The sequence below is a fragment of the Arachis hypogaea genome, chromosome 7 (genome assembly GCF_003086295.3).
Source record: "Arachis hypogaea cultivar Tifrunner chromosome 7, arahy.Tifrunner.gnm2.J5K5, whole genome shotgun sequence".
NCBI classification, from domain to species: Eukaryota; Viridiplantae; Streptophyta; class Magnoliopsida; order Fabales; family Fabaceae; genus Arachis; species Arachis hypogaea.
In genome coordinates this window covers 26,958,359-27,030,447 of record NC_092042.1, presented here as the reverse complement: position 1 = coordinate 27,030,447, position 72,089 = coordinate 26,958,359, and the positions used below count along the sequence as shown (strand labels likewise).

Genomic DNA, 72,089 nt, shown 5'->3' with positions numbered 1-72,089 from the left:
ATGGTGGACGCAATAGGCTAAGCAACAGCAAGCCATATCCATCATCTTCTCAGCAACAGACAGCGAATTCTGAACAAAACACTTCTAATTTAGCCAATATAGTCTCTGATTTGTCAAAGGCCACTTTCAGTTTCATGAGTGAAACAAGATCCTCCATCAGAAATCTGGAGGCACAAGTGGGCCAGCTGAGTAAGAAAGTTGTTGAAACTCCTCCCAGTATTCTCCCAAGCAATACAGAAGAGAATCCAAAAGGAGAGTGCAAGGCCATTGATGTGATCAAAGTGGCCGAATGCACAAGGGAGGAGGAGGACGAAAATCCTAGTGAGGAAAACCTCCTGGGACGTCCCTCAAGCAAGGAGGAGTTTCCTATTAAGGATCCAAAGGAATCTGAGGCTCATATAGAGACCATAGAGATTCCATTAAATCTCCTTCTGCCATTCATGAGCTCTGAAGACTATTCATCCTCTGATGAGGATGAAGATGTGACTGGAGAGCAAATTGCTCAATACTTAGGAGCTATCATGAAGCTGAATGCCAAGTTGTTTGGTAATGAGACTTGGGAAAGTGAACCTCCCTTGCTCATTAGTGAACTAGATACTTGGATTCAGAAAACTCTACCTCAAAAGAAACAAGATCCTGGCAAGTTCTTAATACCTTGTACCATAGGCACCATGATCTTTGAAAAAGCTCTATGTGATCTGGGGTCAGGGATAAATCTTATGCCACTCTCTGTAATGGAGAAGCTAGGGATCATTGAGGTACAACCTACCTTGTTCTCATTACAATTGGCAGACAAGTCCTTGAGACAAGCTTATGGAATAGTAGAGGACGTGTTAGTAAAGGTTGAAGACCTTTACATCCCTGCTGATTTCATAATCTTAGACACTAGGAAGGAAGAGGATGATTGCATCATCCTTGGAAGACCTTTTCTAGCTACAGCAGGAGCTGTGATAGATGTCAATAGAGGTGAGTTAGTCCTTCAATTGAATGGGGACTACCTTGTGTTTAAGGCACATGGCCATCCCTCTGTGACACAAGAGAGTAAGCATGAAGAGCTTCTCTCAGTTCAGAGTCAAGAAGAGCCCACACAGTCAAACTCTAAGTTTGGTGTTGTGAAGCCACAACCAAACTCTAAGTTTGGTGTTGGGACTACACTAACATTGACCTGATCACCTTGTGGCTCCATGAGAGCCACTGTCAAGCTATTGACATTAAAGAAGCGCTTGTTGGGAGGCAATCCAATTTTATTTATCTAATTTTTTATTTTATTTTGTTTTATTGTTATTTTGTGTTTAATTAGGTACATGATCATGAGGAGTCACGAAAAAATCAAAAAAATTAAAAACAGAATCAAAAACAGAAGAAAAAAATTTTTTCACCCTGGAGGACGCACGGGCTGGCATTCAACGCCAGTAAGATGCATCTGGCTGGCGTTCAATGCCAGAACAGAGCACCATTCTGGCGCTAAACGCCAGAAACAAGCAACATCCTGGCGCTGAACGCCAGGAATGTGCCCAGAGAGGAAAAACTGGCGCTGAACGCCAGTAACAACATGAAACTACCGTTCAACGCCAGAAACATGCTTTACATGGGCGTTGAACGCCCAGAAGGTGCACCACACGGCGTTTAAATGCCAAAATAGTGTGCAAAGGAAATTTACATGCCTATTTGGTGCAGGGATGGAATTCCTTGACACCTCAGGATCCTGTGGACCCCACAGGATCACCTCAGGATCTGTGGACCCCACAGGATCCTCACCTACTATATTCCCACATTACCTCTTAATCCTATTTTTGTGATTTGTATCCCCCATGTCACAAATCCCAACACTCCTCACCAATCACCTCAATTCCTCTTCCCAATTACCCCCTTCACCACTCACATCAACCCACTCTTCCCCATAAACCCCACATACCTTCATAAAATTCAAATTCAATTTCCCACCCATTCCCACCCAAAATGGCCGAATAAAACACTACCCCCTCCCTATAAATACCCTTCCATTTTACTCCATTTTCACACAACACAAACCCCTCTTCTCCCACTTGGCCGAACCTACTTCTCCCCCTCTCTATCATATTTTCTTCTTCTTCTTCTTCTCTTCTTTCTTCTCTTGCTCGAGGGCGAGCAATATTTTAAGTTTGGTGTGGTAAAAGCATAAGCTTTTTTTTTGTTTTTCCATTACCATCAATGGCACCAAAGGCCGGAGTATCCTCTAGAAAAGGAAAAGGGAAGACAAAAGCTTCCACCTCCGAGTCATGGGAGATGGAAAGATTCATCTCCAAGAGCCATCAAGACCACTTCTATGATGTTGTGGCAAAGAAGAAGGTGATCCCCGAGGTCCCTTTCAAGCTCAAGAAGAATGAGTATCCGGAGATCCGACATGAGATCCTAAGAAGAGGTTGGGAAGTCTTAACCAACCCCATGCAACAAGTCGGAATCTTAATGGTTCAAGAATTCTATGCCAATGCATGGATCACTAGGAACCATGATCAAAGTATGAACCCGAGTCCAAAGAATTATCTCACAATGGTTCGGGGGAAATACTTAGATTTTAGTCCGGAAAATGTGAGGTTGGCGTTTCACTTGCCTATGATGCAAGGAGATGAACGCCCCTACACTAGAAGGGTCAACTTTAATCAAAGGTTGGACCAAGTCCTAATGGACATATATGTGGAAGGAGCCCAATGGAGAATAGACTCCAAAGGCAAGCCAGTTCAACTAAGAAGACTGGATCTCAAGCCTGTGGCTAGAGGATGGTTGGAGTTCATACAACGCTCCATCATTCCTACTAGCAACCGATCTGAAGTTACAGTGGATCAGGCCATCATGATTCACAGCATAATGATTGGAGAGGAAGTAGAAGTTCATGAGGTCATCTCCAATGAACTCTACAAAATAGCCGACAAGCCCTCACCCATGGCACGGCTAGCCTTCCCTCACCTTATTTGCCATCTATGTTACTCAGCTGGAGTTATCATAGAAGGAGACACCTCCATTGAAGAGGATAAGCCCATCACCAAGAAAAGGATGGAGAAAGCAAGAGAGATCCCTCACGGTTCTCAAGAGGTGCATGAGGAAGCTCATTATCAAGAAATCCCTGAGATGCCTCAAGGGATGCACTTTCCTCCCAACAACTATTGGGAGCAACTCAACACCTCCTTAGAATATTTGAGCCACAATGTGGAACAATTAAGGGTGGAACATCATGAACACTCCATCATTCTCCAAGAAATAAGAGAAGATCAAAGAGCAATGAGGGAGGAGCAACAAAGGCAAGGAAGAGACATAGAAGAGCTTAAGGACATTGTTGGACCTTCAAGAAGAAGACGCCACTAAAGGTGGATTCATTCCTTGTTCTTTATTTCTTTCTGTTTTCGGTTTTTAATGTTGTGTTTATCTATGTTTTGTGTCTTTACTTCATGATCATTAGTATGTAACCATGCCTTAAAGCTATGAATAAATCCATTAGTCCTTCACCTCTCTTAAATGAAAAATGTTTTAATTCAAAAGAACAAGAAGTACATGAATTTCGAATTTATCCTTGAATTTAATTTAATTATATTGATGTGGTGACAATACTTTTTGTTTTCTGAATGAATGATTGAACAGTGCATAAGTCTTTTGATATTGCTGTTTATGAGTGTTAAAATTGTTGGCTCTTGAAAGAATGATGAACAAAGATAAATGTTATTGATGCTCTGAAAAAATCATGAAATTGATTCTTGAAGCAAGAAAAAGCAGTGAAAAAGAAAGCTTGCGAAAAAAAAATGGCAAAAAAAATTAGAAAGAAAAAGAAAAAGCAAGCAGAAAGAGCCAATAGCCCTTAAAACCAAAAGGCAAGGGTAAAAAGGATCCAAGGCTTTGAGCATCAATGGATAGGAGGGCCCAAGGAAATAAAATCCAGGCCTAAGCGGCTAAATCAAGCTGTCCCTGACCATGTGCTTGTGTCATGAAGGTCCAAGTGAAAAGCTTGAGACTGAGTGGTTAAAGTCGTGATCCAAAGCAAAAGAGTGTGCTTAAGAGCTCTGGACACCACTAACTAGGGACTCTAGCAAAGCTAAGTCACAATCTGAAAAGGTTCACCCAGTCATGTGTCTGTGGCATTTGTGTATCCGGTAGTAATACTGGAAAACAAAATGCTTAGGGCCACGGCCAAGACTCATAAGTAGCTGTGTTCAAGAATCAACATGCTTAACTAGGAAAGTCAATAACACTATCCAAAATTCTAAGTTCCCAGAGACGCCAATCACTCTGAACTTCAAAGGAAAAAGTGAGATGCCAAAACTGTTCAGAGGCAAAAAGCTACAAGTCCCGCTCATCTAATTAAATTAATATTCATTGATATTTTAGAATTTATAGTATATTCTCTTCTTTTTATCCTAATTGATTTTCAGTTACTTGGAGACAGGCAACAATTTAAAGTTTGGTGTTGTGATGAGCGGATAATTTATACGCTTTTTGGCATTGTTTTTAGGTAGTTCTTAGTAGGTTCAAGCTACTTTTAGGGATGTTTTCATTAGTTTTTATGTTAAATTCACATTTTTAGACTTTACTATGAGTTTGTGTGTTTTTCTGTGATTTCAGGTAAATTCTGGCTGAAATTGAGGGACTTGAGCAAAACTCTGAAAAAGGCTGACAAAAGGACTGCTGATGCTGTTGGAATCTGACCTCCCTACACTCGAAATGGATTTTCTGGAGCTACAGAACTCCAAATGGCGCGCTCTCAACGGCGTTGGAAAGTAGACATCCAGGGCTTTCCAGCAATATATAATAGTTCATACTTTATTCGGAAATTGACGACGTAACTTGGCGTTGAACGCCAAGTACATGCTGCTGTCTGGAGTTAAACGCCAGAAAAACGTCATGATCCGGAGTTGAACGCCCAAAACACGTCATAACTTGGAGTTCAACTCCAAGAGAAGCCTCAGCTCGTGGATAGATCAAGCTCAGCCCAAGCATACACCAAGTGGGCCCCGGAAGTGGATTTATGCATCAAATACTTACTCATGTAAACCCTAGGAGCTAGTTTATTATAAATAGAACATTTAACTATTGTATTAGTTGTCTTTTGACCACGTTTCATCTTTGGTCTCAGTTTTGTATTATTCTTCATCTTAGGAGGCCATTGATCAGGTTTTAGGGGACTGGCCATTCGGCCATGCCTGAACCTTTTACTTATGTATTTTCAACAGTGGAGTTTCTGCACACCATAGATTAAGGGTGTGGAGCTCTGCTGTACCTCAAGTTTCAATGCAATCACTATTACTTTCCATTCAATTATCTTCTATTCTTATTCCAAGATATACGTTATACTTAACTTGATGAATGTGATGATCCGTGACACTCATCATCATTCTCACTTATGAACGCGCGTGATTGACAATCACTTCCGTTCTACCTTAGGCCGGGCGCATATCTCTTAGATTCCCCAACAGAATCTTCGTGGTATAAGCTAGATAGATGGCGGCATTCATGAGGATCCGGAAAGTCTAACCTTGTCTGTGGTATTCCGAGTAGGATCCTGGGAATCCGGAAAGTCTAACCTTGTCTGTGGTATTCCGAGTAGGATTCCGGTATTGAATGACTGTGACGTGCTTCAAACTCCTGAAGGCTGGGCGTTAGTGACAAACGCAAAAGAACCAATGGATTCTATTCCAACCTGATTGAGAACCGACAGATGATTAGCCGTGCTGTGACAGAGCATAGGATCATTTTCACTGAGAGGACGGGATGTAGCCATCAACCAAGGGTGATGCCTCCAGACGATTAGCCGTGCAGTGACAGCGCATAGGATCATTTTCCCGAGAGGATTGAAAGTAGCCACCGCTGATGGTGAAGCCCTACATACAGCTTGCCATGGAAAGGAATAAGAAGGATTGAAGGAAGAGTGAGTAGTGAAGCAGAGTTTCAAGAGGAGCACAGCATCTCCATACACTTATCTGAAATTCTCACTATTGATTTACATAAGTACTTCTATCCCGTTTATTTTCTTTTTATTATTAATTATTCGAAATTCATAAACCAATTTTAATCTGCCTAACTGAGATTTACAAGGTGACCATAGCTTGCTTCATACCAACAATCTCTGTGGGATCGACCCTTACTCGCGTAAGGTTTATTACTTGGACGACCCAGTACACTTGCTGGTTAGTTGAACGGAGTTGTGAATTCAACTGGTGCCACAATAATAATTTCATACAAGTACAAAAGAATATGGATCACAATTTCGTCCACCAGTTGACATGTGTCGTTCTGCAAGGACCAGAAACTAAGGTTGGTCTATCCTATTTTTGGTTCGACGAATGACATTGACTTGGTTGAACCAATATATAAAAAAAACCGAGTTGTTATAAAGGAAAACATAAAATAAATTAGAGTTATTTTAATTAATTCAGATGACATTCCATTCTAAATTCATGTTAGAAATACGCTATTAGTTCGATAAAAAGCCAAAAAGAATTTATCGTTCGTATAGTGATGGTGATAAAATAATTAAAAATGTTATAAAATTTTGAATGAATTAAGGCTAAAGTATTGGAAGTAGAAGGACAAATTTCAACTAAAATTTTAAATGAGTACTTATAATATATGATTTCACGAATATTGTTGTAGAACTCAAAATAAAATTGGACTTAGAACTAGTACTAGAGATGTAATTGTTACTTTTTTAGATTTAAATTAATTGTCTAAGTAATTGTAATTTTTTAATATGATTTATTTTTATAGTTTATTTATAACACATCTACAAATTATAACTTGTTTTTTAGTTTTTTACTGTTATTGATAAAAAAAATTAAGTCAATTTAGTCAAAAAAATTATTAAGCCAAATATATAATTTTATTTTAAAGTTTGGATGATATAATTTGTGATTTAATAGCGTTTAATGAAATTTTTTTTATTAAAATCAAGACGAAAACAAACCATGATTTAAGAGTTGGGACAATTGATCAAGGTTTTGGGGTGTAACTAAAACATGTTGTTTAGTTAAAGAAAATTTTTTTAACTATCAAATTATCTGGTACAGAAATTTTACAGGCAAAGTGTAAATAACAGAACATTAAATCGACATGTGAACCCAACTCATGGGAGGTTGATGAAGACTATCAACTCGTAGTCCGTGCGACAGTGAATACAGGGGATATGAGCAGCCCCTCCGAAAGCATGGACGGAGTTTTGCTCTACTGCCTGTCTGTGATAGTCATACAGAAGACATATGTGGCCCCTGGTGGAGCACCTCGGCGAGGCACACACTGTATGTTGTTCTTCTATATGGGGCATTTGGACTTCACCCAGCCACGACATTGTCATAATAAAAAAGAACCTTACGTTACAATCGGCGAGTAAACCAGCTGCATCAAGCTCGTGATACAGTTCGATCCCTTTCCCTTTTCCCTCGTTGTCGTCCCTGCGAAGGAGCAACGTCATTGAGAGTGCGTATTTGGCTGTTTCATGGCCTCTACTTGATGCACTATTCAGCATTTGGAAGCCAATGTCATGGTTGCATCTCATGAAGATTTCCCAAAGCGCCTCTCGAAACAGAAGCTTTGGATGGCCAGTGCCCATGCACCGGTCAAAGAATCTTCTTGCCTCCGAGTCGCGGCTTGATGAGCGGATAATTTATACGCTTTTTGGCATTGTTCTTAGGTAGTTTTTAATAGGATATAGTTACTTTTAGGGATGTTTTCATTAGTTTTTATGCTAAATTCACATTTCTGGACTTTACTATGAGTTTGTGTATTTTTCTGTGATTTCAGGTATTTTCTAACTGAAATTGAGGGACCTGAGCAAAACTCTGATAAAAGGCTGACAAAGGACTGCTGATGCTGTTGGATTCTGACCTCCCTGCACTCGAAATGGATTTTCTGGAGCTACAAAACTCCAAATGGTGCTCTCTCAACGGCATTGGAAAGTAGACATCCAGATCTTTCCAGCAATCCACAATAGTCCATCTTTATTCAGGATTAGACGACGCAAACTGGCGCTCAACGCCAGTTCTACGCTGCATTCTGGAGTCAAACGCCAGAAACACGTCATGAACCAGAGTTGAACGCCAAAAACACGTTACAACTTGGTGTTCAACTCCAAAAGAAGCCTCTGCATGTGTAAAGTTCAAGCTCAGCCCAAGCACACACCAAGTGGGCCCCGGAAGTGGATTTCTGTATCAATTACTTACTTTTGTAAACCCTAGTAGCTAGTCTAGTATAAATAGGACATTTTATTATTGTATTAAAAATCCTGGATCCTGGATTGTATTTTTGATCCTGTGATCACGTTTTGGAGGCTGGCCATTCGGCCATGCATGAACCTTCATCACTTATGTATTTTCAATGGTGGAGTTTCTACACACCATAGATTAAGGGTGTGGAGCTCTGCTGTACATTGAGTTTTAATGCAATTACTACTATCTTTTATTCAAATTCAATCTTATTTCTGTTCTAAGATACTACTCGTACTTCAATCTGATGGATGTGATGATCCATGACACTCATCATCATCCGTCCCTATGAACGCGTGCCTGACAACCACTTCCGTTCTACAAGCGAAAGCTAGAGTGTGTATCTCTTGGATTCCTGATGCACGACGCATGGTTGCCCTCGCCTGACAACCGAGCCTTCCATTCCGTGAGATCAGAGTCTTTGTGGTATAAGCTAGAATTGATGGCGGCATTCATGAGAATCCGGAACGTCTAAACCTTGTCTGTGGTATTCCGAGTAGGATTTTGGGATTGAATGATTGTGACGAGCTTCAAACTCGTGATTGTTGGGCGTTATGACAAACGCAAAAGAATCAAGGGATTCTATTCCGACATGATCGATAATCGACAGATGATTAGCGTGCCGTGACAGAGCATTTGGACATTTTTCACTGAGAGGATGGGATGTAGCCATTGACAATGGTGATGCCCTACATACAGCTTGCCATGGAAAGGAGTAAGAAGGATTAGATGAAGGTAGTAGGAAAGCAGAGATTCAGAAGGAGCACATCATCTTCATACGCCTATATGAAATTCCCATCGATGATCTACATAAGTATTTCTATCTTTATTTTCTGTTTATTTATTATTATTATTCGAAAACTCCATAACCATTTATTATCTGACTGACTGAGATTTATAAGATGACCATAGCTTGCTTCATACCAACAATCTCTGTGGGATCGAACCTTACTCACGTAAGGTCTATTACTTGGACGACCCAGTGCACTTGCTGGTTAGTTGTGTGAGGTTGTGAAGAAAGTGCTGAGTTAGTAAATGCGCACACCAATTTGAATGCCATTATAAGAGATCACAATTTCGTGCACCAAGTTTTTGGCGCCGTTGCCGGGGATTGTTCGAGTTTGGACAACTAACGGTTCATCTTGTTGCTCAGATTAGGTAATTTTCTTTTTATTTTCTTTTCAAAATGTTTTCAAAAAAATAAATATTTTTCAAAATATTTTTCAAAATGTTCTCACCTGTTTTCGAAAATTTTTCAAAATTTTTAAGAATGAATTCTAGAGTTTCGTAAAGCATGTTGAAATCTGGATGGCTGTAAAGCCATGTCTAATTCTTTTGGACTGAGGCTTCCAAACCATCAGTATAGAGGCAAGTTAATTGAAATATCAACTGTTGTATGCTTAATTTATATCCTAAAGCTGGTTGGCTATTAAGCCATGTTCAACCCTTGGATTGAAGCTTTAGGCCAACATTGAAAGATTCCTGGAATTCTTATTAAAAATTTTTGAATTTCTTATTTTCTTTTTCCTATATGTTTTTTCAAAAAAAATAAAAAAATACAAAAAAAAATAAAATCATAAAATAAAAAAATATTTTGTGTTTCTTGTTTGAGTCTTGAGTCAATTTATAAGTTTGGTGTCAATTGCATATTTATCTTGTTCTTGCAATTTTTGAAAATTTATGCATTCATAGTGTTCTTCATGATCTTCAAGTTGTTCTTGGTAAGTCTTCTTGTTTGATCTTGATGTTTTCTTGTTTTGTGTCTTTTATTGTTTTTCATGTGCATCTTTGCATTCATATTGTCTAAGCATTAAAGATTTCTAAGTTTGGTGTCTTGCATGTTTTCTTTGCATAAAATTTTTTTCAAAAATATGTTCTTGATGTTCATCATGATCTTCAAAGTGTTCTTGGTGTTCATCTTGACATTCATAGTGTTCTTGCATGCATCATGAGTTTTGATTCATAATGTTCATGTTGTGAGTCATTTTTGTTGTTTTTCTCTCTCATCATTAAAAATTCAAAAAAATAAAAAATATATTTTCTTTATTTCTCTCAAAATTTTGAAAATTTGAGTTGACTTAATCAAAAAATTTTAAAATTAGTTAAGTTCTTATAAGTCAAGTCAAATTTTCAATTTTAAAAATCTTATCTTTTCAAAATCTTTTTCAAAAATCAAATCTCTTTTACTTTTATCTTATGATTTTCGAAATTTTAAAACTATTTTTCAAAATCTTTTTCTTATTTTATTTCAAATTTTCGAAACTTAACTAACAAGTAATGTGTTTGATTCAAAAATTTGAAGTTTGTTACTTTATTGTTAAGAAAGGTTCAATCTTTAAATTCTAGAATCATATCTTTTAGTTTCTTGTTAGTCAAGTAATTAATTTTAATTTTAAAAATTAAATCTTTTCCAACCATATCTTTTTAATCATATCTTTTTAAATTTTATCTTTTTCAAAAATTTGATTTCAAAATATCTTCTTATCTTCTTATCCTTTCAAATTTGATTTTCAAATCTTTTTCAAACTAACCAATTAACTGTTGTTTATTTTTTATCTTTTTCAAAACCACCTAACAACTTTTCTCTCTCCAATTTTCGAAAATACCTCCCTCTTTTTCAAAAAAAAATTCTTTTTAATTAATTAATTGTTTTAAGTTTTAATTTTAATTCTATTTCCCCTTTAATTTTCGAAAATCATTAACTCCTTTTCAAAAATTATTTTCGAAAACTTCTCTCTCATCTTATTCTATTTATTCATTCATTTACTAACACTTCTCTTCATCTCAAATCACTGCCCCTATCCTCACCCTTGTGTTTGGATTATTCATTCTTCTTCACTCTTATTCCCTTTCTTCTTCTACTAACATAAAGAAATCTCTATACTGTGACATAGAGGATTCCTCTACTTTTTTTGTTCTCTTCTCTTTCATATGAGCAGGAACAAGGAAAAAGGTATTCTTGTTGAAGCTGATCCTAAACCTGAAAGGACTCTGAAGAGGAAACTAAGAGAAGCTAAATTACAACAATCCAGAGATAACCTTACTGAAATTTTCGAACAAGAAAAGGATATGGCAGCCGAACCCAACAACAACAATGCAAGGAGGATGCTTGGTGATTATACTACACCTACTTCCAAGTTTGATGGAAGAAGCATATCAATTCCTGCCATTGGAGCAAACAATTTTGAGCTGAAACCTCAACTAGTTGCTCTAATACAACAAAACTGCAAGTTTCATGGACTTCCATCAGAAGATCCCTACCAGTTTTTAACTGAGTTCTTGCAGATCTATGAGACTGTTAAGACTAATGGAGTAGATCCTGAAGTCTACAGGCTCATGCTTTTCCCTTTTACTGTAAGAGACAGAGCTAGAACATGGTTGGATTCACAACCTAAAGATAGCCTGTACTCTTGGGATAAGCTGGTCACGGCATTCTTGGTTAAATTCTTTCCTCCTCAAAACCTGAGCAAGCTTAGAGTGGACGTTCAGACCTTCAAGCAAAAAGATGGTGAATCCCTCTATGAAGCTTGGGAAAGATACAAGCAGATGACCAAAAAGTGTGCTTCTGACATGTTTTCAGAATGGACCATGATAGATATATTCTATTATGGTCTGTCTGAGTTCTCTGAGATGTCACTGGACCACTCTGCAGGTGGATCCATTCACTTAAAGAAAATGCCTGCAGAAGCTTAGGAACTTATTGAAATGGTTGCAAATAACCAATTCATGTACACTTCTGAGAGGAATTTCGTGAATAATGGGACGCCTAAGAGGAAGGGAGTTCTTGAAATTGATGCTCTGAATGCCATATTGGCTCAGAATAAAATGTTGACTCAGCAAGTCAACATGATTTCTCAAAGTCTGAATGGATGGCAAAATGCATCCATCAGTACTAAAGAGGCATCTTCTGAAGAAGAAGCTTATGATCCTGAAAACCCTGCAATGGCAGAGGTAAATTACATGGGTGAACCTTATGGAAACACCTATAATTCTTCATGGAGAAATCATCCAAATTTCTCATGGAAAGATCAACAAAAGACTCAACAAGGCTTTAATAATGGTAGAAGAAACATGTTTAGCAATGGCAAGCCTTTTCCATCATCTTCTTAGCAACAAACAGAGAATTCTGAGCAAAGCACCTCTAACTTGGCAAATATAGTCTCTGATCTGTCTAAGGCCACTTTAAGCTTCATGAGTGAAACAAGGTCCTCCATTAGAAATTTGGAGGTACAAGTGGACCAGTTGAGTAAGAAAGTCACTAAAACTCTTCCTAGTACTCTCCCAAGCAATATTGAAGAAAATCCAAAAAGAGAGTGCAAGGCCATTGATATAATCAATATGGCCGAACCTAGAGAGGAAGGAGAGGACATGAATTCCAATGAGGAAGACTTCATGGGACATCTCTCAAGCAAGAAGGAGTTCCCTACTGAGGACCCAAGGGAATCTGAGGCTCATATAGAGACCATAGAGATCCCATTAAACCTCCTTCTGCCATTTATGAGCTCTGAAAACTATTCTTCCTCTGAAGAGTAAGAAGATGTAACCGGAGAGCAAGTTGCTCAATATCTAGGAGCCATCATGAAGCTAAATGCCAAGTTGTTTGGTAATGAGACTTGGGAAGGTGAACCTTCCTTTCTCATTAGTGAACTAGATACCTGGGTTTAGCAAACTCTACCTCAAAAGAGACAAGATCCTGGCAAATTCGTAATACCCTGCACCATAGGCACTGATGAGCGGATAATTTGTATGCTTTTTGGCATTGTTTTTAGTATGTTTTTGGTATGATATAGTTAGTTTTTAGTATATTTTTATTAGTTTTTAGTTAAAATTCACTTTTCTGGACTTTACTATGAGTTTGTGTGTTTTTCTGTGATTTTAGGTATTTTCTGGCTGAAATTGAGGGACCTGAGCAAAAATCTGATTCAGAGACTAAAAAGGACTGCAGATGCTGTTGGATTCTGACCTCCCTGCACTCGAAGTGGATTTTCTGGAGCTACAGAAGCCCAATTGGCGCGCTCTCAACGGCGTTGGAAAGTAGACATCCTGGGCTTTCCAGAAATATATGATAGTCTATACTTTGCCCAAGATTTGATGGCCCAAACCGGCGTTCAAAGTCACCCTCAGGAATCCCAGCGTTAAACGCTGGAACTGGCACCCAAATGGGAGTTAAACGCCCAAACTGGCACTAAAGCTGGCGTTTAACTCCAAGAAGAGTCTCTGCACGAAAAATGCTTCATTGCTCAGCCCAAGCACACACCAAGTGGGCCCGGAAGTAGATTTTTATGTCATTTACTCATTTCTGTACACCTTAGGCTACTAGTTTTCTATAAGTAGGACCTTTGACTATTGTATTAGGGAGTCTTTCGATCTTTGGATCTTTTGATCATGTTTTTATGATTGAACCCTCTTTGGGAGGCTGGCCATTCGGCCATGCCTAGACCTTGTTCTTATGTATTTTCAACGGTGGAGTTTCTACACACCATAGATTAAGGTGTGGAGCTCTGCTGTACCTCGAGTATTAATGCAATTACTATTGTTCTTTCATTCAATTCCGCTTGTTCTTTATCCAAGATATCACTTGTTCTTCAACTTGATGAATGTGATGATCCGTGACACTCATCATCATTCTCACCTATGAACAAGGTGACTGACAACCACTTCTGTTCTACAAGCAACCAAGGCTCTAGTGAATATCTCTTGGATTCTTGATTGCACGATGCATGGTTGATCGCCTGACAACCGAGTGCTCATCTGACAAACGAGCCAACCATTTCGTGAGATCAGAGTCTTCGTGGTATAGGCAAGAACTGATGGCAGCATTCAAGAGAATCCGGAAGGTCTAACCTTGTCTGTGGTATTCTGAGTAGGATTCAATAACTGAATGACTGTGACGTGCTTCAAACTCCTAGCGGGCGGGGCGTTAGTGACAGACGCAAAAGAATAAATGGATTCTATTCCGGCCTGACCGAGAACCGACAGCTGAATTCCGCTATGTTGTGACAGAGCATATGCAATCGCTTTCACTGAGAGGATGGGAGGTAGCCATTGACAACGGTGAAACCCTATACAAGCTTGCCATGGAAAGGAATGAGAAGGATTGGATGAAGACAGTAGGAAAGCAGAGAGACGGAAGGGAAGGCATCTTCATGCGCTTATCTGAAGTTCCTACCAATGAATTACATAAGTATCTCTATCTTTACCTTTGTGTTATTTTCGTTCATCACCATTACCATTTGAGTTTGCCTGACTAAGATTTACAAGATGACCATAGCTTGCTTCAATACTAACAATCTCCGTGGGATCGACCCTTACTCGCGTAAGGTTTATTACTTGGACGACCCAGTGCACTTGCTGGTTAGTTGTGCGAAGTTGTGTAATGCCATGGTATTGAGCTACCAAGTTTTTGGGGTTCATGACCGGGGATTATGAGAGTTGTGAAAAAGTATTGTTCACAATTTCGCGCACCAAGTTTTTGGCGCCGTTGCCGGGGATTGTTCAAGTTTTGAGCAAGCTTTTGGTAACATCAGTGCCAAGATCCGGCAACAACACCAAGTTTTTGGCGTTATTGCCAGGGATTGTTCAAGTTTGGACAACTGACGGTTCATCTTGTTGCTTAGATTAGGTATTTATTTTTTTTCAAAATTCTTGAAGATGAATTCTAGAGTTTCATGATGATTTGTTGAAATCTGGCTGGCTGAGAAGCCATGTCTAATTTCATTGGACCGAGGTTTCAACTTATCACCACAAGAGTTTGATGATTTTTATCAAACTTGCTCTTGGAGCAGTGATCTGCTAAGGCTTGGCTGGCCTCTGGCCATGTCTAGTGTTTTGGACCGAAGCTTTCTTTGAAAGCTTGGCTGGCTGTGAAGCCATGTCTAATTCCTGGACCGGAGTCTTAGACTAGCATTGCACTGATTCCTGGAATTCTCATTAAGAATTTTGATACCTTTTTCCACTTAATTTTCGAAAAACACAAAAAAATTTACAAAATCATAAAATCCAATAATATTTCTTGTTTGAGTCTAGTGTCTCATCATAAGTTTGGTGTCAATTGCATGCATTCATATGTCTTAGTGATCTTCAAGAAGTTCTTGATGATTTACTTGCTCTGATCTTTGAATTCTATTGACTTGAGTGTTTTGTGTGTCTCATATGCATTTTCATTTTGTTAGTGTCAGTAGTATACAAACTGTTAAGTTTGGTGTCTTGCATGCATTGTTATTTGATTCTTGTTGCATTTTTATTTGTCCTTATTATTAAAAATCCAAAAAAATATTTTTTTTATTTGTGTCTTTTCAAGTCAATAATACAGAAAATTGAAGATTCAGAACATACAGCAGATGAATTGCACAGAAAAAGCTGGGCGTTCAAAACGCCCAGTGAAGAAGGACAGACTGGCGTTTAAACGCCAGCCAGGGCACCTGGTTGGGCGTTTAACGCCCAAAAGGGTAGCATTTTGGGCGTTAAACGCCAGAATGGATACCATTTTGGGCGTTTAACGCCAGGATGGCACAAGGGGGAAGATTTTGTTTTCAAATCAATTTTTTTTCAAGTTTTCAAAATCTTTTCAAAATCAAATCTTTTTCAAATCAATTTTTCAATCAAATCTTTTTCAAAATCAATTTCTTTCCATTTTTAAAGATACTTACTATCAATTAATGATTTGATTCAACATTTCAAGTATGTTGCCTTTTCTGTTGAGAAAGGTTTAATGCTTGAATCATATCTTTTCTTGTTAGTCAAGTTTTTAATTTTCAAATCAAATCTTTTCAAAATGTTTTTCAAATCATATCTTCTCAATCACATTTTTTTAAAAAAAACCAATCATATCTTCTTAACCACATCTTTTTCAAAATAGTTTTCAATCAAATCTTTTTGATTTCTAATTTCAAAATCTTTTTCAAAAATCACTTGATTTCTTTTCCATTTTCATTTTCGAAAATTGAGTAATGTTTTTCAAAATCTTTGACTTAATTTTCGAAAATCACTCCCTTCCTTCCCACATCCTTCTATTTATGGACTAACACTATCCCTTAATGCAAAATTCGAACCCCATCTCCTTTGATAAGTTCGAATTTTCTACTTCTGTCTTCTACTCTTCTTTTCCTCTGACACTTCAAGGAATCTCTATACTGTGACATAGAGGATTCCACATTTTCTTGTTCTCTTCTCTTTCTTATGAGCAGGAGCAAAGACAAAGGCATTCTTGTTGAGGCTGATCCTGAACCTGAAAGGACCTTGAAGAGAAAGCTAAGAGAAGCCAAAGCACAACTCTCTTTAGAAAACCTGAACGAATTCTTCAAGGAAGAAGAACTCATGGCAGCCGAAAACAACAACAATGCCAACAATGCAAGGAAGGTGCTGGGTGACTTTACTGCACCTACTCCCGACTTCTATGGGAGAAGCATCTCTATCCCTGCCATTGGAGCAAACAACTTTGAGCTTAAGCCTCAGTTAGTTTCTCTAATGCAACAGAATTGCAAGTTCCATGGACTTCCATTGGAAGATCCTCATCAGTTTTTAGCTGAATTCTTGCAAATCTGTGACACTGTTAAGACCAATGGGGTTGACCCTGAGGTCTACAGACTTATGCTATTCCCTTTTGCTGTAAGAGACAGAGCTAGAACATGGTTGGACTCTCAACCTAAAGAAAGCCTGGACTCTTGGGAAAAGCTAGTCAATGCCTTCTTGGCAAAGTTCTTTCCACCTCAAAAATTGAGTAAGCTTAGAGTGGAAGTCCAAACCTTCAGACAGAAGGAAGGAGAATCCCTCTATGAAGCTTGGGAAAGATACAAACAATTGATCAGAAAGTGTCCCACTGACATGCTTTCTGAATGGAGCATCATAGGTATTTTCTATGATGGTCTCTCTGAACTGTCCAAGATATCTTTGGATAGCTCTTCTGGAGGATCTCTTCATCTGAAGAAGACGCCTACTGAGGCTCAAGAACTGATTGAAATGGTTGCAAATAACCAATTCATGTACACTTCTGAAAGAAATCCTTTGAACAGTGGGACTAGTCAGAAGAAAGGAGTTCTTGAGATTGACACTCTGAATGCCATTTTGGCTCAGAACAAAATATTGACTCAACAAGTCAATATGATTTCTCAAAGTCTGTCTGGAATGCAAAATGCACCAAGCAGTACTAAGGAAGCTTCATCTGAGGAAGAAGCTTATGATCCTGAGAACCCTTCAATGGAAGAGGTGAATTACATGGGAGAACCCTATGGAAACACCTACAATCCTTCATGGAGGAATCATCCAAATCTTTCATGGAAGGATCAACAGAGACCTCAACAAGGTTTCAATAACAATAATGGTGGAAGAAACAGGTTTAGCAATAGCAAGCCTTTTCCATCATCAGCTCAGCAACAGACAGAGAGCTCTAAGCAGAATACCTCTGACTTAGCTACCATGGTCTCTGATCTGATCAAAACCACTCAAAGTTTCATGACTGAAACAAGGTCCTCTATCAGAAATTTGGAAGGACAAGTAGGTCAGCTGAGCAAGAAAATTACTGAACTCCCTCCAAGTACTCTTCCAAGCAATACTGAAGAAAATCCAAAAGGAGAGTGCAAGGCCATCAACATGGCCGAATTCTGGGAGGAAGAAGAGGTAGTGAACGCCACTGAGGAAGACCTCACTGGACGTCCACTGACCTCCAGTGAGTTCCCCAATGACGAACCATGGGAATCTGAGGCTCAAAATGAGACCATAGAAATTCCATTGGACTTACTTCTGCCATTCATGAGCTCTGATGAGTATTCTTCCTCTGAAGAGGATGAGTATGTCACTGAAGAGCAAGTTTCTAAATACCTCGGAGCAATCATGAAGCTAAATGACAAGTTATTTGGAAATGAGACTTGGGAGGATGAACCCCCTTTGCTCACCAAGGAACTGGATGACTTGTCTAGGCAGACACTGCCTCAAAAGAGGCAAGATCCTGGGAAGTTTTCTAAACCTTGTACCATAGGCACCATGACCTTCAAGAAGGCCTTGTGTGACTTAGGGTCAAGTGTAAACCTCATGCCCCTCTCTGTAATGGAGAAGTTAGGGATCGTTGAGGTGCAAGCTGCAAAAATCTCACTAGAGATGGCAGACAACTCAAGAAAACAAGCCTATGGACTTATAGAGGATGTTCTGGTTAAAGTTGAAGACCATTACATCCCTATTGATTTCATAGTCCTAGAGACTGGGAAGTGCATGGATGAATCCATCATCCTTGGCAGACCCTTCCTAGCCACAGCAAAGGCTGTGATTGATGTTGATAGAGGAGAGTTGATCATTCAAGTGAATGAAGAATCCTTGGTGTTTAAGGCCTAAGGGTATCCCTCTGTCATCATGAAGAGGAAGCATGAAGAGCTTCTCTCAAAACAGAGCCAAACAGAGCCCCCACAGTCAAACTCTAAGTTTGGTGTTGGGAGGCCACAACCAAACTCTAAGTTTGGTGTTGAACCCCCACATTCAAACTCTAAGTTTGGTGTTGGGAGGTTCCAACACGGCTCTGAGAATCTGTGAGGCTCCATGAGAGTCCTCTGTCAAGCTAATGACAATAAAGAAGTGCTTGTGGGAGGCAACCCAATGTTTTATAATTAACTATTTTCTTTTGTTATTTTATGTCTTTTGTAGGTTGATGATAATAAGAAGTCACAAAAACAATGAAAAAAGCAAAAACAGAATGAAAAACAGGAAGAAAAATAGCACACCCTGGAGGACGCACCCACTGGCGTTTAAACGCCAGTGAGGTTAGCTGGTGGGCGTTTAACGCCCAGTCTGGCACCATTCTGGGCGTTTAACGCCAGAAAGGGGCACCAGACTGGCGTTAAACGCCAGAAAGGGGCAAGATGCTGGCGTTAAACGCCAGAAATGGGCACCAGCCCGGCGTTTAACGCCAGAAATGGCACAAAACGTGATTTTGCATGCCATTTGGTGCAGGGATGACTTTTCCTTGACACCTCAGGATCTGTGGACCCCACAGGATCCCCACCTACCCTACCACTCTCTCTCTTCTTCACCAATCACCTCAACACCTCTTCCCCAAAAACCCCTCACCTATCAAATCCCATCTTTCTCTTCACCACTCACATCCATCCTTCATAAAACCCCACCTACCTCACCATTCAAATTCAAACCACTTTCCCACCCAAACCCACCCTCAAATGGCTGAACATCTCTCTCCCCCTCTCCTATATAAACCCTCCTTCACTCTTTCATTTTCACACACCTTAAACACTACTTCTTCTCCCTTTTGGCCGAACACAAAGCCCTCTCCATCTCCTTCATTTCTTCTTCTTCTACTCTCTTCTTTCTTCTTTTGCTCGAGGACGAGCAAACATTTTAAGTTTGGTGTGGTAAAAGCATTGCTTTTTGTTTTTCCATAACCATTTATGGCATCCAAGGCCGGAGAAACCTCTAGAAAGAGGAAAGGGAAGGCAAAGGCTTCCACCTCCGAGTCATGGGAGATGGAAAGATTCATCTCAAGGGTGCATCAAGACCATTTCTATGAAGTTGTGGCCTTGAAGAAGGTGATCCCCGAGGTCCCTTTTTCACTCAAAAAGGGTGAATATCCGGAGATCCGACATGAGATCCGAAGAAGAGGTTGGGAAGTTCTTACCAACCCCATTCAACAAGTCGGAATCTTGATGGTTCAAGAGTTCTATGCCAATGCATGGATCACCAAGAACCATGACCAAAGTGTGAACCCGAATCCAAAGAATTATCTTACTATGGTTTGGGGGAAATACTTGGATTTTAGTCCGGAAAGTGTGAGGGTGGCGTTCAACTTGCCTATGATGCAAGGAGATGAACATCCTTACACTAGAAGGGTCAACTTTGATCAAAGGTTGGACCAAGTCCTCACAGTCATATGTGAAGAGGGCGCCCAATGGAAGAGAGATTCAAGAGGAAAGCCGGTTCAATTAAGAAGGCATAACCTCAAGCCCGTGGCTAGAGGATGGTTAGAGTTCATACAACGCTCAATCATTCCCACTAGCAACCGGTCCGAAGTTACCATAGACCGGGCTATCATGATCCATAGCATCATGATTGGAGAAGAAATAGAGGTTCATGAGGTTATAGCCCAAGAACTCTATAAGGTGGCGGACAAGTCCTCTACCTTGGCAAGGTTAGCCTTTCCTCATCTCATTTGTCACCTCTGTTATTTAGTGGGAGTTGACATAGAGGGAGACACCCCCATTGATGAGGACAAGCCCATCACTAAGAAGAGGATGGAGCACACAAGAGATCCCACTCATCATGAGATCCCTGAGATTCCTCAAGGGATGCACTTTCCTCCACAAAACTATTGGGAGCAATTAAACACCTCCCTAGGAGAGTTGAGTTCCAACATGGGACAACTAAGGGTGGAGCATCAAGAACACTCCATCATCCTCCATGAAATTAGAGAAGATCAAAGAATCATGAGGGAGGAACAACAAAGACAAGGAAGAGACATTGAGGAGCTCAAGCACTCCATAGGATCTTCAAGAGCAAGAAAGAGCCGCCATCACTAAGGTGGACCCGTTCTTTGATTTCCTTGTTCTTTATTCTTCTGTTTTCGAATTTTATGCTTATGTTTATCCATGTTTGTGTCTTGTGATCATTAGTGTCTTAGTGTCTATGCCTTAAAGTTATGAATGTCCTATGAATCCATCACCTTTCTTAAATAAAAATGTGCTTAATTGATAAAAGAAAGAATTGCATGAATTTTGAATTTTATAACAGTTTAATTATTTTGATGTGGTGGTAATATTTTTGTTCTCTGAATGTATGCTTAAACAGTGCATATGTATCTTGAATTTGTGATTTATGAATGTTGGCTCTTGAAAGAATGATGAAAAAGGAGACATGTTACTGAGGATCTGAAAAATCATCAAAATGATTCTTGAAGCAAGAAAAAAGCATTTCTATTCAAAAAAAAAAAACGAAAAAATAGAGAAATAAGAGTTGTGATCCAAGGCAAATAAGAGTGTGCTTAAGAACCCTGGACACCTCTAATTGGGGACTTTAGCAAAGCTGAGTCACAATCTGAAAAGGTTCACCCAATTATGTGTCTGTGGCATGTATGTATCCGGTGGTAATACTGGAAGACAGAGTGCTTTGGGCCACAGCCAAGACTCAATAAGTAGCTTTGTTCAAGAATCATCATACTTTACTAGGAGAATCATTAACACTATCTGGATTCTAAGTTCCTAAAGAAGCCAACCATTCTGAATTTCAAAGGATAGAGTGAGATGCCAAAACTATTCAGAGGCAAAAAGCTAAAAGCCCCGCTCATCTAATTAATACTGATCTTCATAGATGTTTTTGGAATTCATTGCACATTCTCTTCTTTTTATCTTATTTGATTTTCAGTTGCTTGAGGTCAAGCAACAATTTAAGTTTGGTGTTGTGATGAACGGATAATTTGTATGCTTTTTGGCATTGTTTTTAGTATGTTTTTGGTATGATATAGTTAGTTTTTAGTATATTTTTATTAGTTTTTAGTTAAAATTCACTTTTCTGGACTTTACTATGAGTTTGTATGTTTTTCTGTGATTTCAGGTATTTTCTGGCTGAAATTGAGGGACCTGAGCAAAAATCTGATTCAGAGACTAAAAAGGACTGCAGATGCTGTTGGATTCTGACCTCCCTGCACTCGAAGTGGATTTTCTGGAGCTACAGAAGCCCAATTGGCACGCTCTCAACGGCGTTGGAAAGTAGACATCCTGGGCTTTCCAGAAATATATGATAGTCCATACTTTGCCCAAGATTTGATGGCCCAAACCGGCGTTCAAAGTCACCCTCAGGAATCCCAGCGTTAAACGCTGGAACTGGCACCCAAATGGGAGTTAAACGCCCAAACTGGCACTAAAGCTGGCGTTTAACTCCAAGAAGAGTGTCTGCACGAAAAATGCTTCATTGCTCAGCCCAAGCACACACCAAGTGGGCCCGGAAGTGGATTTTTATGTCATTTACTCATTTCTGTACACCTTAGGCTACTAGTTTTCTATAAGTAGGACCTTTGACTATTGTATTAGGGAGTCTTTCGATCTTTGGATCTTTTGATCATGTTTTTATGATTGAACCCTCTTTGGGAGGCTGGCCATTCGGCCATGCCTAGACCTTGTTCTTATGTATTTTCAACGGTGGAGTTTCTACACACCATAGATTAAGGTGTGGAGCTCTGCTGTACCTCGAGTATTAATGCAATTACTATTGTTCTTTCATTCAATTCCGCTTGTTCTTTATCCAAGATATCACTTGTTCTTCAACTTGATGAATGTGATGATCCGTGACACTCATCATCATTCTCACCTATGAACAAGGTGACTGACAACCACTTCTGTTCTACAAGCAACCAAGGCTCTAGTGAATATCTCTTGGATTCTTGATTGCACGATGCATGGTTGATCACCTGACAACCGAGTGCTCGTCTGACAAACGAGCCAACCATTCCGTGAGATCAGAGTCTTCGTGGTATAGGCAAGAACTGATGGCAGCATTCAAGAGAATCCGGAAGGTCTAACCTTGTCTGTGGTATTCTGAGTAGGATTCAATGACTGAATGACTGTGACGTGCTTCAAACTCCTAGCGGGCGGGGCGTTAGTGACAGACGCAAAAGAATCAATGGATTCTATTCCGGCCTGACCGAGAACCGACAGCTGAATTCCGCTATGCTGTGACAGAGCATATGCAATCGCTTTCACTGAGAGGATGGGAGGTAGCCATTGACAACGGTGAAACCCTATACAAGCTTGCCATGGAAAGGAATGAGAAGGATTGGATGAAGACAGTAGGAAAGCAGAGAGACGGAAGGGAAGGCATCTTCATGCGCTTATCTGAAGTTCCTACCAATGAATTACATAAGTATCTCTATCTTTACCTTTGTGTTATTTTCGTTCATCACCATTACCATTTGAGTTTGCCTGACTAAGATTTACAAGATGACCATAGCTTGCTTCAATACTAACAATCTCCGTGGGATCGACCCTTACTCGCGTAAGGTTTATTACTTGGACGACCCAGTGCACTTGCTGGTTAGTTGTGCGAAGTTGTGTAATGCCATGGTATTGAGCTACCAAGTTTTTGGGGTTCATGACCGGGGATTATGAGAGTTGTGAAAAAGTATTGTTCACAATTTCGCGCACCAGGCACCATGACCTTTGAAAAAGCTCTGTGTGACCTAGGGTCAGGTATAAATCTTATGCCACTCTCTGTAATGGAGAAGCTGGGAATCATTGAGGTACAGCCTGCCATATTCTCATTACAAATGACAGACAAGTCAGTAAAACAAGCTTATGGATTGGTAGAGGACGTATTAGTAAAGGTTAAAAGGCCTTTACATCCATGCTGATTTCATAATCTTAGGCATTAGGAAGGAGGAGGATGAATGCATCATCCTTGGAAGACCTTTCCTAGCCACAGCAGGAGCTGTGATAGATGTTAACAGAGGAGAATTAGTCCTTCAATTGAATGGGGACTACCTTGTGTTTAAGACTCAAGGGTGTTCTTCTGTATACATGGAGAGGAAGCATGAAAAGCTTCTCTTAGTACAGAGTCAAACAAAGCCCCCACAATCAAGCTCTAAGTTTGGTGTTGGGAGGCCACAACCAAACTCTAAGTTTGGTGTTAAATCCACACATCCAAACTCTAAGTTTGGTGTTGGGAGTCTACATCATTGACCTGATCACCTGTGTGGCTCCAAGAGAGCCCACTGTCAAGCTATTGACATTAAAGAAGCGCTTATTGGGAGGCAACCCGATTTTTATTTATCTAATTTTATTTTTCTTTTATTGTTCTTTAATGTTTTATTAGGTTCATGATCATGTGGAGTCACGAAAAAAAATACTAAAATTAAAAACATAATCAAAAACAGCAGAAGAAAAATCACACCCTGGAGGAAGGACTCACTGGCGTTCAAACGCCAATAAGGAGCATCTGGCTGGTGTTCAATGCCAGAACAGAGCATGGATCTGGTGTTGAACGCTAGAAACAAGCATGGAACTGGCGTTCAACGCTAGAAACATGCTGTAATTGGGTGTTGAACGCCCAAAATAAGCATCACTTCGGTGTTTAAATGCCAGAATTATATGCAAAGGCATTTTACATGCCTAATTGGTGCAGGGATGTAAATTCTTGACACTTCAGGATCTGTGGACCCCACAGGATCATCCCAGGATCTGTGGATCCCACAGGATCCCCACCTACCTTAACTCACCTTCTCTCTTCTTCACCAATCACCTCAATCTCTCTTTCCCATCACCTCTTTACCACTCACATCCATCCATCCTTCCCACCCAAACCCACCCTACATGACCGAAACACAAACATCTCCCCCTCTACTCCATATCTTCTTCTTCTTCATCTATTCTTTCTTCTCTTGCTCGAGGGCGAGCAATATTCTAAGTTTGGTGTGGTAAAAGCATAGGTTTTTTTGTTTTTCCATAACCATTGATGGCACCTAAGGCCGGAGAAACCTCTAGAAAAGGGAAAGGGAAGACAATTGCTTCCACCTCTGAGTCATGGGAGATGGAGAGATTCATCTCAAAGGTCCATAGCTCAGTAATAGAGCATTTGACTGCACATCAAGAGAGCATGAGGAATTCCCTCATCAAAAAATCCCTGAGATATCTCAGGGGATACAGGTTCCTCCACACAATTATTGGGAGCAACTAAGGATAGGAGCACCAAAATCACTAGGGATCAAGCAACAAAGGCAAGGAAGAGACATAAAGGAGCTCAAAAAGCACCATTGATCCTTCAAAAAGGTGCCACCCTCACTAAGGTGGACTCATTCCTTAACTTTCTTGTTCTTATCTCTGTTTTTCGATTCTATGCTATATGTTTGTCTATGTTTGTGTCTTTATTACATGATCATTAGTATTTAGTAACTATGTCTTAAGGCTATGAATAATTCCATGAATCCTTCACCTCTCTTAATTGAAAAAATGTTTTTAATACAAAAGAACAAGAAGTACATGAGTTTCGAATTTATCCTTGAATTTAGTTTAATTATATTGATGTGGTGACAATACTTTTTGTTTTCTGAATGAATGCTTGAACAGTGCATATTTTTTATCTTGTTGTTTATGAATGTTAAAATTGTTGGCTCTTGAAAGAATGATGAACAGAGAGAATGTTATTGACAATCTGAAAAATCATGAAAATTGATTTTTGAAGCAAGAAAAAGCAGTGAAAAAGCAAAAGCTTGCGAAAAAAATGGCAAAAAAATTAGAAAGAAAAAGAAAAAGCAAGCAGAAAAAGCCAATAGCCCTTAAAACCAAAAGACAAGGGTAGAAAGGATCCAAGGCTTTGAGCATCAATGGATAGGAGGGCCCAAGGAAATAAAATCCAGGCCTAAGCGGCTAAATCAAGATATCTCTAACCATGTGCTTGTGGCATGCAGGTCCAAGTGAAAAGCTTGAGACTGAGTGGTTAAAGTCATGATCCAAAGCAAAAAGAATGTGCTTGAGAACTCTGGACACCTCTAACTGGGGACTTTAGCAAAGCTGAGTCACAATCTGAAAAGGTTCACCCAGCTATGTGTCTGTGGCATTTATGTATCCAGTGGTAATACTGGAAAACAAAGTGCTTAGGGCCACGACCAAGACTCATAAAAGTAGCTGTGTTCAAGAATCAACAAACTTAACTAGGAGAATCAATAACACTATCTGAAATTCTAAGTTCCTATAGATGCCAATCATTCTAAATTTCAAAGGAGAAAGTGAGATGCCAAAACTGTTCAGAAGCAAAAAGCTACAAGTCCCGCTCATCTAATTAGAATTAATATTCATTGATATTTTGGGATTTATAGTATATTCTCTTCTTTTTATCCTAATTGATTTTCAATTGCTTGGGGACAAGCAACAATTTAAGTTTGGTGTTGTGATGAGCGGATAATTTATACGCTTTTTGGCATTGTTCTTAGGTAGTTTTTAATAGGATATAGTTATTTTTAGGGATGTTTCATTAGTTTTTATGCTAAATTCACATTTCTGGACTTTACTATGAGTTTGTGTGTTTTTCTGTGATTTCAGGTATTTTCTGGCTGAAATTGAGGGACCTGAGCAAAACTCTGATAAAAGGCTGACAAAGGACTGCTGATGCTGTTGGATTCTGACCTCCCTGCACTCGAAAAGGATTTTCTGGAGCTACATAATTCCAAATGGCGTGCTCTCAATGGCATTGGAAATTAGACATCCAGAGCTTTTCAGAAATATATAATAGTCCATATTTTATTCGGGATTAGACGACGCAAACTGGCGCTCAACGCCAGTTCTACGCTGCATTCTGGAGTCAAACGCCAGAAACACGTCACGAACCAGAGTTAAACGCCAAAAACATGTTACAACTTGGCGTTCAACTCCAAAAGAAGCCTCTGCACGTGTAAAGTTCAAGCTCAGCCCAAGCACACACCAAGTGGGCCCCGGAAGTGGATTTCTGCATAAATTACTTACTTCTGTAAACCCTAGTAGCTAGTCTAGTATAAATAGGACATTTTATTGTTGTATTAAAAATCCTGGATCCTGGATTGTATTTTTGATCCTGTGATCATGTTTTGGAGGCTGGCCATTCGGCCATGCCTGAACCTTCATCACTTATATATTTTCAACTGTGGAGTTTCTACACACCATAGATTAAGGGTGTGGAGCTCTGCTGTACCTCGAGTTTTAATGCAATTACTACGATCTTTTATTCAAATTCAATCTTATTTCTGTTCTAAGATACTGCTTGTACTTCAATCTGATGGATGTGATGATCCGTGACACTCATCATCATCCGTCCCTATGAACGCGTGCCTGACAACCACTTCCATTCTACAAGCGAAAGCTAGAGTGTGTATCTCTTGCATTCCTGATGCACGACGCATGGTTGCCCTCACCTGACAACCGAGCCTTTCATTCTGTGAGATCAGAGTCTTTGTGGTATAAGCTAGAATTGATGGCGGCATTCATGAGAATCCGGAAAGTCTAAACCTTGTCTGTGGTATTCCGAGTAGGATTCTGGGATTGAATGACTGTGACGAGCTTCAAACTCGCAATTGTTGGGTGTGATGACAAACGCAAAAGAATAAAGGGATTCTATTCCGACATGATCGAGAATCGACAGATGATTAGCCGTGCCGTGACAGAGCATTTGGACCTTTTTCACTGAGAGGATGGGATGTAGCCATTGACAACGGTGATGCCCTACATACAGCTTGCCATGGAAAAGAGTAAGAAGAATTGGATGAAGGTGGTAGGAAAGCAGAGATTCAGAAGGAGCACATCATCTTCATACGCCTATCTGAAATTTCCATCGATGATCTACATAAGTATTTCTATCTTTATTTTCTGTTTATTTATTATTATTATTCGAAAACTCCATAACCATTTATTATCCGCCTGATTGAGATTTACAAGATGACCATAGCTTGCTTCACACCAACAATCTCCGTGGGATCGACCCTTACTCACGTAAGGTTTATTACTTGGACGATCCAGTACACTTGCTGGTTAGTTGTGCGAGGTTGTGAAGAAAGTGCTGAGTTAGTAAATGCGCACACCAAGTTGAATGTCATTATAAGAGATCACAATTTCGTGCACCACGGCTCCACCACCACGGCGTGGCATGCGGTGGTGGTATAGAAACACTGCGGTGAACAATATTGTCGTCTCCCACATCGCGCGCAGTAGTACAGGTCATTCTGAGACTAACACGTCCTGAATGGAGTTTGACGCAACATTAATGGTTTTGGCAACCCAAATGTCGTACGGAGGATAGGCGGTATTTGAAAAATGGTCGATTGTCATTTTTCATTTATTCCTGTTGGATCGTATTTCGATGGAGATATGTATATAGAGTTCGGGATATGGAGTGTAGCAAATGAGTGTGCCACCATATTTATAAGTCCACGGATCCCATTGGAATCCTGAAATGGAGTGTAGCAAATAGGTTTTCACTAATTTATGCGTAATATTAAACGTTATAGTATACATGTATATATATATATATATATATATTAAAGTATAAAACTCTAATATTTAGTAGTATAAATTCTTTCATATATAGTCAAAATAATGTTAAACCTTGGGGCAAACATGTTATTGTTTACTCTTTGAATAATTAGCTTTGTAATCTGCATAGGTAAGGTTTTAGTCTTATAAGGTATTTGAATATTTTATTTTAAAATCATTTCATATAACACATAGAAAAGAGAGTCTGACGCATAAAATTTTATTAATGTGAAGTAAAAAACTTTGAAGTTATTGTGGAAGGTGGAAAAAACGGATACGTGAGCTTAACGCATTTATTATCGAATTTAAAGCCCTGGAGAAGTAGTGTGATTGTCCAATGAGGAAAGTGTTTATACATAAGTGGATTGGCGAATGTAAGGAGGCATGTCGTTTATACATAAGTTTAGTGTTTGAGATAAGTTCGCTGAGCATTTTGTGAATAAGATTCAAGGTTGTTACATCCTGCACGGAGTGAATCACTATTTTTTGGCTTGGAACAATGTCGACTCCCAGCGTTGGTGATGGTAGTTGTTATTCTGGAAGAAATGCTCTTAGCGTCTAGTGTATGAAATTGTGATCATCAATAATGGCGCCAAAGACTTGGAGCTCTCAAACGTGAATCACACTTTGTTACAACTTCGCACAACTAACCAGCAAGTGCACTGGGTCGTCCAAGTAATACCTTACGTGAGTAAGGGTCGATCCCACGGAGATTGTTGGTATGAAGCAAGCTATGGTCATCCTGTAAATCTCAGTCAGGCGGATTCTAATGGTTATAATGGTTTTTGAATATAAAGATAAATAAAGCATAAAATAGAGATAGAGATACTTATGTAAATCATTGGTGGAAATTTTAGATAAGTGTATTAGTGGACGAAATTGTGATCCTCAAAATTGGTCTCTTTGTATTTGTATGAAATCAAAAATACCCCAAAGAGATCATGGTATGATGAATTGGGATCTTAATAATCCCTGGTAATGGCACCAACAGCTTAGTGTTGTTGTTGGACCAAAAGAGTTACAGGCACTGTTAGAGAAGCTCACAACTCCGTTCAACTTAACCAGCAAGTGTACTGGGTCATCCAAGTAATACCTTACGTGAGTAAGGGTCGATCCCACAGAGATTGTTGGAATGAAGCAAGCTATGGTCACCTTGTAAATCTCAGTTAGGCAGATTAAATGGTTATGAATTTCGAAAATTAATAATAAACAGAAAATAAAATAGGATAGAAATACTTATGTAAATTAATGGTGGGAATTTCAGATAAGCGTATGGAGATGCTGTGCTCCTCTTGAATCTCTACTTTCTTATTACATTCACCCAATCCTTCTTACTCCTTTCCATGGCAAGCTGTATGTAGGGCATCACCGTCGTCAATGGCTACTTTTCATCCTCTCGGGAAAATGGTCCTATGCGCTGTCACTGCATGGCTAATCGTCTGGAGGCATCACCCTTGACAATGGCTACATCCCATCCTCTCAGTGAAAATGGTCCAAATGCTCTGTCACAGCACGGCTAATCATCTATCGGTTCTCAATCAGGTTGGAATAGAATCCATTGATTCTTTTGCGTCTGTCACTAACGCCCAGCCTTCAGGAGTTTGAAGCTCGTCACAGTCATTCGATCCCAGAATCCTACTCGTAATACCACAGACAAGGTTAGACTTTCCAGATTCCCATGAATGCCGCCATCTATCTAGCTTATACCACGAAGATTCTGTTAGGGAATCTAAGAGATATGCGCCTGGCCTAAGGTAGAACGGAAGTGGTTGTCAGTCACGCGCGTTCATAGGTGAGAATGATGATGAGTGTCACGGATCATCACATTTATCAAGTTAAAGTGAAACGTATATCTTGGAATAAGAATAAAAGAGAATTGAATAGAAAATAATAGTAATTGTATTGAAACTTAAGGTACAACAGAGCTCCACACCCTTAATCTATGGTGTGTAGAAACTCCACCGTTGAAAATACATAAGTGAAAGGTTCAGGCATGGCCGAATGGCCAGCCCCCATGAAGGTGATCAAAAGACCAAATGGTCAAAAGATTAAATGTGGTCAAAAGATGTCTGATACAATAGTTAAATGTCCTATATATACTAGACTAGCTACTAGGGTTTACATGAGTACGTAATTGATGCATAAATCCACTTCCGGGGCCCACTTGGTGTATGCTTGGGCTGAGCTTGATCTATCCACGAGCTGAGGCTTTTCTTGGAGTTGAACGCCGAGTTATAGCGTGTTTTTGGCGTTCAACTCTGGGTTGTGACGTGTTTCTGGCGTTTAACTCCAGATAGCAGCATGTACTTGGCGTTGAGCGCCACTTTACGTCATCAATTACCGAATAAAGTATAGACTATTATATATTTCTGGAAAGCTCTGAATGTCTACTTTCCAACGCCGTTGAGAACGCGCCATTTGAAGTTCTGTAGCTCTAGAAAATCCATTTTGAGTGCAGGAAGGTCAGATTCCAACAGCATCAGCAGTCCTTTTGTCAGCCTTTTTCAGAGTTTTGCTCAAGTCCATCAATTTCAGCCAGAAATTACCTGAAATCACAGGAAAACACATAAACTCATAGTAAAGTCCAGAAATGTGAATTTAACATAAAAACTAATGAAAACATCCCTAAAAGTAGCTTGAACTTACTAAAAACTACCTAAAAACAATGCCAAAAAGCGTATAAATTATCCGCTCATCATGTATGGAGATGCTTTGTTCCTCTTGAATCTCTGCTTTCCTACTACTTTCATCCAATCATTCTTACTCCTTTCCATGGCAAGCTGTATGTTCGGGTTTCACCGGTGTCAGTGGCTACCTCCCGTACTCTTAGTGAAAATGGTCCAAATGCTCTGTCACAGCACGACTAATCATCTTTCGGTTCTCGATCATGTCGGAATAGAATCCATTGATTCTTTTGTGTTTGTCACTACGCCCAACACTCGCGAGTTTGAAGCTCGTCATAGTCATCCCATCTCAGATTCTACTCGGAATACCACAGACAAGATTTAGACTTTCCGGATCTTAGGAATGGCCACCAATAATTCTAGCTTATACCACGAAGATTCTGATTAAGGAATCCAAGAGATACACACTCTATCTCTCGCTTGTAGAAAGGAAGTGGTTGTCAGGCACGCGTTCATAAGGACAGATGATGATGAGTGTCATGGATCATCACATCCATCAGGTTGAAGTACGAGTGATATCTTAGAATAAGAATAAGTTGAATTAAATAGAAGAACAACAGTAATTGCATTAATACTCGAGGAACAACAGAGCTCCACACCTTAATCTATGGTGTGTAGAAACTCCACCGTTGAAAATACATAAGTGATAAAGGTTCAGGCATGGCCAAATAGCCAGCCCCCAAAACGTGCTCAAAGGATCAAAAGATAATTCAAAGATGGTCAAAGGATCCAGAGATGTAAATACAATAGTAAAAAGTCCTATTTATACTAGACTAGCTACTAGGATTTACAAAAATAAGTCTAAGTGCAGAAATCCACTTTCGGGGACCACTTTGGTGTGTGCTTGGGCTGAGCTTGAGCTTTACACATGAAGAGGCTTCTCTTGGGGTTAAACGCCAAGTTGTAACGTGTTTTTGGCGTTTAACTCTGGTTTGTGACGTGTTTCTGGCGTTTTACTCCAGAATGCAGCATGGAACTGGTGTTGAACGCCAGTTTGCATCGTCTTAACTCAAATAAAGTATGAACTATTATATATTGCTGGAAAGCCCTGGATATCTACTTTCCAAAGAAGTTAAGATCGCGCCATTTGGATTACTGTAGATCCAAAAATTCCATTTCGAGTGCAGGGAGATTAGAATCCAACAGCATCAGCAGTCCTTTATCAGCCTCCTATCAGATTTTTGCTCAGGTCCCTCAATTTCAGCCAGAAAATACCTGAAATCATAGAAAAGTAACTAAACTCATAGTAAAGTCCAGAAATTTGAATTTTGCATAAAAACTAATAAAAACATCCTTAAAAGTAGCTAGATCCTACTAAAAACTACCTAAAAACAATGCCAAAAAGCGTATAAATTATCCGCTCATCACAACACCAAACTTAAATTGTTGCTTTTCCCCAAGCAACTAAAAATCAAATAGGATAAAAAGAAGAGAATATACTATAAATCCCAAAATATCAATGAATATTAGTTCTAATTAGATGAGCGGGACTTGTAGCTTTTTGCTTCTGAACAGTTTTGGCATCTCACTTTATCCTTTGAAGTTTAGAATGATTAGCATCCACAAGAACTCATAGTTCAGATAGTGTTATTGATTCTCCTAGTTAAGTATGTTGATTCTTGAACACAGCTACTTTTTTGAGTCTTGGCTGTGGCCCTAAGCACTTTGTTTTTTAGTATTACCACCAGATACATAAATGCCACAGACACATGACTGGGTGAACATTTTCAGATTGTGACTCAACTTTGCTAAAGTCCTCAGTTAGAGGTGTCCAGAGCTCTTAAGCACACACTTTTTGCTTTGGATCACGACTTTAACCACTCAATCTCAAGTTTTTCACTTGGACCTGAATGCCACAAGCACATGGTTAGGGACAACTTGATTTAGCCGCTTAGGCCTGGATTTTATTTCCTTGGGCCCTCCTATCCATTGATGCTCAAAGCCTTGGATCCTTTTTACCCTTGCCTTTTGGTTTTAAGGGCTATTGACTTTTTCTGCTTGCTTTTTCTTTTTTCTTTTATATTTTTTTCGCCATTTTTTTTGCAAGCTTTATTCTTCACTGCTTTTTCTTGCTTCAAGAATCAACTTTATGATTTTTCAGATTATCAATAACATTTCTCTTTTTCATCATTATTTCAAGAGCCAACAATTTTAACATTCATAAATAACAAGATAAAAAAGATGCACTGTTCAAGCATTCATTCAGAAAATAAAAAGTATTGTCACCACATCAATATAATTAAACTAAATTCAAGGATGAATTTGAAACTCATGTACTTCTTGTTCTTTTGTATTAAAAACATTTTTCATTTAAGAAAGGTGAAGGATTCATGGAATTTTTTATAGCCTTAAGACATAGACACTAGATACTAATGATCATGTAGTAAAGACTCAAAACATAGACAAACATGAAGCTCAAAAATTGAAAAACAGAAAAATAAGAGCAAGGAGAATAAGGAATGAGTCCACCTTAGTGAGGGTAGCGTCTTCCTCTTGAAGAACCAAAGGTGCTCTTGAGCTCCTCTATGTCTCTTCCTTGCCTATGTTGCTTGATCCCTAGTGATTTTGGTGCTCCTATCCTTAGTTGCTCCTAATAATTGTGTGGAGGAAAATGTATCCCCTGAGGTATCTCAGGGATTTCTTGATGAGGGAATTCCTCATGCTCTTGTTGAGGTCCATGAGTGGGCTCTCTTGATGTGCAATCAAATGCTCTACTACTGAGTTATAGACCCTTGAGATGGATCTCTCCATCTCCCATGACTCAGAGGTGGAAGCTTTTGTCTTCTCTTTTCTCTTTCTAGAGGTTTCTCCAGCCTTAGGTTCCATCAAGGGTTATGGAAAAACAAAAAAGCTATGCTTTTATCACACCAAACGACTAGCAAAAGTAGAAATAATAGATGAAGAAGAAGAAGATATGGAGGAGAGGGAGAGTGGTGTAGGTTTCGGCCAAGGGGGAGAAGAGAGGGTAGTGTTGTGTGAAAATGAAGAAGAAAGAAGGGGTTTATATAGTGGAGGGAGAGGGGATAGGGTTCGGTCATTTAGGGTGGGTTTAGGTGAAAAAGAGATTTTGGATTTGAAGGTAGGTGGGGTTTATGGGGAAGAGTGGATAGATGTGAGTGGTGAAGAGGTGATGGAGAATAGTGATTGAGGTGATTGGTGAATAATGTTTGGGGAAGAGTGTTATGAAAAAGGTGTGAGAGAGAGGGAGAAGGTAGGTGGGGATCCTGTGGGGTCCACAGATCCTAAGGTGTCAAGGATTTCTCATCCCTGCACCCTTTAGGCGTGTAAAATGTCCTCTGTATGCAATCCTGGCATTTAATGCCAGACTGATGCTTGTTTCTGGCGTTTAAATGCCAAACAGCTCTTGCACCAGGGTGTGCTTTTTCTTCTGCTGTTTTTGATTCTGTTTTTAATTTTTGCAATTATTTTGTGACTCCACATGATCATAAACCTAATAAAACATAAAAGAACAATAGAAATATAGATAATTAAAAATTTGGGTTGCCTCCTAATAAGCGCTTCTTTAATGTCAATAGCTTGACAGTGACCTCTCATGGAGCTTCACAGATGTTCAAAGCATTGTTGGGACCTCCCAACACCAAACTTAGAGTTTGAATGTGGGGGTTCAACACCAAACTTAGAGTTAGGTTGTGGCCTCTCAACACTAAACTTAGAGTTTGATTGTGGGGGCTTTGTTTGACTCTGTATTGAGAGAAGCTTATCGTGCCTCTTTTCCATGTTTACAGAAGGATAACCTTGAGCTTTAAACACAAGGTAGTCCCCCATTCAATTGAAGGACTAGTTCACCTCTGTCAACATCAATCACAACTTTTGCTGTGGCTAGGAAGCATCTTCCAAGAATGATGGACTCATTCTCATCCTTCCAATGTCTAAGATTATGAAATCAGCAGGGATGTAAAGGCCTTTAACCTTTACTATCACGTCCTCTACCAATCCATAAGCTTGTTTTATTGACTTGACTGCCATCTCTAATGAGATTCTTACAGCTTGTACCTCAAAGATCCCCAACTTCTCCATTAGAAAGAGTGGCATAAGATTTATACCTGACCCCAGGTCACATAGAGCCTTCTCAAAGGTTATGGTGCCTATGGTATATGATATTAAGAATTTACCAGGATCTTGTTTCTTTTGAGGTAGAGTTTGCTAAACCCATGTATCTAGTTCACTAATGAGCAAGGGAGATTCACCTTCTCAAGTCTCATTACCAAACAACTTGGCATTCAGCTTCATGATGGCTCCTAGATATTGAGCAACTTGCTCTTCAGTTACATCTTCATCCTCTTTAGAGGAAGAATATTTCTCAGAGCTCATGAATGGTAAAAGGAGGTTCAACGAAATCTCTATGGTCTCTAGGTGAGCTTCAGATTCCTTAGGTTCCCCAGTTTGGAACTCCTTTTTGTTCAGAGGACGTCCCAGGAGGTCTTCCTCACTGGGATTCACGTCCTTCTCCTTCTTTGTGAATTCGGCCATATTGATTATATCAATGGCCTTGCTTTCTCTTTTCGGATTCTCTTCTGTATTGCTTGGGAGAGTACTAGGAGGAGTTTCAGTGATTTTCTTACTTAGCTGACCCACTTGTGCCTCCAAATTTCTAATGGAGGACCTTGTTTCACTCATGAAATTAAAGTGGCCTTAGATAGATAAGTGACTATGTTTGCTAAGCTAGAGGGGCTCTGCTCAGCATTCTCTGTCTGTTGCTGAGAAGATGATGGAAAAGTCTTGCTATTGCTAAACCTGTTTCTTTAACCATTATTAAAGCCTTGTTGAGGCTTTTGTTGATCCTTCCATGAGAAATTTGGATGATTTATCCATGAGGGATTATAGGTGTTTCCATAGGCTTCACCCATGTAATTCACCTCTGCCATTGCAGGGTTCTCAAGATCATAAGCTTTTTTTTCAGAATATGCCTCTTTAGTACCGTTGGATGCATTTCGCCAGCCATTCAGACTCTGAGAAATCATGTTGACTTACTGAGTCAATATTTTATTTTGAGCCAATATAGCATTCAGAGCATCAATTTCAAGAACTTCCTTCCTCTGAGGTGTCCCATTACTCACAGGATTTCTCTCAGAGGTGTACATGAATTGGTTATTTGCAACCATGTCAATGAGTTCTTGAGCTTTTGCAGGCATTTTCTTTAGGTGAATGGATCCACCTGCAGAAGGGTCTAGTGACATCTTAGAAAGCTCAGATAGACCATCATAGAATATATCTAAAATGGTCCACTCTGAAAGAATGGCAGAAGGACACTTTTTGGTCAACTGCTTGTATCTTTCCCAAGCTTCATAGAGGGATTCACCATCTTTTTGCTTGAAGGTCTGAACATCCACTCTAAGCTTGCTCAGCTTTTGAGGAGGAAAGAACTTGGCCAAGAAGGCCGTGACCAGCTTATCCCAAGAGTCCAGGCTATCTTTAGGTTGTGAGTCCAACCATGTTCTAGCTCTGTCTCTTACAGCAGAAGGGAAAAGTATGAGCCTGTAGACTTCAGGATCTACTCCATTAGTCTTCATAGTCTCATAGATCTGTAAGAATTCAGTTAAGAACTGATAGGGATCTTCTGATGGAAGTCCATGGAACTTGCAGTTCTGTTGCATCAGAGTAACTAGTTGAGGCTTCAGCTCAAAATTGTTTGCTCCAATGACAGGGATTGAGATGCTTCTTCCATAAAAGTTGGAAGTAGGTGTAGTATAATCACCAAGTATCCTCCTTGCGCCTCCACCATTGTTATTGGGTTCGGCCATGTCTCTATCTTTTTCGGGATTCTCTGTAAGGTTTTCTCTGGATTGTTGTGCTTTAACTTCTCTTAGCTTCTTCTTCAGAGTCCTTTCGGGTTCAGAATCTGCTTCAACAAGAATGTCCTTGTCCTTGCTCCTGCTCATATGAAAAAGAAGAGAACAAAAAAGGAAGAGGAATCTTCTATGTTACAGTATAGAGATTCCTTTATGTGAGTAGAAGAAGAAAAGAATAGAAAAAGGATGAGAAAAATTCGAACACAGAGAAGAAGAGGTGGTTCGAATTTTTAAGATGAAGAGAAGAGTGTTAGTAATTAAATAAATAAATAGAAGAAGATGAGAGAGAGAGAGAAATTCAAAGATTATTTTTGAAAAATAGTTAGTGATTTTCGAAAATTGAGATAAGAAATACAATTAAAATTAAAATTTGAAACAATTAGTTGATTAAAAAGAATTTTGAAAAAGGGTGAGGAATTTTCGAAAATTAGAGAGAGAAAAGTAGTTAAGTGGTTTTGAAAAAGATAAGAAACAAACAAAAAGTCAATTAGTTAGTTGAAAAAAATTCAATTTTTTTTAAAAGATAAGAAGTTAGAAAAGATTTTGAAATTGATTTTGAAAAAGATATGATTTGAGAAAGATATTTTGAAAAGATATGATTGAAAAAGATATTTAAAAAAAAGATTTGAAAAGGAGATTAAAAAGATTTTATTTTTAAAATTAAAATTGATTACTTGATTAACAAGAAACTAAAAGATATGTTTATAGAATTTAAAGATTGAATCTTTCTTAACAAGAAAGTAACAAACTTCAAATTTTTGAATCAATCACATTAATTGTTAGTAAAGTTTTCGAAAATCATGAAATAAAATTAAGAAAAAGATTTTGAAAATCAATTTAAAAAAATTTTCAAAAATATAAAAGAAAAACGAAAAAGATTTGATTTTTTTGAAAAAGTTTTGAAAAGATAAGATTTTTAAAATTGAAATCTTGACTTGACTAACAAGAAACAACTTATTTTAAAAATTTTTGACTAAGTCAACCCAAAGATTTCGAAATTTATGAGAAAAATAAGGAAAATATATTTTTTTTATTTTTTTGAATTTTTAATGATGAGAGAGAAAAAGATAAAAATGACTCACAACATGAAAATTATGAATCAAAACACTTAATGCATGCAAGAACACTATGAATGTCAAGATGAACACCAAGAACACTTTGAAGATCAAGATGAACATCAAGACTGATTTTTGAAAAATTTTTAAGAAAAGAAAAACATACAAGACACCAAACTTAAAAATTTTTCATGTTTAGACACTATGAATGCAAAAATGCATATGAAAAACAACAAAAGACACAAAACAATAAAATATGAAGATCAAACAATAAGACTTGTCAAGAACAACTTGAAGATCAGGAAGAACACCATGCATGAAATTTTCGAAAAAATGCACAAATTTTTAAAACATGCAATTGACACCAAACTTAAAAATTGACACTAGACTCAAACAAGAAACACAAAATATTTTTAGTTTTTTTATTATTTTATTATTTTTTTTGAATTTTTCAAAAAATAATTTTTTGAAAAACGAAAACAAAGAGAAAATTTTTTGAAAAATTTTTTGAAAACTTTTTGAAAAGAAAATTACCTAATCTGAGCAACAAGATGAACCGTCAGTTGTCCAAACTCAAATAATCCCCGGCGACGGCGCCAAAAACTTGGTGCACGAAATTGTGATCATCAACAATGGCGCCAAAGACTTAGAGCTCTTAAACGTGAATCACACTTTGTCACAACTTCGCACAACTAACCAGCAAGTGCACTGGGTCGTCCAAGTAATACCTTACGTCAGTAAGGGTCGACCCCACGGAGATTGTTGGTATCAAACAAGCTATAGTCATCTTGTAAATCTCAATCAGGCGGATTCTAATGGTTATAATGATTTTCGAATATAAAGATAAATAAAGCATAAAATAGAGATAGAGATACTTATGTAAATCATTAGTGGGAATTTCAGATAAGTGTATGGAGATGCTTTGTTTCTCTTGAATATCTGCTTTCCTACTGCTTTCATCCAATCATTCTTACTCCTTTCCATGGCAAGCTGTATGTTCGGGTTTTACCGGCGTCAATGGCTACCTCTCGTCCTCTCAGTGAAAATGGTCCAAATGCTCTGTCACAGCACGGCTAATCATCTGTCGATTCTCGATCATGTCGGAATAGAATCCATTGATTCTTTTGTGTCTATCACTACGCCCAACACTCGCGAGTTTGAAGCTCGTCACAGTCATCCCATCTCAGATCCTACTCGGAATACCACAGACAAGGTTTAGACTTTCTGAATCTTAGGAATGGCCGCCAATAATTATAGCTTATACCATGAAGATTCTGATTAAGGAATCCAAGAGATACACACTCTAGCTCTCGCTTGTAGAACGGAAGTGGTTGTTAGGCATGCGTTCATAAGGACGGATGATGATGAGTGCCACGGATCATCACATCCATCAGGTTGAAGTACGAGTGATATCTTATAATAAGAATAAGTTGAATTGAATAGAAGAACAACAGTAATTGCATTAATACTCGAGGAACAGCAGAGCTCCATACCTTAATCTATGGTGTGTAGAAACTCCACCGTTGAAAATACATAAGTGATAAAGGTCCAGGCATGGCCGAATGGCCAGCCCCCAAAACGTGATCAAAGGATCAAAAGATAATCCAAAGATGGTCAAAGGATCCAGAGATGTAAATACAATAGTAAAAAGTCCTATTTATACTAGACTAGCTACTAGGGTTTACAGAAATAAGTCTAAGTGCAGAAATCCACTTTCGGGACCCACTTTGGTGTGTGCTTGGACTGAGCTTGAGCTTTACATGTGAAGAGGCTTCTCTTGGGGTTAAACGCCAAGTTGTAACGTGTTTTTGGCATTTAACTCTGGTTTGTGACGTGTTTATGGCGTTTTACTCCAGAATGCAGCATCGAACTGGTGTTCAATGCCAGTTTGCATAATCTTAACTTGAATAAAGTATGGACTATTATATATTTCTGGAAGGACCTGGATGTCTACTTTCCAAATCAGTTGAGAGCGCGCCATTTGGAGTTCTATAGCTCCAAAAAATCTATTTCGAGTGCAGGGAGGTCAGAATCCAATAGCATCAGCAGTCCTTTGTCAGCCTCCTATCAGATTTTCGCTCAGATCCCTCAATGTCAGCCAGAAATATCTGAAATCACAGAAAAACACACAAACTCATAGTAAAGTCCAAAAATGTGAATTTTGCATAAAAACTATTAAAAAATCCCTAAAAGTAGCTAGGTCCTACTAAAAACTACCTAAAAATAATGCCAAAAAGCATATAAATTATCCGCTCATCAGCGTCCTTCCCGGCGATGAGGGTACATAGTGTTAAATTATGTTTTTCCCGGTTATGCTTGAGGTTTAGTTTTTCATATTATTTTTTTGCGTATGAACGTTCAGATGTTGTCCCCACGGTGAATCATGAAGAGAATGTCAACATCGAGGACTTTGAGTAGATGCTGCTCAGAGCATGCGATTTCCTTAAGGCAGAGCCTCTAGTGTTTCTCCCGTGTGACTGCGTACATGTCCAGGGAGAGCGCTATTATAGGTATATGGTGCAAGTGCGTAGAACGCCGGACGAAGTCAATTTTTCTGCCTTCGGGAGGTACTCAGCCGACGAACGCATGGCTAGGCAAGATGCCGCTTTTGTATCTCTGGAGGCGCTTGTTGCAGAGTCTGGGAAGGAAATCTTTGACTTCAATTACTAGGTGGCCCACCATTGCAAGAAATTCTTTCTAGAGTTTTAGCGTGTCTCCAGTTTGTCTGTGGAGGCCCGTGTCGCTGAACTGGAGAAGGAGAACGCTCTGCTGAAGGAGCGGCTAGTTGCTTACGAAGCCTTGCACGGCCGTCGCGTATGTTAGATTTCTTGCAGTTTGTTTATATTAATGTTGTTATGTGTAGTCCGATTGTAGTTAGTGACCTTTGTGAACTCTAAACTGCTAAGTCAGTACATCATGGATAATTTAAGTTGGGGTTTAGGGTTTACGGTTTAGTGTTTAGGGTTTAGGGTTTCTTGGCTAGGGTTCATGGTTAACGGTTTTAGGGTTTTTGGTGAATGGTTTAGTATGCAACGTTTTGGGTATAGATGTGTAGGTTTTATGATTTTTAGCTTTGTGTTGTTATTTAATACTTACTATTTATTTCTTTATGCGTGGCTTACAATGGTTCCTACCCCAGAAAAAGGAAAAATATCATTACATGTAAGTTCGAATATGTTATTATTTTTTCATTGAATAATTAGTTTTGAAGTTTGCGTTATTTTGTGGTTATTTTAATATTCAAGTAATTGAAGTTAATTTTAAAGTCATTCCATGTCAAGTTGAAACTAATTGAGAGTTTTATGTGTAAAATTTAATATGGAGTAAAATTGAATAACACACAACTTTGTTTCATAAATGTGGCAGTTGAAAAGGTTGTAAGTGTTTGTGGAAGGTTGGGAAAACCGATAACTCACATTAATGTATTCATTATGGAATTTAATTAAGTCCCTGTTGAAGCGGTGTGATAGTCCAATGAGATACACGGTAGTGGTCTGACTATCCAGTTCTAATTGGATTCGAGAGGGTCAGGACATGGTTTATTTGCCTGTACATAATTTGAACATTGTTTCCTTCAGTGGTCATGATACACAAGTATTTCATTGTTTTGAAAATGGTGTGGTGTGTAAAGGTTTTGTGATGCCTTAAAAGTTTAGGTGAATTAACGTTGGTGTTCGTGTTGAGGAATCGGGACAATTGATTTGTGTTGTTATGATATTGTCACGTAAGGAATAATGGTTAGGGATCATGGTTAAGGATTGATGGTTTAGGGTTCCGGGTTTAAGGTTGATGGTTTCGTGGTTACGGTTCATGGTATAGGTTTTAGGGTTCCTTGTCAAGGGTTAATAGTTTACGGGTTAGGGTTTAAGGTTTAAAGTAAGCCGCTTGGGGTTCATGGTTCGGGGTTTAGTGTTTCTTGTCAAGGGTTCATGGTTTTCGGTTTAGAATTTACGGTTTTAGGTAAGCCTGTTAGGGTTTATAGTTTGGGGTTTAGGGTTTCTTGATTAGGGTTCATGGTTTATGGTTTACGGTCAAGGGTTTGTGGTGTACGCTTTCGGGTTGCTTGGTTAGGGATCACGGTTAAGGGTTGATGGTTTAGGATTTCGGGTTTATGGTTTAGGGTTTCGTGGTTACGGTTCATGGTATAGGGTTTAGGGTTCGTTGTCGACGGTTCATGGTTTAGGGGTTAGGGTTTAGGGCTGCTTGGGGTTCATGGTTCGTGGTGAAGATGGTGGCCATGTGCAACGCGTGTTTTATATAGCACCTTAAGCATCCCTATTTTTGGTATCTCCCGCCAAGCTTTGCTGTGAGTGGTTAACGTAACAAACTATAGCAACGATAGATACCACGTGTGCATATGTTACTGGAATCTTAACTAAATTATTTGTTACTATAGGATGACGTTAGTAAGGAATTGACTACTGTGGAGCTCAATGAGATATACGTGCCTTTCTGGTTGAAACCAACCAGATTCCTGAACAGGGTTTGTATCTCGATCCATACGGACTATTTGGCATTTGGCATTACTTTCACGATTGTTGACCCCATTCATACTAGTTTCGAGTTTTTTATTTTCATCTGCTGTCAGATCTTCATCCCAATCGAGGATGTCTTCATGCACTGGTACTGCATGGTGGTCGATTTTGGAGAGAAGATCGTGTACCACCTAGACTCCTTCTCGGACGTAAATATGGTCAACGACTGAGAGTAGCTCATGGAATGCGTGGTAACATGACTGTTCTTGTTTACTGTCCTATATTTGAAACAAAATTATGCATTTTCAGCGGCTAATTTGGGGTCTATGCTTCAGCTCAAAATGCTTTATGCAATGATGACTTCTCTGACATTTGGACCCTTACGACAGTTCATTCCTGAAGACATGGGTAGGTGGCCGATACGGAGAGGAAATGAGATACCAAATTGCAATAACAGGTGCATCTTATTTTTTGCATATTGGGTCTGTATATGGGAACATTGTGTTACTGTCAGGTGTAATCCGTTTGCGATTTGCATTTTGCAGTGATAGTTCTGCTGCCTGGGTGATACAATGGCTCCACCCTGAAGGTTCCTTCAACCTGTATGAAATTAGTGGCGTTGTAAGTACATGCATATGAATGTAAGTAAAATGTGTCCATATGCAGTAATTTACATCCCCATAATGTTTGTGTTTCGCAGCTTTAGGATTCTATACTCCGCGGCAGAACGGCCGTCTCCCTTGCGGGTGGACCCTTTAATGCAATCGGCAGCTTGGTTAGGATGTGGGCAGATCAGTGGCAGCGACGACGAACACCGTGAAATCAGCTTCTTCGCAGGACGTACTTATCGACAGAACAGGGGAGCACATGGTGGGCCAAGGCAATCAATTACTTGTGGACAGAATAAGGTTCTGTGGGACTGCAACATGCCCCCAGAATCATTTAGTTTGTCACTTTTGGTATTAGTCAGCGTTATGTACTGCCTTAACTTTCAAACCGAATTAACTAGTTTATTAGAACAATGTCTAAGATAATTATAATTTAAGGAAAAGTGTAATCAGGTGTGGCTTGTTGCAATTAATGCTCTGCTGTGATAGTTGACTCTAACTTGTTTGTCCTATGTTGGGATTGTCTTTATGACAGTATGTGCAGTGATAATTGGGGAAAAGTTAAGGATGAAACAAAATGAAGGCTGCAGAGAGTCCTTCTTTGCTCCCGCCGAGATTTCTAATGCAGCAGTATTAGCTTATTCGTATTTTTTTGGGTGGTTGAAACTAACTTCTTGTCGCTTTAAACCCACACCAGAATAACCAGTTAAAATTTTTTTGGATATATATGTATGCAGTTTCGAACTAAAGTGTAACTACATCAGGGTTGCCACTCCTCCCAAAAAATATAATAACCCCGTTTTTTCAATAATAATAAAAAATAACTCTCGTGTATATTGTGGGCGCTAATAGTAGGCGTATAGCGTCCTGTTCTCTAGTATGAAAATAAAAAAACCAAACATTTGTGGAACATGCTAATATGTGCAAGAATATTAAGCGAAACAGTATCTAAATCATATTTGCATAGTTTAGTGCACATGCATAACTGTGTATAACATGCAATTGTTAACCCGTATAAATGGTTTAATGCATACATGCACACTGTAATACATCGTTTAATATCGGTGCATTAGTATGTTTTCCATGAACCCAACCAAGCTTGCCTTTGTCTTGGCATGCATGACGAAAATTTGGACATTTGATTAAAGTATGATTGACCTTCCCTCCTGCTCTGAGCCCATCCTTGTCCAATGCATTGACAATGACCAGTGAGCAACTCTGGGAGTCATTCACCTTAGTAGTAACTTCTTGATGGAAACTTTATACGATATTCAGACACAGCGTATACTGGAATGGAACTCCGTTAAAAAGATAGATTACGCGAGATAACAAAATATTGGTTTCCTTCGGTTTAAAAGGCTTGTAACACAACAGGCGTAGACCACCCATATTACTCCCACTAACTTAGTCTTTCTCTGAAAAACAACCTTCAATAACATGGCTGTTGTCGAGTCACCACCTGTCGATGGCCACTTCGAGATGACCGACGATTTACCCGATATCCCCGGCAGAGAGACGTTGACCCAGCCACCACAAACTATAAGTACGATGGTTAGCCGCCGCATATTGGATACGTACTAAGGATGGGTAAATGTAGATCATCTATATATGGTAACGGCTTCTTTTTTTCAAGATCTTTTGTACAACGGTGACCTAGCCACCAGCTTAAGAATCTTGTCAAGACCGTGCAAGACATGTCATCCAAGGTTGATGAATGCGAGGGTGGTCAACAACAGTGCGACAAGGCCATGGGGCTACTGTGTTCTGTCATCGAGATGATTCAGCAGAATAGGGCGAAGTTGACATCCAATAAGACTGGGCCTGAGCTGCGAGTATGTGCCATTTGCAAGAGAATGTGAGCCGAGAAAGAGGCCTCTGACGTAAATGGTCTCTTTGGCGACAACACTCTCACCTTCATAAAAATATATACCTCCATCTACGGCGACCCTGACGACCACGACACACCAGTTCTCGATGGTAACATTTCCCTGAAGGGTGCGACAAACTGCTAAATCTAGACAAGTGTTAGTGGAAACTGGGGTTCGAAGGTAACCAGTCATATTTTCCAAAAGATAATGTATATCATGTCACAGTTTGTTATTCAGTTATATGTTCAGTTATTCAATATGAGTATAGCCATTATTTGTCATCTTTCGTTCCCTCAATAAAGCCGACATCTTCTACAAATAGAATATCGGATGCTTCTAAAGATATTGTCTTCATCCTATTAGGTATAAGTTGTTTTGCAAATATTTCAATTTTGTGTGGTTTCTCGTTGGTATAAGTTAAATAATTTTTTACATGAGATTTATTTATAAATTTCTTGGCCAATATCCCAAATTTTACTTCGTCGTCGATGGTATTAATATATCTATCGCCGTTTTAAAAAAATATAGAAGGCCTTTTTTTGTGCTAATATTTGTGGCCCACTCGGTTGGCGTTCTGGCCCAAACAATAACCTATAATTGATATAGGTTGTAGGGGACGGTTCCTCGTCTCATACAAGACAACCGTCACATTCACGCCGTATTGCAGTTCCCAATCTTATCTCAGGTAATGAGCTCCATTTTCCATCTCAACAGAGAGCATCCTCCTTCTTTCAGGGGAGAATTTATCCGACAACTCAGTCATGCCGGATCCGCCACATTTCCTGTTGATTAGTCGACCGACGAAGATACAGAGGAAAAGTGTCGGGAACTCCAATCCGTTGTTCTCGCGAAAGGGCACTGTTGGCAACGGCTTGAAATACATCATGGAAGGGGACATCCATCATGGGAAGGAACTGGCTCCAAATCGCCCTACTGGAATGGGTACTTCGGTGCAAAAGGCCCCACCACCCAACTCACTGAAGCTGTTCGGAAGCCAGCTTAACACTGCGAAAGCACCAAACACAACACTAAGCGACTTCCAAATTAAGGTCTCCATATATGCATTTAACCTTAAGGCAGACTCAATGTAAGCATTTTTATATTGTATTGTCTTCACTATGGAATTGGTTGTATGGCCCAGTTAATCGCAGATTTGGTGCAGGGAGGAGTTAGTCAAATTGGGAGATATAATCGTCAGGAGAAAAGAACTCCTCACACTCTGCCCAGGGAAAATGCTTGACGATATCATTATCTATGCTCTGGCCATGAGACTAACTTTGGGGACTCAGACTTCGGATGGGCCAACTATTTGGTGCCTACCCCCTTCATTCGCAATACATCTCACATAACTTACATTGTAATCTGCATTAGCCGTAGTTGTGCTTAGACCTCAGTGACATGTGAACCCACTCTTTTGAATTTGAATTCATTGTATAACTGCTATTTTTGTGAAATGAATTAGTATGTTTTGGGCCTAATTAACATTATGGTGTGAATCACGCTTTCCTGGCCAGATCAACGTAATAATATAAGCCCAATAACCACTACTTACTCAGATACTCCTTTATGCCCACAATATATGGTTCGATCAGTTTGTTTTACAAATGGAATGGGTAAAGCATTTTAATAAAGACTGATCCAACAAAAAAATTGTTTTCAAAACGAAACTCTCGGCCAAAAAACAAAAAAAACTTAATGTGATCCATCAGGCACGAAACCTTTTGGCTTGTAGATGATGCCTACATCGACGGGTGATGGCACATAATCCTAACGATTGGAAGTCTCACTACATTAATTAGATAGGATTCACCCATCATATTCGTCCGATTTACACGTTATCCATTGTGTTGATGTTCTGGTAAGTTGTGACTCTCAAATTTTTCCTTTTTCTCAGTGGTGCCTTGATGAAAAAATGGCCGCAGGTAAGGTGAGATCCCCGCGTGCACAAGGGCTGAACGATGTGAAAGATGACGTGGTTAGGGTAATCAAAGTGGCAGGAGAGCCGTCGCGACCGATGGTAGGTTACAACTTCCTCTTCTATTTTATCCAATTTTTGTGACTCTACTCTCCACATTTAGTTCTATCTGTTACGCTCTGTCTTAATATACTCATATCTGCAGTGTTTACCATTAACAAATGGTTTCCTCCCCAATGCTAGCAACCATATCTACATCACAGTCGCTGACGAATCAGAGCGAACGTACAAGATTGCATGCAGTCCGAAAGGGTTGGGAGAGATCACTCTAGGGAGGGGATGGCAAAGGTTTTATCATGACTACAAGCTACAACCTTATGGAGTGTGCTTCCCTGGACCTCATTTGCGATATGCGACACATAAACTGCCCAACAAAGTCCCTCAAATTATGGCGAGATTGGAAAAATTTAGCGAGCATTGAGTGCAACCTTTCACACCTTGACGTTGTACGAAAACCACCAAAGAAGTTACCATGTATATATGCAGTTGCCCACATACTTCTCCTAGAGTAAAGGTCAGAAACCCATTGATTATCAAACAGACCCAGCGCATAGACCATATAATGCCAATGATCTTCAAACTCTGAAATCTCATAATCGAACAGCATGCATTTCTTAAATTCAGAAGTAAATGTAGGGTTATTTAGGTTAGAAGTGGCATTCCTCAGTAGATGTGCCACACACACAAACGGTGATAGGCCCCAGAAAATAAACACCGCTTCGATTGCGTTTTTCATCGTTCCATGCCCATCTATTATCACACACCCAAGTGCTTTACCCTTCATGGCGTCCAGGAACTGTTGCAGCAACCAAGTGTAAGTCTGCTCATTCTCATTTGCAACTAGCGCAGCGGCAAACACAATTGTTTGGTTATGGTGATTGACTCCAGAAAACACAACCAGTGGACACATATAGTTATTCTTCCGATATGTCGCATCAAATGCCATGACATCCCCAAACAAACTATAATCTAGCTGACTGTAATTATCCGACCAAAACAGGTGTACCAAACGACTGTCCTTGTCTGCCAAATAATGCATAAACATTCCTGGATTCGCCTGTGCTGTTGATTCCAAGAACTTAAGGCAAGCCATGGCATCTCCGCCAATGAGCCTTTGTTGCTTGCTGATGAGCGGATAATATATACGCTTTTTGGCATTATTTTTAGATAGTTTTTAGTATAATCTAGCTACTTTTAGGGATGTTTTCATTAGTTTTTATGCTAAATTCACATTTCTGGACTTTAATGTGAGTTTGTGTGTTTTTTTGTGATTTCAGGTAATTTCTGGCTGAAATTGAGGGACCTGAGTAAAACTCTGATAAAAGGCTGACAAAGGACTGCTGATGCTGTTGGATTCTGACCTCCCTGCACTTTCAACGGCGTTGGAAAGTAGACATCCAGAGCTTTCTAGAAATATATAATAGTCCATACTTTATTCGAGATTAGACAACATAAACTGGCGCTCAACGCCAGTTCCATGCTGCATTCTGGAGTCAAACGCCAGAAACACGTCACGAACCAGAGTTGAACGCCAAAAACACGTTACAACTTGGTGTTCAACTCCAAAAGAAGCCTCAGCTCATGTAAAGTTCAAAGCTCAGCCCAAGCACACACCAAGTGGACCCCGGAAGTGGATTTCTGCATCAATTACTTACTTATGTAAACCCTAGTAGCTAGTCTAGTATAAATAGAACATTTTACTATTGTATTCAGTGTCTTTGGATAGGTCTTTGATTGTATTTTCGATCTTTTGATCACGTTTGGGGGCTGGCCATTCGGCCATGCATGGACCTTCATCACTTATGTATTTTTAACGGTGGAGTTTCTACACACCATAGATTAAGGGTGTGGAGCTCTGGTGTACCTCAAGTTTCAATGCAATTACTACTATTTTCTATTCAATTCCGCTTGTTCTTATTCTAATATATTCGTTGCACTTCAACATGATGAATGTGATGATCCGTGACACTCATCATCATTCTCACCTATGAACGCGTGACTGACAACCACTTCCGTTCTACCTTAGACCGAGCGCATATCTTTTGGATTCCTTAATCAGAATCTTCGTGGTATAAGCTAGATTGAAGGCGGCATTCATGAGAATCCGAAAAGTCTAAACCTTGTCTGTGGTATTCCAATAGGATTCAGGGATTGAATGACTGTGATGAGCTTCAAACTCGCGATTGTTGGGCGTGATGACAAACGCAAAAGAATCAAGGGATTCTATTCCAACATGATCGAGAACCGACAGATGATTAGCTGTGCCGTGACAGAGCATTTGGACCTTTTTCACTGAGAGGATGGGATGTAGCCATTGACAACGATGATGCCTTACATACAGCTTGCCATGGAAAGGAATAAGAAGGATTGAAGGAAGACAGTAGAAAAGCAGAGAACCAACAGGGACAAGCACCTCCACACACTTATCTGAAATTCCCACTATTGAATTACATAAGTAACTCTATCTTTATTTTCTGTTTTATTTATTATTCGAAAACTCCATAACATTTACTATCCGCCTAACTGAGATTTACAAGATGGCTATAGCTTGCTTCATACCAACAATCTCCGTGGGATCGACCCTTACTCACGTAAGGTATTACTTGGACGACCCAGTGCTCTTGCTGGTTAGTTGTGCGGAGTTGTGACTAAGTGTGATTCACGTTTGAGAGCGCTACCAAGTTTTTGGCGCTATTGTTGATGATCACAATTTCGTGCACCAAGTTTTTGGCGCCGTTGCCGGGGATTGTTCGAGTATGGACAACTGACAGTTCATCTTGTTGCTCAGATTAGGTAATTTTCTTTTTATTTTTCTTTTCAAAAAGTTTTCAAAAATATTTTTCAAAATTTTTTCCTTTGTTTTTGAAAATTATTCCAATATTTTTAAGAATGAATTCTAGTGTTTCATAAAGTATGTTGAAGCTTGGCTGGCTGTAAAGCCATGTCTAACTCAATTGGATTGAGACTTCAAAACCATCAGCATAAAGGCAAGTTAATTGGAATATCAGTGGTTACATGCCTGATTTATATCTTCTAAATCTGGCTGGCTATTAAGCCATGCCCAACCCTTGGATTGGAGCTTTAGGCTAATATTGAAGGACTCCTGGAATTCTTATTAAAAATTTTGAATCTCTTAATTTCTTTTCCTATATGTTTTTTTCGGAAAAAAATAAAAGAAAATACAAAAAAAATCATAAAATCATGAAAATCAAAAATATTTTGTGTTTCTTGTTTGAGTCTAGTGTCAATTTTTAAAGTTTGGTGTCTATTGCATGTTCATCTTATTCTTGCACTCTTATTTTCGAAAATTCATGCATTGATAGTGTTCTTCATGATCTTCAAGTTGTTCTTGGTAAGTCTTCTTGCTTGATCTTGATATTTTCTTGTTTTGTGTCTTTTATTGTTTCTCATGTGCATTTTTGCATTCATAGTGTCTAAGCATTTAAGATTTCTAAGTTTGGTGTCTTGCATGTTTTCTTTGCATCAATAATTTTTCAAAAATATGTTCTTGATGTTCATCATGATCTTCAAAGTGTTCTTGGTGTTCATCTTGACATTCATAGTGTTCTTGCATGCATCATTGGTTTTGATCCAAAATTTTCATGTTTTGGGTCATAATTGTGTTTTTCTCTCTTCTCATTAAAAATTCAAAAATAAAATAATATCTTCTCCTTTTTTCTCTCAAAATTTCGAAAATTTGAGTTGACTTAGTCAAAAAAATTTTAAAATTAGTTGTTTCTTGTAAGTCAAGTCAAATTTTCAAATTTTAAAAATCTTATCTTTTCAAAACTTTTTCAAAAATAAAATCTTTTTCATTTTTTTATTAATTTTCGAAATTTATTTTTTAAATTATTTTTCAAAAATCTTTTTCTTAATTTTATCTTTATTTTCAAAAATTATGCTAACAATTAATATGATTGATTCAAAAATTTGAAGTTTGTTACTTTCTTGTTAAGAAATGTTCAATCTTTAAATTCTAGAATCTTATCTTTTAGTTTCTTGTTAGTAAAGTAATCAATTTTAATTTTAATCATATCTTTTTATCTTATCTTTTATATCATATCTTTTTCGAAATTTTATCTTTTTCAAAAATTTGATTTTAAAATATCTTTTCTAACTTCTTATCTTCTTATCTTTTCAAATTTGATTTTCAAATCTTTTTCAACTAACTATTTGACTTTTTGTTTGTTTCTTATCTTTTTCAAAACCACCTAACAACTTTTCTCTCTCTCTAACTTTCGAAAATACCTCCCTCTTTTTCAAAAATTCTTTTTTAATTAATTAATTAATTGTTTTAAATTTTAATTTTAATTTTATTTCTTATTTTTATTTTCGAAAATCATTTAACTCCTTTTCAAAATTTAATTTCGAAAATTTCTCCCTCTCTCATCTTTTCCTATTTATTTATTCATTTACTAACACCTCTCTTCACTTCTCTTCATCTCAAATCACTGCCCCTATCCTTACCCTTGTGTTTGGATTCTCCTTTCTTTATTCCCTTCTTCTTCTACTAAAAATAAGGAACCTCTTTACTGTGACATAGAGGATTCCTTTTTTTTTGTTCTCTTCTCTTTCATATGAGCAGGAACAAGGAAAAAGACATTCTTGATGAAGCTGATCTAGAACCTGAAAGGACTCTGAAGAGAAAACTAAGAGAAGCCAAATTACAACAATCCAGAGACAACCTTACTGAAATTTTCGAACAAGAGAAGGAGATGGCAGCCGAACCTAACAACAATAATGCAAGGAGTATGCTTGGTGATTATACTACACCTACTTCCAAGTTTGATGGAAGAAGCATCTCAATTCCTGCCATTGGAGCAAACAATTTTGAGCTGAAACCTCAACTAGTTTCTCTAATGCAACAGAACTGCAAGTTTCATAGACTTCCATCAGAAGATCCCTACCAGTTTTTAACTGAGTTCTTGCAGATCTGTGAGACTATTAAGACTAATAGAGTAGATCCTGAAGTCTACAGGCTCATGCTTTTCCCTTTTGCTGTAAGAGACAGAGCTAGAGCATGGTTGGACTCTCAACCTAAAGATAGCCTGGACTCCTGGGATAAGCTGGTCACGGCCTTCTTGGCTAAGTTCTTTCCTCCTTAAAAGCTGAGCAAGCTTAGAGTGGATGTTTAGACCTTCAAACAAAAAGATGGTGAATCCCTCTATGAAGCTTGGGAAAGATACAAAAAAGATGACCAAAAGATGTCCTTCTGACATGTTTTCAGAATGGACCATGATAGATATATTCTATTATGATCTATCTGAGTTCTCTAAGATGTCATTGGACTATTCTGTAGGTGGATCCATTCACCTAAAGAAAACGCCTGCAGAAGCTCAGGAACTTATTGACATGGTTGCAAATAACCAGTTCATGTACACTTCTGAGAGGAATTCCATGAATAATGGGACGCCTCAAAGGAAGGGAGTTCTTAAAATTGATGCTCTGAATGCCATTTTGGCTCAGAACAAAATGTTGACTCAGCAAGTCAACATGATTTCTCAAAGTCTGAATGGATGGCAAAACGTATCCAACAGCACTAAAGAGGCATCTTCTGAAGAAGAAGCTTATGATCCTGAAAACCCTGCAATGGCAGAGGTAAATTATATGGGTCAACCTTATGGAAACACCTATAATTCATCATAGAGAAATCATCCAAATTTCTCATGGAAGGATCAACAAAAGCCTCAACAAGGCTTTAATAATGGTGGAAGAAATAGGCTCAGTAATATCAAGCCTTATCCATCATCTTCTCAACAACAGACAGAGAATTATAAACAGAGTACCTCTAACTTAGCAAATTTAGTCTCTGATCTATCTAAGGCCACTTTAAGTTTCATGAGTGAAACAAGGTCCTCCATCAAAAATCTGGAGGCACAAGTGGGCCAGCTGAGTAAGAAAATCACTGAAACTCCTCCTAGTACTCTCCCAAGCAATACTGAAGAAAATCCCAAAAGAGAGTGCAAGGCCATTGATATAATCAATATGGCCGAACCTAGAGAGGAAGGAGAGGACGTGAATCCCAATGAGGAAGACCTCATGGGACGTCTCTCAAGCAAGAAAGAGTTCCCTATTGAGGACCCAAGGGAATCTGAGGCTCATATAGAGACCATAGAGATCCCATTAAACCTCTTTCTGCCATTCATGAGCTCTGAAGACTATTCTTCCTCTGAAGAGGATGAAGATGTAACTGGAGAGCAAGTTGCTCAATATCTAGGAGCCATCATGAAGCTGAATGCCAAGTTGTTTGGTAATGAGACTTGGGAAGGTGAACCTCCCTTGCTCATTAGTGAACTAGATACCTGGGTTCAGCAAACTTTACCTCAAAAGAGATAAGATCCTGGCAAATTCGTAATACCATGTACCATAGGCACCATGACCTTTGAGAAAGCTCTGTGTGACCTAGGGTCAGGCATAAATCTTATGCCACTCTCTGAAATAGAGAAGCTGGGGATCATTGAGGTACAGCCTGCCATATTCTCATTACAAATGGCAGACAAGTCAGTGAGACAAGCTTATGGATTGGTAGAGGACGTGTTGGTAAAGGTTGAAGGCCCTTACATCCCTGCTGATTTCATAATCTTAGACACTAGGAAGGAGGAGGATGAATGCATCATCCTTGGAAGACCTTTTCTAGCCACAGCAGGAGCTGTGACAGATGTTAACAGAGGAGAATTAGTCCTTCAATTGAATGGGGACTACCTTGTGTTTAAGGCTCAAGGATCTTCTTCTTTAACAATGGAGAGGAAGCATGAAAAGCTTCTCTCAGTACAGAGTCAAACAAAGCCCCCACAATCAAACTCTAAGTTTGGTGTTGAGAGGCCACAGTCAAACTCTAAGTTTGGTGTTGAATCCCCACATCCAAACTCTAAGTTTGGTGTTGGGAGTCTACAACATTGACCTGATCACCTGTGAGGCTCCATGAGAGCCCACTGTCAAGCTATTGACATTAAAGAAGCGCTTATTGGGAGGCAACCCAATTTTTATTTATCTAATTTTATTTTATTTTCATTGTTCTTTTATGTTTTCTTAGGTTCATAATCATGTAGAGTCACAAAAAAATATTAAAATTAAAATAGAATCAAAAACAGCAGAAGAAAAATCACACCCTGGAGGAAGGACTTACTGGCATTTAAACGCCAGTAAGGAGCATCTGGCTGGCGTTTAACGAGCATGGATCTGGCGTTGAATGCCAGAAACAAGCAGCATCCTGGCGTTTAAATACCAGGAATATACCCTGAGGAGAGCTGGCGCTGAACACCAGAAACAAGCATGCAGTTGGGCGTTGAACGCCAGAAACATGCATCACCTCGGCGTTTAAATGCCAAAATTGCATGCAAAGGCATTTTACATGCCTAATTGGTGCAGGGATGTAAATCCTTGACACTTCAGGATCTGTGGATCCCACAGGATCATCTCAGGATCTGTGGACCCCACAGGATCTCCACCTACCATATTCTCCCCTCTTCTCAACATTCATCCTCTCTTTCCAATAAACACTCTTCCCCAAAACCCTTCACCAATGACTTCAATCTCTCTTCCCAATTACCCCCTTCACCACTCACATCCATCCACTCTTTCCCATAAACCCCACCTACCTTCAAAATTAAAAATTTCTTTTCCACCCAAACCCACCCTAAATAGCCGAACCTACTCCCTCTCCTCTCACTATATAAACCCCTCTATTCTCCTTAATTTTCACACAACACAAATCCCTCTCCTATACCTTGGCCGAATACACCTTTCTCCACTCTCCTCCATATTTTCTCTTCTTCTTTTCTTTTCTTTCTTCTCTTGCTCGAAGGTGAGCAATATTCTAAGTTTGGTGTGGTAAAAGCATAAGCTTTTTGTTTTTCCATTACCATTGATGGCACCTAAGGCCAGAGAAACCTCTAGAAAAGGGAAATGGAAGACAAAAGCTTCCACCTCCGAGTCATGGGAGATGGAGAGATTCATCTCTAAAGCCCATCAAGACCACTTTTATGATGTTGTGACTAAGAAGAAGGTGATCCCTGAGGTCTGTTTCAAGCTCAAGAAAAATGAGTTTCCGGAGATCCGACATGAGATTCAAAGAAGAAGTTGGGAAATTCTGACCAACCCCATTCAACAAGTCAAAATCTTGATGGTTCAAGAGTTCTATGCCAATGCATGGATCACTAGGAACCATAATCAAAGTATGAACCCGAATCCAAAGAACTATCTTACAATGGTTTGGGGGAAATACTTAGATTTTAGTCCAAAAAATGTGAGGTTGGCATTCAACTTGCCCATGATGCAAGGAGATGCACACCCCTACACAAGAAGGGTCAACTTTGATCAAAGGTTGGACCAAGTCCTTAGGGACATATGTGTTGAAGGAGCTCAATAGAAAAGAGACTCCAAAGGTAAGCCAGTTCAATTAAGAAGAATGGACCTCAAGCCTGTGGCTAGAGGATGGTTAGAGTTCATCCAACGCTCCATCATCCCCACTAGCAACCGATCTGAAGTTACTGTGGATCAAGCCATCATGATTCATAGCATCATGAATGGAGAGGAAGTAGAAGTTCATGAAGTCATCTCCCTTGAATTCTACAAAATAGCCGATAAGCCCTCTACTTTGGCAAGGCTAGCTTTTCCTCATCTTATTTGCCATCTATGTTACTCAGCTGGAGTCATCATAGAAGGAGACATCCCCATTGAGGAGGACAAGCACATCACTAAGAAAAGGATGGAGCAAACAAGAGAGCCCACTCATGGAACCCAAGAGACGCATGAGGAAGCTCATCACCAAGAAATCCCGAAGATGCCTCAAGGGATGCACTTTCCTCCCAACAACTATTGGGAACAACTCAACACTTCTCTTGAAAATTTTAGTTACAATATGGATCAATTAAGGGTGGAACATCAAGAGCACTCCATCATTCTCCATGAAATTAGAGAAGATCAAAGAGCAATGAGGGAGGAGCAACAAAAGCAAGGAAGAGACATAGAAGAACTCAAGGACATCATTGGTTCTTCAAGAAGAAAGCACCACCATCACTAAGGTGGATTCATTCCTTGTTCTTATTTTTTTTCTGTTTTTCGTTTTCTATGTTATATGTGTGTTTATGTTTTGTGTCTCTACTTCATGATCATTAGTATGTAGTAACTATGTCTTAAGGCTATAAATAATTCCATGAATCCTTCACCTCTCTAAAATAAAAAATGTTTTTAATACAAAAGAACAAGAAGTACATAAGTTTTGAATTTATCCTTGAATTTAGTTTAATTATATTGATGTGGTGACAATACTTTCTGTTTTCTGAATGAATGCTTGAAGAATGCATATTTTTGATCTTGTTGTTTATGAATATTAAAATTGTTGGATCTTGAAAAAAGAATGATGAACAAAGAGAAATGCTATTGATAATCTGAAAAATCATGAAATTGATTCTTGAAGCAAGAAAAAGCAGTGAATAGCAAAAGCTTGCGAAAAAAATTGGCGAAAAAAAGAAAAAAATTAAATTAAATAGAAAGAAAAAGAAAAAGCAAGCAGAAAAAGCCAGTAGCCCTTAAAACCAAAAGGCAGGGGTAAAAAGGATCCAAGTCTTTGAGCATCAATGGATAGGAGGGCCCAAGGAACTAAAATCCAGGCCTAAGCGGCTAAATCAAGCTGTCCCTAAACCATGTGCTTGTGGCATGCAGGTCCAAGTGAAAAGCTTGAGATTGAGTGGTTAAAGTCGTGATCCAAAGCAAAAAGAGTGTGCTTAAGAACCCTGGACACCTCTAACTGGGGACTTTAGCAAAGCTGAGTCACAATCTGAAAAGGTTCACCCAGTCATGTGTCTGTGGCATTTATGTATCCGGTGGTAATACTGGAAAGCAAAGTGCTTAGGGCCACGGCCAAGACTCATAAAAGTAGCTGTGTTCAAGAATCAACAAACTTAACTAGGAGAATCAATAACACTATTTGAAATTCTAAGTTCCTAGAGATGCCAATCATTCTAAACTTCAAAGGATAAAGTGAGATGCCAAAACTGTTCAGAAGCAAAAAGCTACAAGTCCCACTCATCTAATTAGAATTAATATTCATTGATATTCTGAGCTTCATAGTATATTCTCTTCCTTTTATCCTAATTGATTTTCAGTTGCTTGAGGACAAGCAACAATTTAAGTTTGGTGTTGTGATGAGCGGATAATTTATACGCTTTTTGGCATTGTTTTTAGATAGTTTTTAGTATAATCTAGCTACTTTTAGGGATGTTTTCATTAGTTTTTATGCTAAATTCACATTTCTGGACTTTACTATGAGTTTGTGTGTTTTTTTGTGATTTCAGGTAATTTCTGGCTGAAATTGAGGGACCTGAGCAAAACTTTGATAAAAGGTTGACAAACGACTACTGATGCTGTTGGATTCTGACCTTTCTGCACTCGAAATAGATTTTCAGGAGTTATAGAACTCCAAATCGCACGCTCTCAACCACTTTGGAAAGTAGAAATCCAGAGCTTTCCAGCAATATATAATAGTCCATACTTTATTCGATATTAGATGATGTAAACTGGCGTTCAACGCCAGTTCCATGCTGCATTCTGGAGTCAAACGCCAGAAAGACGTCACGAACCAGAGTTGAACGCCAAAAATACGTTACAACTTGGCGTTCAACTCCAAAAGAAGCCTCAGCTCGTGTAAAGTTCAAAGCTCAGCCCAAGCACATACCAAGTGGGCCCCGGGAGTGGATTTCTGCATCAATTACTTACTTCTGTAAACCCTAGTAGCTAGTCTAGTATAAATAGAACATTTTACTATTGTATTCAGTGTCTTTGGATTGGTCTTTGATTGTATTTTCGATCTTTTGATCACATTTGGGGTCTGTCCATTCGGCCATGCCTGGACCTTCATCACTTATGTATTTTTAATGGTGGAGTTTCTACACACCAAAGATTAAGGGTGTGGAGCTCTGCTGTACCTCAAGTTTCAATGCAATTACTACTATTTTCTATTCAATTCCGCTTGTTCTTATTCTAAGATATTCGTTGCACTTCAACATGATGAATGTTATGATCCGTGACACTCATCATCATTCTCACCTATGAACGTGTGACTGACAACCACTTCCGTTCTACCTTAGACCGAGCACATATCTCTTGGATTCCTTAATCAAAATCTTCGTGGTATAAGCTAGATTGATGGCGGCATTCATGAGAATCCGGAAAGTCTAAACCTTATCTGTGGTATTTCGAGTAGGATTCAGGAATTGAATGACTGTGACGAGCTTCAAACTCGCGATTGTTGGGCGTGATGACAAATGCAAAAGAATCAAGGGATTCTATTCCAACATGATTGAGAATCGACAGATGATTAGCCGTGCCGTGACAGAGCATTTGGACCTTTTTCACTGAGAGGATGGGATGTAGCCATTGACAATGGTGATGCCCTACATACAGCTTGCCATGGAAAGGAATAAGAAGGATTGAAGGAAGACAGTAGGAAAGTAGAGATCTAACAGGGACAAGCACCTCCACACACTTATCTGAAATTCCCACCATTGAATTACATGAGTAACTCTATCTTTATTTTCTGTTTTATTTATTATTTGAAAACTCCATAACATTTACTATCCGCCTAACTGAGATTTACAAGATGGCTATAGCTTGCTTCATACCAACAATCTCCGTGGGATCGACCCTTACTCACGTAAGGTATTACTTGGACGACCCAGTGCACTTGCTGGTTAGTTGTGCGGAGTTGTGACTAAGTGTGATTCATGTTTGAGAGAGCTACCATGTTTTTGGCACCATTGTTGATGATCACAATTTCGTGCACCACTTGCCTATCTGCTTATACATATTCCTCTTTAGAAATGGAAGGTTTTGGAATCCCCCGGCAGTGTGCACAAAAGATGAATAAATCTGTGGTGTTTTAATCCCAACTCTAAGCATCATGTTCATTTGTTCCAGGGCGGCTGCATCCATTTTCCTATGCCCTGATAGCATGAAAGTCAGTCTATCGTCCAGCAACTCGTGGTTGTGAATGTCCTGAAACTACGATATTATCTATCTACCACTTTCTGAGTGCACGTGGTCCCACAACGGCATCTGGTCTCCGCCTTTGGCTCACGTTTCCGTCGCATGCCGCCGTTAACGGACCCCATTTCTCTACAAATTCTTGTTGCGTAATCTCATTCCTCACATTTTGGCGAATCTTATTCTTTCTCACAGTGAAACCATTCATCTTTGCATACAAACTGTAAAACAAGAATACCACTGATCGATCTAAAAAATGGCATATCATAATCTCCTTTGCAGTTATTTCTTTGAAATTGATACACCCCAGCTCTGCAATACCATCGACTGCCCTCTCTTCCCATTTATCAAAGAAGTTGTTCCCGAAATTCTCATGTGCATCTGACTCCACCCCTAATTCCCCATCCTCAACTTCGTCACCGAATTTGTCGCCACCAGGACCAAAGGCATCACTTCCAATACCTCCCTCTTCTTCATCAGACAACAGCCGATAACATTCATCCGTCACGGATTCTCCCTCCATGCAGGCCTGCGCAGAAATGACATTCATAGATTAACATGTTTTTACATTAGAAATAATACTCTGTAACAAAAAATTGCCAAAACTCTACCATGCTTTGTATTAACTTGTTTGCCACCTAGAAATTAGATTCTGAAACAATATCACCGCCAACAGCCACAGAAATCACTCAGCCTAGATCCATTACATTTAGGGTTTCGCCGTCACTTGAAACGCTGGTTTATGGTCGTCGAGGTGCATCTTGTCGCTCTCTTAAATGGGCTAAAATTCAGTCAACAGCCCATTCATACAGGGGGGTTCGAATGAAAATATGTATAAATTTAGGTGTCATAATACTATATGTAGAACTGTACAGGCAATATTGTAAAATACCTAAAGACTTGACACCAAAGCAGAAACTTGTGTTAGTGGTCACGACGCATCTTTCTCCTCAATTGGACCGGTGCAGGTTATAACTCACCAGTTTGTTTAAACCTTTTTTAATATCATTATTAGGAATGACAATGAGTGTACATAAGGGATGTACCTCTCACTAACCTCCCATTATCAATTATGAAAATACCACCTTTTATCTCATCCTTGTTATATATTCTTATTTAATTGTGTCAGAAAGAACGGCAGATGTCCATGAGAATTCTCTTTAAATTTATTTTAAAAATTTTAACACAAAACACATAAGATAACACAAGTTAAAGTTCTAAACATAGTTTAACATAATCCAATCAAACGTTAAATATCCAACATGATGCATTAGAGAGAAATAAATTTAATAAAATTTCTTCCCACTTTATCCTTATTCAGATTTTATTATTCTAAAATTAATTTTATTATCATTTGTCTTAATTTAATTTTTTAAATATATATATAAATTAATAACAATGTAATTTTCTTCAAAGAAAGAAAATAGAATTTGAAAATTTCAACTAAATTTATAGCTTTTAATAAAATCTAGACTTATAAATGCATATGTAACATCCTAATTTTTTGAAAATTAAATATTTAAATTATTTACGAATTATTATATTTATTGAGATTTTATTTTTTAAGAAAACTATTTTATCAAAAATAATTAAATAGAATTTTTTTATTGTTAAAATTTAACTTAACTATATTTATCCTATTAATTTGAACTATTTTTTAGAAACAATTTTATTAGGTAAAATTAAATTGATTTTTATAATAATAATATTATTGTTATTTGAATTTGGTTAAATAATATTTTTTAGAAACAACTTTATTAGGTAAAATTAAATTGATTTTTATAATAATAATATTATTATTATTTGAATTTGGTTAAATAAAGGTTATTATATAATTTTTCTATAATAAGATATTTTACATAATTAATTTTATGATAACTAGAATTTAAATTAATTAGAATATTTATATAATTTTTATAATAACAAGATATTTTGAGAAAGGATAAAATTTTTGTTACTATTATTAATATTTTTTTATTCGCTTTGATTAAAATAAAGTTTAGTTAATATTATTATTATTGACTTCAAAATCCGCCGATATGAGTATATATGGGTACTCTACGGTGAGCTTAGTTTTGCTAATACTTCACCGTATATCTTTTATCGTTATATTACTAATATCATTTATATTAGTAACTCGTATATATTATTATTTGTGTTCTAATATATTCAATTTTCATAATTATCCGTTTAAGATATTTATAACTTGAATCACTGACTCAGTAGCCTTATTAAGTGACACCTAACCCACCTACATGTCACTGATTCACTTAATCATCATTAATCATTCTTTTTCCTTCATGCATGATGCATGACCGAAGCATTCCTTGTGAAAAAGAAGAAAGAAACCGTGGGAGAAAAAGAAAGACAATTCCATGTCACATAAACTTTCGGCGTTCGATTTCTTGAGATCTGTAACTCCAATAAAAAATCTAATTCGGTAAAAGTGTTTGTAACCTTCTCCTCTACACATTGGTATCACTTTTGTTTGGTAGAAGTTGACGGTGACATAACTTCCCTTCTCCTTGAGTTTGGCCAATTGGAGTTCTAAGAGGTACAGACAATTTCTGGCGTTTTTTCTTCAGCAGCTTGATCAAAAAACTTTTCCATAGTTTTTGTTGATTTTAATTTCGTACGGAGATAGGATTTTGATGATTTATCATCAGTTAAATTATTATTGGACAAGTGAATTGATATTGTGATTGATTATTGATTGAATTTAACTAAATTTATGTTGAATTTTTGTGATATATTGATATTTGTGATTAATTTGGGGTTTAGTCGGTTTACGTGCAACCAAAAACTGAATTATTTTGATGAATTTGGGGTTGAAATATTGTTGGTTGTCAAGTAGAATTAGTGAAATTTGATGATGGCATTGAGATTTAATAATAAATAAATTAATGAATTGATGACATGATTTAAAATATGAAAATGGTTTGATTTTGGAGGCGGTTTGATTTTTAATTAGTTTGATTTTATAAATATTTTGATATTAGAAATGGTTTTGATTTATTGAAAACGATTTGAAAGAGTTTGAGAAATAGTTTGGATGGGACCAGAGAAGGGTGGCAAAGTCCGAGTTTTAGGGGAGATGCTGCCGAAGTTTTGTTATTAAATTTAAGACTTTGTTTGAAATGTTATTTAGAAAAAGATTGGATTTGAGAAATTATATTATTTGATTTACTAAGAAAATATTTATGTTTCGAGCTTAATTCATTTAAGAAATGTATATGTTTTGAGTTCGATTTATTTAGAAAAGAAGTATTTTACAACTTTAAATTATTTAAAAAAAATATTATGTTTTAAGGTTGATTTAAATATGAAAAGAACCTATGTTTTGAATCTGACTTAAGAATTTCATACGGAGGAAGGAGTTTTAGTGAACTTTAAAAATAATTGAATTTTGATTGAATGATTTCATTTTACGACGTCTTGGAAAAAGTTAAAGAATTAGTTTTAAGGATGAAACTGAGATTGGTTTTAGTTTTAAAATTGGTTCGAAACTTTTAATTTGTATGATTTGATTTTGATTTGATTTAAAAACTTTAATTGATTAAATTCAATTTAAGAAAACTATGATTGTTAAGGATTTCTAATGAACTTAAGAAAATGAGATTGGTTGTCGCTCCCTTAAAGTCTAAAGGCCTTGTTGATGGGTTTAAATAATAAATGGATTCCATTTGCCTTTTGAAAGAAAAATTGATTTAAGTGAAATTGTTTTAAAAGTTTTGGAGAATGTCACAAAGAGGTGGTTTTGATTTTAAGAGAAAAAGAACAAAAAGAGAAGGATGTATTAAGTAAAAGGATCTCTGCCACAGAAGAACAGAGAGTGGTGATTGAAAAATTTTTAATAAACGTCTGCCACAGTAGAGAAAATAGAAAAAAATGTATAAATTAAAGGATCTCTACCACAGTATAGTAAAGAGCGAAGATTGAAAAGAAATTGAGTGCTGTTAGACCTTAGTGCCAAATGTCTAGTGAGGACGGCAATGCGTAATGCTCACTTGATACTATAGGGACGACTCAGTGAGGACGGCGATGCGTAACACTCACTGGAGACTGAAAGGAAGGTTCCCCATGTAACACCTTACCATACAGAGTCTTATGCTTAAGTCATAATTCAGAGACGGTAAGGTATTACGACCTCAGAAAAATTTAAATTTAGTACGTATAGTAGTAAGAATAATGAGTATAACTAGGAGCCTTTGAAGAAAAAGGGGTAAACAAAAAATCGTAACTCGAAAGCGTAACACTCCGATCGATAATGTAACGAACAAGGATAAACCAATGCGAGATTATATATATACAAAAGAGTGTAAAAATATGAATATCAAGATCATAATCCAGTTGCAAAGATAACTGGGTCGAGCATAGAAATATATACATGTAAATAAAGTAAGAAACCCCAAGGAAACCCAAAGGGACATAAAGACATAAAACCTATTCTCCAAAATCTCCTATAAGAGGGGTCATCACAGTTTGTATTATTTAATGGAGATAAAAGTATCTAAGTAAAACATATAAACCAAAACAGAGCCCAAGAACAAAGGATCTTTGCTAATCCGGAAGTCACCAGCATGCCTCAGCGAGAAGCCTCACGTCCTGCATCTGGAAACCACAAAATCCGCATGGGTGAGAACCAGAGGTTCCTAGCATGGTAACAGTTCCCACATATTTAACATGTATTATTAGAGGAAAGTCGAAGGCAATTCTAGATCTTCCTCTAGATAAAATCAAAACTTATAAACAAGCTAAACCATAAATGGCAAATGACTAAAGATTCTTCAGTCTAACTAATACTTTCTTTTCCAATTCCTTCAGACCTCCCAACCACCAGCAAGAGTATAAAATGGCAAACACATTAATTTCAGACAAGAGATATACAAGTAGGAATAGATAAGGCATTTAGACAAATAGCAAGTAATATGCAGTCAAATAGGCAATCTCAAACAATTCACATAGTATGCATATGATGCATGCCTGTCCCTAGTGGCTGATGATATCATCTATCGATTATATAGCCAACCTGACAGGTCCCGATAGCTAACCATTGGACTGTCCATCTGTCGCGCATCCCCAACTCGAGTTATACTCAACATAATCGTGATCATAATCATGATCCATATCCAACACCCTCACTGGTGTATATTCACGGGGACGAGCTCATCCGGAACTTTCACAGTGTCCGGCCACATGATAAACCACTATTTTATGGTTTATATTGTGTTTAATTGTGTGGTTTTGTCGTGATCCTTACCCACTTATTCAACAATTTAGCATGCATTTAGATTTCCTTCCTGAATTTATTACATGTTTGAAAATTGCTTCCTAGAGACTTTAATTATTTAATTTTAATTCTCCTTTATTCCATTCGATGCCGTAATCTGTGTGTCAAGTGTTTCAGGCTTTATAGGGCATGAATGAGACGGAGATTGGAGAGGAAGCTAGCAAAAATGGAAGGAACACAAGAATTTGAGGAGATAACCAGCGAAAAGTGATGCGGTCGCATGGCTCACGCGACCACGCGAAGGAGCGCAAATCGCAGTGACGTGGCCGCATGGCTTGCGCGGCCGCGCGGATTGGAAAGCACAAGCAACGCGGTAGCGTGGACAACGCGAACGCGTGAAGAGGAAAAGTGCAAACGACGCGTCCGCATGGACGACGTGATCGCGTGACATGCGCGATCTGCATAATCTGCAGAATCCGAAACCAGTGATTTTGGACCCTATTTCGGCCCAGTTTTTGGCCCGGAACAGCAGACTAGAGTCAGAGAATATAAAGAAACAACAGAGACACATTCATTGAGTAGTTTTAGATCTAGTTTTTTCACTCTCTTAGGTTTTTCTCTCTAGTTTTTAGAAATTTAATTTTCAATTGGTCTTAGCATTGGAACATTGAGAACAGTTATTTCCTCATCAAGACTTCATCACTCTAGTTTGTTCTCTTAACTTGGTTTTATTCTTCCATGTTCTTTGTTATGTTCAATTTTGTCATTCAGATACCTTTATGATTAATTAATGCAAGAATTATTTCTTTTTAATTTAATTTCAATTCCAATAATCATGTCTTCTTTTAATTCCCTTTCATGTGCCATGGATTCTTTATTTACAATGCGTGAGTAGTTTCATTACTTGATGGGGAGTTGATTAAAAGGAACTCTTGAGTTGGAAGGATTGAAGGAAAAATTTGTAATTGGGTTAAATGTTGGATTGCTATCCTGTCACTGACGCCAATCCCTTTGAACTAAGTGGGTTGCAACTTGTGAACAGATCTGGCATTCCAACTTGTTTGACTTTCCCTTACCTAGTAAGGGATAACCAAATAGAGTAACCATTAATTATAAATTAATCTTAAAAATCATTCCATCAATGATAGAGATTCTGACCAATCAATTCCCAGTCAAGGCTTTTATTTATATTATTTAAAATCCCTTAATTTACATCCCAATTTACTTAGCTCAACTTTTTGGAATATCTAATTAATAAAACAGCACACCTTTCTACAACTCGTTGGGAGATGACCTGGGACTTAAAACTCCCAGTAATTTTAATTTAAACTCTCTGTGACATATTTCTAAATTGATAGGCAGATTTTCGGTGAGTTAAGAACTATACTCGCGACGTAACCATTTTAATAAATTTTTAATTCACCAGCTTCTGCACTCTATCAATTTTTGGCGCCGTTGCCGGGGAGTTGCAATAGAGTGCTAATTTTATTAATTAGAATTTATTTACTTGCATTTTATTTAATTTTGCTACTATGAGCTGCATGTTTCTTCCGTCAAATGACACGCTCACTTCCTGATCCGCGCTTGCTAATATTCGATCCTGAAATTGAAAGAACAATTTCACGAATAAGGGGAGAACAGCGTAGGTTAGTCCGCTCTAAGGGCGGATCTGAAAGTGAATCTGAGGAAGAAACTAGCCCCGTTCTACTGATTCGGTTGTTTTATGTGCAGAAAACATGGCAGCTAGAAGAATTACCATTCAGGAGGAAGGAGCTCCTGATTTTACAATGCAACCATTTCAAGCGCATCATCCAGCGGTAGCTATGGATTTTGAAATAAAGACCGCACTGCTAAATTTGATGCCCAAGTTTCATGGCCTACCTGCTCAAGAGCCTATCAAGCACTTGAGAGATTTCCAGGCAGCCTGTTCTACTGTCAGGCGTGATGGAACTGATGAAACTTCAATTCTGCTGAAAGCTTTTCCGTTCTCTCTTGAGGGAAAAGCAAGAGAGTGGTACTACACTCAACCTCTAGCAAATGTATCCAACTGGGATACACTCAGAAAGGAGTTTCTGGAGAAATTCTTTCCATCTGAGGTTACTGATAAACTGAGGAAGGATATCTCTACAATTGTTCAGGATGGCAATGAGACTCTCTTTGAATACTGGAAGCGCTTCAATAATCTTCTGGAAGCATGCCCCCACCACATGATTGACAAGATCGTGCTACTCAGCTATGTCACACAAGGTATGAGGCCCCAAGATAAGACCACATTGGAAAGTGCCAGCAATGGGTCTATGAAGAAGTACAAGACCACTGATGAAGCTTGGAAATTGATCAGTGATTTAGCTGAATCTACTTGGAACCACAGACAGAAGCAAGGCCGTTCAAGGGCCGTTGCAGAAGTACTTCTGGCATAGAGACTGCTGCTCTAAATCGAAGCATCTGTGAAATGACCAACCTGCTGAAGCAAATGCAGTTAAATCAACAAGCTCAGCAAACTCAACCGCAGCAAACCCAACAACTAGTTCCACAAAGAATTTGCGGAATTTGTGCTGATTACAGCCATTACACTGATGAATGCCCGCAGCTCCAAGAAGAAGACAACATGGTGGCATCCACTCACAACTTCTATGACCGCCCCAACCAAGGGTACAATCAAAGTGGAAATAATAACCATGGATGGCAGGACAATTCAAACCAGAATTGGAGGGACAACAATAATAGGGGAGGCAGAGATAATCAAGGAAATCAGAGGTGGAATAATTACAACAACAGGCAGCAAAATCAACCTTACCGAGCACCTCACCTGAGGTAAAACCAAGGACCACCGAACAATCAGCAGCAAACCTCTCAAATTACTCATTCTTCTGTATCTTCTAATGAAGATTTATTACAAGCTTTTGAGAAAAGACAACTGACCATGGAAAATAACATCGTGAACAGTATTAACGCCAGTCTGAATGGCTTCACCTCTACTCTGCAAGCTTTTATACACAACTTGGTTCAGCACAAAATTTCAATAACCAACCTTCAAGCACCACTGGAATCCCCTCTCAACCGTTACCCAATCCCAAGGGAGGCATTAATGCCATCACCCTGAGGTCCGGAACCACACTGCAGAAGAGGAATCAGGAGAAACCAAGCTCACCAGAATACGCCTCAGCTGAAGAGGTGGTAGAAATCGAAGATGTTGAAGAGGAAGAGGATATACAGGACATAGCTGAAGGAGAGATAGCTCAACCACAGGAAGAAGCACAAAAAGGTGCAGGCACCACAGAAAACACTACTCCCATTCCATTTCCACAACTTGCAAGGAAGCCTAGGAAGCAGCTGGAACCTGATCCTAAAATGGTAGAAATATTCAAAAAGGTTGAGGTAACTGTTCCCCTTTTTTATGTTATTCAGCAGGTACCTAAATATGCAAAGTTTCTAAAAGACTTATGTATTCATAAAGACAAAATTAATGAATTAGAAACTATTCCTTTAGGTAGTTCTATATCTGCTTTAATGGGAGGATTACCTGAAAAATGTAGTGATCCAGGTCCTTGCAAAGTTAGTTGTACTATTGGTGGTGTAGTAATTTATGATTGCATGTGTGATTTAGGAGCATGTGTCAGTATAATGCCTTTATCTATATATGATGTTTTAAGGCTCCCTCCCTTAAAAAGGTCGGCAGCTCGTTTTGTGTTAGCAGAAAAAAAGCATTATTACAGTGGCTGGAGTTGCTAAAGATGTTTTGGTGAACATTAAAGGGCTCACATTTCCCACTGATTTTTATATCTTGGAGATGCCCCATAATGATTCAGATAAGCCATCATCAATCCTACTTGGAAGACCATTCCTGAAGACATCAAAATTCAAATTGGATGCTTTTTCAGGGACATACTCCTTTGAAATAGATGGCCGCATAGTAATCTTCAATCTGAATGGAGTCATTGACAACCCCCCAGAAGATCGTTCTATCTTCCAGTGTGATGTCATAGACGAAAGTGTGGCTGAAGTTCAAAAGGAAGAGTTTGAAGAGAGGCACACTGGACAAGGTCCGAGTGTGGGGACCCTCTTAACTGACAATGAGGACACTTCGCCATTTTCACAAGCCCCAGATAACCCAGAGCCTGCCCATGATCAAAAGTTAGAATTGAAACCTCTCCCTCCACATCTAAAATATGCTTACCTTGAGGATGAGCAGAAGCTTCCGGTTATTATTGCAAGAGAACTGACTTCTCAACAAGAAGAACAGCTGCTTGATGTGCTGAGGAAGCATAAGAAGGCAATTGGGTGGAGTTTGACAGACATAGTGGGAATCAACCCTCAAATATGCAAGCACAGAATATTTTTAGAAGAGGGAGCAAGACCTGTTCATCGACCACAAAGAAGATTGAATCCTACCATCTTAGAAGTTGTCAAAAAGGAAGTGACCAGACTATTGGAGGCCGGTATCATATATCCCATTTCAGACAGTGAATGGGTAAGCCCAGTACAAGTGGTGCCCAAGAAGTCCGGAGTCACTACCGTGAAGAATGAGCATGGAGAGCTCATAGCAACTAGAGTTCAGAACGCTTGGAAAGTCTGCATTGATTACAGGCGTCTCAACCAAGCTACTCGTAAGGATCATTACCCACTTCCATTCATTGATCAAATGTTGGATCGCCTGTCAGGTAAATCACATTATTGCTTTTTAGATGGTTACACAGGTTATTTCCAGATTCATATAGCTCCTGAGGAGCAGGAAAAGACTACTTTTACATGTCCTTTTGGGACCTACGCTTATAAGAGAATGCCCTTTGGCTTGTGCAATGCACCAGCTACTTTCCAAAGGTGCATGATGAGTCTTTTCTCTGATCTTATTGAGGACTGTATGGAAGTTTTTATGGACGATTTTAGCATTTACGGTGATTCTTTTAACCTTTGCTTAGATGGATTATCTAGAGTATTAGATAGATGTATCAATACAAACCTTGTGTTGAATTTCGAAAAATGCCACTTTATGGTAAAGCAAGGGATTGTATTGGGACATGTGGTATCTAATAATGGCATTTCTGTAGATCCAGCAAAGGTGAATGTTATTTCTAGTTTACCTTACCCCTCTTCTGTGAGGGAAGTCCGTTTGTTCCTTGGCCATGCAGGTTTCTACAGGAGATTTATTAAGGACTTTAGTAAGGTGGCACTTCCCTTATCCAGATTACTACAAAAGGATATTGAGTTCGAGTTCAGTGAGGATTGCAAACAAGCATTTGATAAGCTGAAGACTGCTCTAACTCAAGCTCCAATTGTGAGAGGACCCGACTGGAGCCAGCCATTTGAAATCATGTGCGATGCTTCCAACCATGCAGTAGGAGCAGCACTGGCTCAGCGTGAAGGTAAGAATCCTTTTGTTATTTCCTATGCATCTAAGACTTTAGACACTGCCCAGTCCAATTATACTACTACTGAGAAAGAGCTACTTGCTATTGTTTTTGCTCTGGATAAATTCCGGGCTTATTTACTTGGTACTAGAGTAGTAGTGTATTCGGACCATGCAGCTCTAAAGTGTCTATTGGCTTAAAAGGAATCCAAACCAAGACTTATACGTTGGATACTGCTGTTACAAGAATTTAATTTAGAAATCAAGGATAGGAGTGGTAATCAAAATTTAGTAGCAGACCACTTGAGTCGCCTTGAACATATTAAGGATGATTCTACTCCTATAAATGATAATTTTCCTTTTGACAACCTACAAGCAGTATCTGAGGTAGTCCCTTGGTATACACCTGTTGCTAATTATTTAGTTAGCCGCACATTTCCTCCACATTTTTCTAAACATCAAAGAGACAAGCTGAAAAGCGAGTCTAAATATTATATATGGGATGACCCATATTTATGGAGATGTGGCGCTGACCAGATAATTAGACGTTGTGTACCTCAATCAGAATTCCAGTCCATTTTAGAGGCCTGTCACTCATCTGAGAGTGGAGGACATTTTGGCCCCCAACGAACAGCTAGAAAGATCTTAGACTGTGGATTCTGGTGGCCTACTCTTTTTAGAGCTGCTGAGTTTTGTAAATCTTGTCACCCATGCCAGAAATTTGGTAACATATCCAAGAGGGATGAGATGCCTCAACAATATATGCTTTTCTGTGAAATTTTTTATGTTTGGGGCATTGACTTCATGGGTCCATTTCCAAATTCTAGTGGATATTTTTATATATTGTTAGCTGTAGATTATGTTTCCAAATGGGTGGAAGCAATTCCTACCCGCACTGATGATGCTAACACTGTTGTTTCCTTTGTGAGAAACCATATTATATGCCGCTTTGGATCACCACGAGCGATCGTGAGCGATCAAGGCACCCATTTTTGTAACAGGAGACTAACAGGATTGATGAAGAAGCATGGGATAATCCATAAAGTTGCAACAGCTTACCATCCCCAAACTAATGGGCAAGCCGAGGTGTCAAACAGAGAAATTAAACGTATCTTGCAAAAGATAGTAAAGCCTCACAGAAAAGACTGGAGCACCAGACTACAAGATGCACTGTGGGCATACAGAACAACATACAAGACACCCATTGGGATGAGTCCCTACCGCTTAGTCTATGGAAAAGCTTGTCATCTCCCAGTTGAAATCGAACACAGAGCCTTCTGGGCTGTTAAAGAGTGCAACATGGGGATTGAGAACGCTGGAGCTGAAAGAAAGTTGCAACTACAGGAACTGGAGAACCTTCGCCTAGAAGCTTATGAGAACTCCAGAATATACAAGGAGAAGATGAAAGCTGTGCATGATCAAAACATCAAGAAGAGAGAGTTCCAACCTGGAGATGTTGTTCTCCTTTACAAATCTCGACTGAGGCTCATGCCCGGTAAGTTGAGATCAAAATGGGAAGGTCCATACAGAATAGAGAAGGTTGAACCGTACGGAGTTTATCACCTAAGCCATCCTTCAAGTTCTGAACTTATTAAGGTTAATGGACACAGCCTGAAGCTATACCATGGTGAGAAGGTGCAGAAAAGCAAAGAGCTTGAGATCTTCCACCTGGAAGATCCCCACATAGCAACAGATTGAGCTAGTGGAGCGTCTAACTTACGGACGTTAAAGCAAAGTGCTTGGTGGGAGACAACCCACCGCGGTATGATCATTCTTTTCTTTACTTTTAGTTTTTTCTTCTTTAAATAACTCTTCTCTTTCTTAGTTCTTTCGTGCTCTTTCAATTACATGTCTTTATCTTTCTTTAAAAAAAAAAATTTTTTGCCGCGCGACGCGATCGCACCAGCAACGCGTCAGCGTGGCAGGGGGAGTAAATAAAAATAAAAATGAACCGAAAGTTACGCAGGAGCAGCGCTGGAGTCGTGCTAACGGCACAAATCCACGCGACCGCGTGCTCCACGCGGCCGCGTGCCCTGCATTTTTTACGTCAAAGGGTGCACAATGCTATATTGTGCGAGAGTGGTGCTGGATTGGTGCTAGAAGCACCATCCTTGTCACGCGACTGCGTCGCCGACGCGGCCGCGTCAATTAATTTCTGATGCACACTCACGCGATTGCATGACCCACGCGATCGCGTCACCCCAATTTACAATTGAATTATATTGAACAGAGAGTTGTGCTGGAGCGAGACTGCACTCGCGCCAGCAGCACAACGTAGGTCACGTGACCGCGTGCAAGACGCGATCGCGTCCCCTTTCCTGATGCGCCCTCACGCGAACGCGTGCCTTCCGCGGCCGCGTCGCATGCGCCGCACAGCTCAATTTCAATTGCCAACTTATCTTATATTTCTTTCCTCCAAATCCTAATTTTTCTTTTTCCTCCTTCCTTCTTCGTTTCCCCTTTCCCCTTCTACCTCACCTTTCACTCTCTATCTCCCTCACCACCATTAACAAGGTTTTACCTTCTTCTTCCTTCTTTTCTTTTCTATCATTCTTATGATATTATGTATATCTATTATTATTTTCTTTTTCTTTTCTTTTTCTTTTCAAATCTTTATTTTTCCTTCTTCTTCTTTTCCTTTTACATGGTGTTAGAAACCTTTTGAGTCCTCATTCCTCATTATATGCTTGTGGATTATTGCAAATTGTTTGACATTTATTTTTCTCCTATTTAAGGGATTGCTTGCATGTTCAATTTTATACTTTTTATATCTTGTTTAATATGCATGCCATGTGTTTGTGAAAAAGTCCATATAGCACTATGCACTTTTCTACATTACTTTACTCTACTCTGCAATGCT

General features: G+C 38.7%; 1 protein-coding gene and 1 non-coding gene across 2 annotated transcripts; both read right to left on the bottom strand.

The window, feature by feature from the left end:
- Positions 1–46,977: 46,977 nt before the first annotated feature.
- On the bottom strand, positions 46,978–47,763 carry LOC114924246 (protein FAR1-RELATED SEQUENCE 5-like). The gene has a single exon (XM_029288151.1). It carries the CDS (start codon positions 47,761–47,763, stop codon positions 46,978–46,980), a length of 786 nt encoding a protein of 261 aa, XP_029143984.1.
- A 4,021-nt stretch (positions 47,764–51,784) lies between these two features.
- Positions 51,785–51,889, bottom strand: LOC112704754 (small nucleolar RNA R71). Its single transcript, XR_003155362.1, has one exon. It is a non-coding gene; the product is annotated as a small nucleolar RNA R71 (small nucleolar RNA).
- Between the last annotated feature and the right edge of the window lie 20,200 nt (positions 51,890–72,089).

Coding starts and splice junctions, on each gene's coding strand:
- LOC114924246 (XM_029288151.1), bottom strand. CDS start 47,763: ATGGCTTGCCTTAAGTTCTTGGAATCAACAGCACAGGCGAATCCAGGA.